We start from the raw sequence: 72,089 nt of genomic DNA on the forward strand, positions 1-72,089 counted from the left end.
CATGTACTGCATACTACATCTACATACTACATGTACTACATGTACTACATACTAAATCTATATACTACATACTACATATATATACTACATACTACATCTACATCTACATCTATATACTGCATGTACTGCATACTACATCTACATACTACATGTCCTGCATACTACATCTACATATTTCATACTACATCTACTACATACTGCATCCATATACTGCATGTACTACATACTACATCTACATACTGCATGTACTGCACACCACATCTACATACTACATACTACATGTACTGCATACTACATCTACATCTACATACTGCATATACTACATACTGCATGTACTACATACTACATCTACATAATACATGTACTGCATACTACATCTACATACTACATCTACATACTACATACCGCATCTACATACTGCATGTACTGCATACTACATACCACATCTGCATACTGCATGTACTGCATACTACATCTACATACTGCATACTACATCTACATACTGCATGTACGGCATACTACATACTACATACAACATACCACATCTACATACTGCATGTACTGCATACTACATACTACATCTACATACAGCATGTACTGCATACTACATACCACGTTTACTGCATACTGCATCTATATACTGCATACTACATCTACTACATACTACATCTACATACTACATCTATATACTGCATACTACATCTACTACATACTACATCTACATACTACATCTACATACTGCATACTACATCTACATACTGCATATACGGCATACTACATATACATATTTCATACTACATCTACTACATACTACATCTACATACTACATCTATATACTACATACTACATCTACATACTACATCTATATACTGCATACTACATCTACTACATACTACATCTACATACTGCATCTACATACTGCATCTATATACTGCATACTACATCTACATACTGCATCTATATACTGCATACTACATCTATATACTGCATCTATATACTGCATACTACATCTATATACTGCATCTATATACTGCATACTACATATACATACTGCATCTATATACTGCATACTACATCTACATACTACATCTATATACTGCATCTATATACTGCATACTACATCTACATACTGCATCTACATACTACATCTATATACTGCATACTACATCTACATACTACATCTATATACTGCATCTACATACTACATCTATATACTGCATCTACATACTACATCTACATACTGCATCTACATACTACATCTACATACTACATCTATATACTGCATCTACATACTACATCTATATACTGCATCTACATACTGCATCTACATACTACATCTACATACTACATCTATATACTGCATACTACATCTACATACTGCATCTACATACTACATCTACATATTACATCTACATACTACATCTACATACTGCATCTACATACTGCATCTACATACTACATCTACATACTACATCTACATACTGCATGTACGGCATACTACATATACATATTTCATACTACATCTACTACATACTACATCTACATACTACATCTATATACTACATACTACATCTACATACTACATCTACATACTACATCTACATACTACATCTATATACTGCATACTACATCTACATACTACATCTACATACTACATCTACATACTGCATCTACATACTACATCTACATACTGCATCTACATACTACATACTACATCTACATACTACATCTACATACTACATGTACTACATACTACATACTACATACTACATCTATATACTACATGTACTACATACTGCATCTACATACTACATACTACATACTAAATCTACATACTGCATGTACTGCATACTTTCTATCATCAAATAAAAACAATGTCCTCAAGATGTATTGCCCACAGTGATTTCTCTACATTATCAACTCCTTTAAGCTACAAGCTGTCTAAAACAGGTCCATCTACAGACAGGTATTCAGGAAGAACAACACAAATATGGTCATACTGTAAATGTCATGTCATGACTCACTCCAGTCCAGGCAGTGTCTGTTGCCACACCCCTTTCCACCTGACAGTAAGTTACGGTAAAGACCAATTGAATTTAGCAATGAGGAAGTGATACTTTACACGCAATAATTTTCTCTGAACTTTAACTAAAACAAGTCCAGCTAGTCTGTCCGCATTGACAAAGGTTTACACCACCAACACTGAGATCACAAAACAGTTTGCAGTTAGAGAGGTGAGGTTGCAGGAACAGAATCTAGAATATAATCTCTGTATTCTAGGGTAGTAAAGTTGCAGGAACAGAATCTAGAATATAATCTCTGTATTCTATGGTAGTAAGGTTGCAGGAACAGAATCTAGAATAGAATCTCTGTATTCTATGGTAGTAAGGTTGCAGGAACAGAATCTAGAATATAATCTCTGTATTCTATGGTAGTAAGGTTGCAGGAACAGAATATAGAATCAAATGACTGCAAAACCAACAAGCCAAGCTTCACTCTCCAAGGAGGACCTGCTTTGTCCTGTGTGTTGTGAGGTATTCAGCCTTCCCGTCCTGCTGAAATGTGGCCATAACTCCTGTAAGGAGTGTTTACAGAAGCTGTGGGAATGGAAGGGAGGCAGGCAATGCCCCGTGTGTCTGACCACGTCGAGCTCAGAGAGGCCTCCTATCAACCTGGCCCTAAAGATAGCAGCCGACATGTTTACAAAGCAGAGGACGACCAGGGGAGAGGAGAGCCCAGAGGAGGAGTGGTGTCGTCTTCACAACGAGAAGCTGAAACTGTTCTGTCACAACGATGAGGAGCCCATTTGTGTCGTCTGTCAGCTTTCTAACCAACACAAAGTACATGTGTGTTGCCCTGTAGAGGAGGCTGCTCTGGAGAAAAAGGTGAGCTGGGAAGTCTGAACTATTACACAGCAATTTAGACGGGTGTGTGTGTGTGTGTGTGTGTGTGTGTGTGTGTGTGTGTGTGTGTGTGTGTGTGTGTCTATCAGTGGAGGCTGCTGAGGGGAGGACGGCTCATTATGTTGTCAGCAAACTTAATCATGGTGTTGTAGTCGTGCGTGGCCAAGCAATCGTGGGTGAACAGAGAGTACAAGAGGGGACTGAACACGCACCCCTGAGGCAACCCCTGTGTTGAGGATCAGCGTGGCGGATGTGTTGTTGCGTACCCTTACCTCCTGTGGACGGCCCGTCAGGAAGTTCAGGATCTAGTTGCAGAGTGAGGTGTTTAGTCCCAGGGTCCTTAGCTTAGTGATGAGCTTGGACGGAACTATGGTGTTCAACGCTGAGCTGTAGTCAATGAAAAGCCTTCTCACGTAGATCCTTTTGTTTAGGTGTGAAAGGGCAGTGTGGAGGGTAATAGAGATTGCATCATCTGTGGATCTGTTGGGGCGGTATGCAAATTGGAGTGGGTCTAGGGTTTCTGGGATAATGGTGATGATGTGAAACATGACCAGCCTTTCAAAGCACTTCATGGCTACAGACGTGAGTGCTACGGGTCAGTAGTCATTTAGACAGATTACCTTGGCGTTCTTGGGACACAGGGACTATGGTGGTCTGCTTGACACATTCAGGTACTACCGATTGGGTCAGGGACAGGATGAAAATGTCAGTGAAGACACTTTCCAACTGATCAGCGCCTGCTCTGAGTACACGTCCTGGTTAATCCATCTGGTCTTGAGGCCATGTGAATGTTAACCTGTTTAAAAGTCTTAAACCAAAATCACACGGAAAGACCCAGTAGAAATCTTCATCCAAATCGATGTTAGTAAATTGCTGTTCACTCAAAAAACTGTTTTCGGTCATAAGAAATTATGCCGGAGACATTATGCACAAAAAAAGTTAAGATCAGCATTAAAAAATAAACACAAAATAGCAGATTAGCAGAATTCACAATCTTTTGATTGTGTGTGTGTGTGTGTATGTGTGTGTGTGTGTGTGTGTATGTGTGTGTGTGTGTGTGTGTGTATGTGTGTGTGTGTGTGTGTGTGTGTGTGTGTGTGTGTGTGTGTGTGTGTGTGTGTGTGTGTGTGTGTGTGTGTGTGTGTGTGTGTGTGTGTGTGTGTGTGTGTGTGTGTGTGTGTGTGTGTGTGTGTGTGTGTGTGTGTGTGTGTGTGTGTGTGTGTGTGTGTGTGTGTGTGTGTGTGTGTGTGTGTGTGTGTGTGTGTGTGTGTGTGTGTGTGTGTGTTATGATCAAGAGTTTTGGATCAATGTTTTTTGTTTTTATAATTATTTCAGATAGAGGTCTCAGCCAAGCTTGATTCATTGCAGACACACCTGAAAATACTCAACAAGACTAAAGAGGATTGGGAAGAAACCAAAAATTACTTAAAGGTAATTACTAAATGACTTGCGTTTTCAGGAAACTGAAAACTGAAGATTGATTACTTCAGTATGTGCTTCTGATTAGTTAGTGAGCTAAATACATACACTATCGATCCATCTGATTAGTTAGTGAGCTAAAAACATACATTATCGATCCATCTAATTAGTTAGTGAGCTAAAAACATACACTATCGATCCATCTGATTAGTTAGTGAGCTAAATACATACACTATCGATCCATCTGATTAGTTAGTGAGCTAAAAACATACATTATCGATCCATCTAATTAGTTAGTGAGCTAAAAACATACACTATCGATCCATCTGATTAGTTAGTGAGCTAAATACATACATTATCGATCCATCTGATTAGTTAGTGAGCTAAAAACATACACTATCGATCCATCTGATTAGTTAGTGAGCTAAAAACATACACTATCGATCCATCTGATTAGTTAGTGAGCTAAAAACATACACTATCGATCCATCTGATTAACTGTAGAGACAGGCGGACCAGACGGAGCGACAGATGAAGGAGGAGTTTGAGAGGTTCCACCAGTTCTTGAGGGAGGAGGAGAAGAACAGAGTGGCCAAGTTGAGGGAGGAAGAGGAGAACAAAACTCAGGTGATGTGTATGAAGTTGGAGTACATCAAGGAGAGGATCGCTGCCCTCACAGACACCATCAGCCAAGTAGAGAAGTCTATACGAGCGGATGATGTGAAGTTTTTACAGGTATCTCATCCAAAATAAATTAATAGATTAAATGATAAATTCATACAGACTGCCTGACATATGTATTCCACATTTTAAATTAAGATTAAGACAGATTTTTACCTCGTCAGCTCAGGGATTCGATCTAACGACCTTTCAGGTTACTAGTCCGACACTCTAACCACTGCAACCTCTACAAACTAACCACTAAACTACCTGCCGCCTCTACACTCTAACCACTAGACTACCTGCCACCTCTACAAACTAACCACTAGGCTACCTGCCACGTCTACACTCTAACCACTAGGCTACCTGCCACCTCTACACTCTAACCACTAGGCTACCTGCCACCTCTACACTCTAACCACTAGACTACCTGCCATCTCTACACTCTAACCACTAGACTACCTGCCACCTCTACACTCTAACCACTAGGCTACCTGCCACCTCTACACTCTAACCACTAGACTACCTGCCATCTCTACACTCTAACCACTAGACTACCTGCCACCTCTACACTCTAACCACTAGGCTACCTGCCACCTCTACACTCTAACCACTAGGCTACCTGCCACCTCTACACTCTAACCACTAGACTACCTGCCACCTCTACACTCTAACCACTAGACTACCTGCCACCTCTACACTCTAACCACTAGGCTACCTGCCACCTCTACACTCTAACCACTAGGCTACCTGCCACCTCTACACTCTAACCACTAGGCTACCTGCCACCTCTACACTCTAACCACTAGGCTACCTTCCGGCCTGTAAATAAAGGTATTTATTATTAATATAAATCTATTCAATCAATATTTTTTTAGATGTAGTATTTATTGGGTCATTATGCTAGTGTATTATGTATGTTTGTAATAGTGTGTTATATGTGAAAGTGTGTTTGTATTATAAATGGTATTTTATTGTTTAAGGACTCTGAGAGAGATCCTAATAAAATCAAATCAAATCACATTGTTTTGCTCTACTTCTTTAGGACTACAAGAAGACAAAGAGAAGGTATGTGAAGGGCTACTACTAACTATTACTGACTACTACTACTACTACTACTAACTATTACTGACTAACTACTACTACTAACTATTACTGACTACTACTACTACTACTACTAACTATTACTTACTACTACTACTACTACTACTAACTATTACTGACTAACTACTACTACTAACTATTACTGACTAACTACTACTACTACTAACTATTACTGACTAACTACTACTACTACTACTAACTATTACTGACTAACTACTACTACTACTAACTATTACTGACTAACTACTACTACTACTACTACTAACTATTACTACCAACTACTACTACTACTAACTATTACTGACTAACTACTACTACTACTACTAACTATTACGACTACCAACTACTACAATTACTACTACTGACTAACTACCAACTACTACTACTACTAACTATTACTACCAACTACTACTACTACTAACTATTACGACTACCAACTACTACTACTACTAACTATTACGACTACCAACTACTAACTATTACGACTACCAACTACTACTACTACTAACTATTACGACTACCAACTACTACAATTACTACTACTGACTAACTACCAACTACTACTACTACTACTACTAACTATTACTACCAACTACTACTACTACTAACTATTACTACCAACTACTACTACTACTAACTATTACTGACTAACTACTACTACTACTACTAACTATTACGACTACCAACTACTACTACTACTAACTATTACGACTACCAACTACTACTACTACTAACTATTACGACTACCAACTACTACTACTACTACTAACTATTACGACTACCAACTACTACTACTACTAACTATTACTGACTACCAACTACTACTACTACTAACTATTACTGACTACCAACTACTACTACTACTAACTATTACGACTACCAACTACTACTACTACTAACTATTACGACTACCAACTACTACAATTACTACTACTGACTATTACTGACTAACTACTACTACTACTACTAACTATTACGACTACCAACTACTACTACTACTAACTATTACGACTACCAACTACTACTACTACTAACTATTACGACTACCAACTACTACTACTACTAACTATTACGACTACCAACTACTACTACTACTAACTATTACTGACTAACTACTACTACTACTACTAACTATTACTGACTACCAACTACTACTACTACTAACTATTACGACTACCAACTACTACTACTACTAACTATTACGACTAACTACTACTACTACTACTAACTATTACTGACTAACTACTACTACTACTACTAACTATTACTGACTACCAACTACTACTACTACTAACTATTACGACTACCAACTACTACTACTACTAACTATTACGACTAACTACTACTACTACTACTAACTATTACTGACTAACTACTACTACTACTACTAACTATTACTGACTAACTACTACTACTACTACTAACTATTACGACTACCAACTACTACTACTACTAACTATTACTGACTAACTACTACTACTACTACTAACTATTACGACTACCAACTACTACTACTACTAACTATTACTGACTAACTACTACTACTACTACTAACTATTACGACTACCAACTACTACTACTACTAACTATTACTGACTAACTACTACTACTACTACTAACTATTACGACTACCAACTACTACTACTACTAACTATTACTGACTAACTACTACTACTACTACTAACTATTACGACTACCAACTACTACTACTACTAACTATTACGACTACCAACTACTACTACTACTAACTATTACGACTACCAACTACTACTACTACTAACTATTACTGACTAACTACTACTACTACTACTAACTATTACGACTACCAACTACTACTACTACTAACTATTACGACTACCAACTACTACTACTACTAACTATTACTGACTACCAACTACTACTACTACTAACTATTACTGACTAACTACTACTACTACTACTAACTATTACGACTACCAACTACTACTACTACTAACTATTACGACTACCAACTACTACTACTACTAACTATTACGACTACCAACTACTACTACTACTAACTATTACTGACTAACTACTACTACTACTAACTATTACTGACTAACTACTACTACTACTACTAACTATTACTGACTAACTACTACTACTACTAACTATTACTGACTAACTACTACTACTACTAACTATTACGACTAACTACTACTACTACTACTAACTATTACGACTACCAACTACTACTACTACTAACTATTACTGACTAACTACTACTACTACTAACTATTACTGACTAACTACTACTACTACTAACTATTACGACTACCAACTACTACTACTACTAACTATTACGACTACCAACTACTACTACTACTAACTATTACGACTACCAACTACTACTACTACTAACTATTACGACTACCAACTACTACTACTACTAACTATTACGACTACCAACTACTACTACTACTAACTATTACGACTACCAACTACTACTACTACTAACTATTACGACTACCAACTACTACTACTACTAACTATTACGACTACCAACTACTACTACTACTAACTATTACGACTACCAACTACTACTACTACTAACTATTACGACTACCAACTACTACTACTACTAACTATTACGACTACCAACTACTACTACTACTAACTATTACGACTACCAACTACTACTACTACTAACTATTACGACTACCAACTACTACTACTACTAACTATTACGACTACCAACTACTACTACTACTAACTATTACGACTACCAACTACTACTACTACTAACTATTACGACTACCAACTACTACAATTACTAACTATTACGACTACCAACTACTACTACTACTAACTATTACGACTACCAACTACTACTACTACTAACTATTACGACTACCAACTACTACTACTACTACTAACTATTACGACTACCAACTACTACTACTACTAACTATTACGACTACCAACTACTACAATTACTAACGATTACGACTACCAACTACTACTACTACTAACTATTACGACTACCAACTACTACAATTACTACTACTGACTAACTACCAACTACTACTACTACTAACTATTACAACTACCAACCACTACAATTACTACTACTGACTAACTACCAACTACTACTACTACTAACTATTACGACTACCAACTACTACAATTACTACTACTGACTAACTACCAACTACTACTAACTATTACAACTACCAACCACTACAATTACTACTACTGACTAACTACCAACTACTACTACTACTAACTACTACTACCAACTACTACTAACTAACTACCACTAACTACTACCAACAACTACTACTACTTCTAACTACTACTACTAACTACTACTGACTAACTACCACTAACTACTACCAACAACTACTACTACTAAGACAACCAACTACTACAATTAATACAACTACTACTGACTAACTACTACTACTACTACTAACTACTACCAACAACTACTACTACTACTAAGACTACCCACTACTACTACTACTACTACTACTAATTACTACAACTACCAACACGTACTACTACTAACTACTACTAATACTACTACCACTACTACTACCACTACCTACTACTACTATTACCACTACTACTACTACGACTACCAACTACTACTACTACCACTACTTCTAACTACCAACAACTACTACTACTACTGACTAACTACTATTGACTAACTACTACTACTACTAACTACTACTACTACTACGACTACCAACTACTACTACTACCACTACTACTACTACTACTAACTACTACTAATACTACTACCACTACTACTACCACTACCTAATACTACTACTACCACTACTACTACTACCACTACTACTACTACCACTACTACAACTAACTACAACTAACTACTACTAATACCACTACCAACTACTACTACTGACTACTACTACTACTGCTACTACTACTACAGACAACTACTACTTCCACTACCAGCTACTACCACTACGAACTACTACTACTACTACTACTACTACTAAAGACTACCACTACCACTACCAACTACTACCACTACTAACTACTACTACTAACTACTGCTACTAACAACAACTACTACTACCACTACCAACTACTACCACTACTAACTACTACTACTAACTACTGCTACTAACAACAACTACTACTACCACTACCACCACTACTACTAACTACTAACTACTACTACTACTAACAACTACTACTACCACTACTAACTACTACTAACAATTACTACTACCACTAACTACTACATAATATCACAACCTACTATTAATACATAATGTTACTACCTACTAACTACCTAGTACTATCTACTATTACTATATACTATTACTACCTAATATCACTACTATTACTACCTAATATTACTACCTAATATTACTACTATTACTACCTAATATTACTACCTAATATTACTACCTACTATTACTACCTAATATCACTACTATTACTACTATTACTACCTAATATTACTACCTAATATTACTACCTAATGTTACTACTATTACTACCTAATATTACTACCTACTACAACTCCCTACTACTACTACTAACTATGATTACTAATTCTACTGCTACTACTACTACCTACTATTAAAACCAACTATTACTACAACTACTACCTATTATTCCTACTTACTAGTACTACCTACTATTACGGCCTACTATTTCTAATATTTCTACCTACTATTACTACCTACAATTACCACATTTTATTATTACCTACTGTTAATAAATACTATTACAAGTTACTATTACTATTACTGCTATTACTACTTACCATTGCTAAATACTACTACTACCAACTATTACTACCTACTGTAACTACTTGTTATTAATAACACCTGCTAATTCTTCATAGTACTATTACTGCCTAATATTATTACATACTATTACTACCTAAAATTACTATTACCTACTGGTATTACTTACTATTACACGTTACTATTATTACTATTACTACTTACCATTACTATATATTACTACTACTACCTTCTACTACAACCTACAATTACTACTATTACCAATTATTATTACTACTATTACTGACTACCATTACTACTAGCGCTCATTATTACTACCGGACATTACTACCAAACATTACTACCTGATATTACAACTACTACTACTACTGCTACTACCTACAATTACGCCCTACTATTACTACTATTATTAGCTAGTATCAATACTAATACTACTGGCTGCTATTACTACTTAATGTTACTACTACTACTACTACTACTACTACCTATCATTACTACTTTTACCACCTACTATTACTACCATTACCGCCTGCCATTAATACTAGCACCACTTATTATTACTACCTAATTATTATTACTACCTTATTACTACCTACCTTATAGTACTACTAATACTACTACCTACTATTACCACTATTATTAGCTAGTATTAATACTACTACTACTACTACTACCTCTACCTACTATTACTACAACCTCCTAACATTACCACAACAACCTAATATTGCTACTACTACTACCTAATATTACTACTACCTGCTATTACTACCCACTATTACTACCCAAATATTAGTAATACTCCCTACTACTACTAACTACTATTACTACTTCTACTACTACTACTACTACTACTACTACCCCCACCTACTATCACTACCTACTATTACCTATCATTACTACCTACTATTACCTATCATTACTACCTACTATTACCTATCATTACTACCTACTATTACCTATCATTACTACCTACTATTACCTATCATTACTACCTATTAGTACTAACGACTATTACTACCTACTACTACCACCTTTTATTATTACCTATCATTATTTACTATTACAAGACACAATTACAACTATTACTACATATTACTACTACCTACTATTACTACCTACTACAACCACATACTACTACTACTATTACTACCTACTATAACCACATACTACTACTACTATTACTACCTACTATAACCACATACTACTACTACTATTACTACCTACTATAACCACATACTACTACTACTATTACTACCTACTATAACCACATACTACTACTACTATTACTACCTACTATAACCACATACTACTACTACTATTACTACCTACTATAACCACATACTACTACTACTATTACTACCTACTATAACCACATACTACTACTACTATTACTACCTACTATAACCACATACTACTACTACTATTACTACCTACTATAACCACATACTACTACTACTATTACTACCTACTATAACCACATACTACTACTACTATTACTACCTACTATAACCACATACTACTACTACTAATACTACCTACTATAACCACATACTACTACTACTATTACTACCTACTATAACCACATACTACTACTACTATTACTACCTACTATAACCACATACTACTACTACTATTACTACCTACTATAACCACATACTACTACTACTATTACTACCTACTATAACCACATACTACTACTACTATTACTACCTACTGTAACCACATACTACTACTACTATTACTACCTACTATAACCACATACTACTACTACTATTACTACCTACTATAACCACATACTACTACTATTACTACCTACTATAACCACATACTACTACTACTATTACTACCTACTATAACCACATACTACTACTATTACTACCTACTATAACCACATACTACTACTACTATTACTACCTCTATAACCACATACTACTACTACTACTACTACTACTTATTATTACGACCTACTGACTACACTCTACTAATACTACATACTGTAACCACATACTACTACTACTACTGCCTACTAATAGTACCTACTATAACCACATACTACTACTACTATTACTACCTCTATAACCACATACTACTACTACTACTACTACTACTTATTATTACGACCTACTGACTACACTCTACTAATACTACATACTGTAACCACATACTACTACTACTACTGCCTACTGATAGTACCTACTATAACCACATACTGCCTACTATTACTACCTACTACCACTACCTACTGCTACTATGACTACACTCTACTATTGCTACCTAATATCACTACCTACTATTTCTAATTATTATTGCCACCTACTATTCCTACCTACAATTACTATATAATACTATTCCTACCTACAATTACTATATAATACTATTACTACCTACAATTACTATATAATACTATTCCTACCTACAATTACTATATAATACTATTACTACCTACAAGTACTATATAATACTATTCCTACCTACAATCACTATATAATACTATTCCTACCTACAATTACTATATACTACTATTACTACCTACTATAACCACATACTAATACTACCTACTATTAATAACTCATGTTACTACTTTTACTAACTAATATTACTACTAATACTACATACTATTACTAACTACTATTACTACCTACTATAACCACATACTACTACTACTTATTATTACTACCTATTATAAACAAAAAATATTACTACCTCTTATTAATAACACATTTTACTACTACCACTAACTCATTTTACTACTATTACTACCTACTATTACTAACTACTAATAATAATCACAGAGAGAGAGAGAGAGAGAGAGAGAGAGAGAGAGAGAGACAGAGAGAGAGCGAGAGACAGAGACAGAGAGAGAGAGAGAGAGAGAGAGAGAGAGAGACAGAGAGAGAGAGAGAGAGAGAGAGAGAGAGAGAGAGAGAGAGAGAGAGAGAGAGAGAGAGAGAGAGAGAGAGAGAGAGAGAGAGAGAGAGAGTCGAAAACAGAATGTCCGCGACAAAGTGGCGAGTCCGGTGTACAGGTATTACTACCTACTACTACTACCTCCTACTATGTAGCCTAGTGGTTAAAGCGATGGGCCAGTAACCGGAAGGTTGCTGAATCGAATCCCTGAGCAGTTAACCCACTGTTCCCCTGAGCTAGGCAGTAAACCCACTGTTCCCCTGAGCTAGGCAGTAAACCCACTGTTCTCCTGAGCAAGGCAGTTAACCCACTGTTCCCCTGAACAAGACAGTTAACCCACTGTTCCCCTGAACAAGGCAGTTAACCCACTGTTCTCCTGAACAAGGCAGTAAACCCACTGTTCCCCTGAGCAAGGCAGTTAACCCACTGTTCCCCTGAGCTAGGCAGTTAACCCACTGTTCCCCTGAACAAGGCAGTTAACCCACTGTTCCCCTGAACAAGACAGTTAACCCACTGTTCCCCTGAACAAGGCAGTTAACCCACTGTTCCCCTGAACAAGGCAGTTAACCCACTGTTCCCCTGAGCAAGGCAGTTAACCCACTGTTCCCCTGAACAAGGCAGTAAACCCACTGTTCCCCTGAACAAGGCAGTTAACCCACTGTTCCCCTGAGCAAGGCAGTTAACCCACTGTTCCCCTGAGCTAGGCAGTTAACCCACTGTTCCCCTGAGCTAGGCAGTTAACCCACTGTTCCCCTGAACAAGGCAGTTAACCCACTGTTCCCCTGAACAAGACAGTTAACCCACTGTTCCCCTGAACAAGGCAGTTAACCCACTGTTCCCCTGAACAAGGCAGTTAACCCACTGTTCCCCTGAGCAAGGCAGTTAACCCACTGTTCCCCTGAACAAGGCAGTAAACCCACTGTTCCCCTGAACAAGGCAGTTAACCCACTGTTCCCCTGAGCAAGGCAGTTAACCCACTGTTCCCCTGAGCTAGGCAGTAAACCCACTGTTCCCCTGAGCAAGGCAGTTAACCCACTGTTCCCCTGAGCTAGGCAGTTAACCCACTGTTCCCCTGAACAAGGCAGTTAACCCACTGTTCCCCTGAGCAAGACAGTTAACCCACTGTTCAGTTGAATACATTTCAGTTGAATACATTTCAGTTGAACAACGGACTAGGTATCCCTTAGCTACTGTTGCTAACAGCCATTACTAAATAAAGTCAACAATTGTTTACATTCTGTTTTTATCGAAACCGTATTGATGATAAATCCATCGTGTTTCAGGACCAAAGGTCCCCTGGGAGAGCCAGAGTGTATCAGAGGAATCCTCATAGACGCTGCCAAACATCTGCAATCACTCAAGTTTGGAATCTGGAAGAAGATGGCAGACATTGTCCAATGGGGTGAGCTACACTGGGTTTTTTCTCACAGCTATTCGTGTAAATTCCAAAAACCATTTAGATAGTTTTGGTATCCAGAAACAGATCTCCCATGCGACAGATTACCATTTTGATGAGGTAGAGGAAATGTCATTACACATGAACAAAATGTGTGTTTGTGCAACCTGTTGATACAGAGTTCAGTGGTGCAGGCAGACAGTCAGGCAGACAGTCAGTCAGACAATCAGTCAGAAATTCAGTCAGACAATCAGTCAGACAATCAGTCAGTCAGACATTCAGTCAGGCAGTCTGTCAGGCAGTCTGTCAGGCAGTCAGTTAGACATTCAAAACATGTTTTTGGATTCCCATTGTGTCTGTATATCTGTATACTGCTCTACCAATTAACACATTCCTTCTGCTCTACCAATTAACACATTCCTTCTGCTCGACCAATTAACACAGTCCTTCTGCTCTACCAATTAACACACACCGTCTGCTCTACCAAATTAACAGTCCTTCTGCTCTACCAATTAACACATTCCTTCTGCTCTACCAATTAACACACACCTTTTGATCTACCAATTAACACATTCCTTCTGCTCCACCAATTAACACATTCCTTCTCTCTACCAATTAACACAGTCCTTCTGCTCTACCAATTAACACAGTCCTTCTGCTCTACCAATTAACACACACCTTCTGCTCTACCAATTAACACATTCCTTCTGATCTACCAATTAACACACACCTTCTGATCTACCAATTAACACAGTCCGTCTGCTCTACCAATTAACACACACCTTCTGATCTACCAATTAACACAGTCCGTCTGCTCTACCAATTAACACACACCTTCTGATCTACCAATTAACACAGTCCATCTGCTCTACCAATTATCATACTCTGTAGTAATAGATATTTCTCCTCCTTCCAGTCCCCATAACCCTGGACCCCAACACAGCCCAGTCCAACCTCAGCTTCTCTAAGGAGTTCAGCATGGTGAGGTACAGCAAAAAGAGACTCCTGCCAGACAACCCCGAGCGCCTTACCAGCCGTATATCTGTTCTGGGAGCGACAGGTTTCACCTCCGGAAGACACAGCTGGACCGTTGAGGTGGGCCAGAGCAGAGACTGGTACATTGGAGTCGCCCGAGAGTCCATCAAACGCAAGTCCACCATCTTCCTCAACCCTGCTGAGGGATTCTGGGTAATCGGGTTGTGTAACGGGGAGACGTACTGGGCCCAGACGTCCCCGCGGACGCGCCTGGACGTGAAGAGAGAGAGGAAGCCGTGGAGAATCACTATAGAGCTGGACTACGACCGAGGGAAGGTGCTGTTTCTGAACGCAGTAGATTCAACACTGATACACATGTTCAGAGAGAAGTTCACTGAGAGGATCTTTCCTTATTTTGCTCCTGGGATGTATGAGGAGGGAAACACCTCCCGTCCCCTGACCATCTGTCCCCTGACTATATCTATAGAGGTACTGGACCAGATTATACTACCATAACACCTCCCGTCCCCTTACCATCTGTCCCCTGACCATCTGTCCCCTGACCATCTGTCCCCTCACCATCTGACCCCTCACCATCTGTCCCCTGACCATCTGTCCCCACACCATCTGTCCCCTGACCTCCCGTCCCCTGACCATCTGTCCCCTGACTATATCTATAGAGGTACTGGACCAGATTATACTACCATAAAACCTCCAGTCCCCTGACCGTCTGTCCCCTGACCATCTGTCCCCTCACCATCTGTCCCCTCACCATCTGTCCCCTCACCATCTGTCCCCTGACCATCTGTCCCCTCACCATCTGTCCCCTGACCATCTGTCCCCTGACCGTCTGTCCCCTTACCATCAGGCCCCTCACCATCTGTCCCCTCACCATCTGTCCCCTGACCATCTATCCCCTCACCATCTCTCCCCTGACCGTCTGTCCCCTCACCATCTGTCCCCTGACCATCTGTCCCCTGACCATCTGTCCCCTGACCATCTATCCCCTCACCATCTGTCCCCTGACCGTCTGTCCCCTGACCATCTCTCCCCTGACCATCTGTCCTCTCACCATCTGTCCCCTGACCAGCCATTTGTAATCACCATCACTATTCAGTACTCAAGTGTGCAAAAGATGAATAGTCAACCATATTATAATTATAGCCATTGATAAAGGTCAGAGGTCTGAAAATGTTTAGTAGCAAACCAACTAGTTGATCTTGTGTATTTGTGACCATGCGTGTTTATAATAAACTTTGTATACTTATAGAAGGTACCCTTATATGGTGTACTTATAGAAGATACCCTTATATGGTGTACTTATAAAATATACCCTTATATGGTGTACTTATAGAAGATACCCTTATATGGTGTACTTATAGAAGATACCGACGAACAGGTTGAACTAATTTAGCAGTAATCGATTTAAATAAAACTATCTATTGTATTTAAAAAGGTCAATAATCCTCTTTCTCTTTGGGTTTGGTGTTCTTCTACTTGTCAATTTCTTTGAGTTTGGAGTCCAGCTTCCTGTGTAGATGGGCCTTGTTGTTAGGATCTACAGACTTGTCCTTGTGTTCACCACCAGCATACAGAACCCCTTCTTTCCTGATCCTCATCCTGGCATTGGCCCTGGCTTGGTCTCCACACCCATGGACCTGGAGGAGATACAACACAGTTACATAGAGGAGTTACAACAGTTACATAGAGGAGTTACAACACAGTTATACAGTTACATAGAGGAGTTACAACACAGTTACATAGAGGAGTTACAACAGTTACATAGAGGAGTTACAACACAGTTACACAGTTACACAGAGGGGTTACAACACAGTTACACAGTTACACAGAGGGGTTACAACACAGTTACACAGTTACACAGAGGAGTTACAACACAGTTACACAGTTACACAGAGGAGTTACAACACAGTTACATAGAGGAGTTACAACACAGTTACATAGAGGAGTTACAACACAGTTACATAGAGGAGTTACAACACAGTTACACAGTTACATAGAGGAGTTACAACACAGTTACATAGAGGAGTTACAACACAGTTACATAGAGGAGTTACAACACAGTTACATAGAGGAGTTACAACACAGTTACATAGAAGAGTTACAACACAGTTACATAGAAGAGTTACAACACAGTTACATAGAAGAGTTACAACACAGTTACATAGAAGAGTTACAACACAGTTACATAGAGGAGTTACAACACAGTTACATAGAGGAGTTACAACACAGTTACATAGAGGAGTTACAACACAGTTACATGTATAGGATATTTTTTTCACAAGCAGTGCATTGAATATAGTGGGTGGAGTAAGAACTCACCAGCACTCTGTATTAAACCCAGCAGAAAAGACCAATTTAAGTTTTGTAGACTCTTGAGTAATTCCAATTACACATATTTGTATTTTATTAAAAGTGTATTTCTTTACATACAGCCTAAACAACAGCGTTCAACATGCCAGTATGGGTGTAAACTTTCTAGAGAAATGTTGGTATGAATAAATCAATGTTACAAACAAAAAGTGGGTCAGATTATCCATATATTTTATTAAATGTGATTGAAATGCTGTGAAAAACAGTTGTACTGTACTAGAGTACAAAAAAAAAAAAAGATATTCCCAAAGTTTAGCATGTCTTTGTAGGAGGACTCTTATTTTGAAAAAAGAATTCCGCCATGTACTGCCAGCATAATATCTTGCTGCCAGGAAAACTTAATGACCCATTATAAAAATTAAAACAGGAACTGGTTTGGAAATCCAGCCAATGATAGTACGACCTCCGTTTCATCTAGCCAATGACAGTTCAACACACGTTTTCTCTCTCTGAACGCATTTCAAAATAAAAGTAATGTGTACAGTAGCAAGTGAGGATTAAATAATGCAAATAAGATGATTTATAACAATCTGAAAATACATGTGTGTTGAATATAAGGCACAAAAGTAATGCTAAATAAACAAATGTAACAGACTCCTTTGAACTTCTGCATAAACAGCTTCAATATAATCCTATTTAAGGCCTAAAACTCGCCGTTTTAGCTAAGGTCATGGGTCACATACACGAAAGTGATCACACCCCTTGACTTTTTCCATATTTTGTTGTGTTACAGACTGAAATAAAATGGATTGAATTGCAAAAAAAAAAAAAATCTCACACAATACCCCATAATGTCAAAGTGGAATTATTGTTTCCTAAATGTTTACAAATTAATAAAACATAAAAAGTTTAAATTAAGTCAAGGACTGGGGAGTGTTTCTCAGTAACACATGGAATGAAGCACAGGCAAAATCCCAGAGGAAAAGCTGGTTCAGTCTGTTTTCCACCAGACACTGGGAGATTCATTCACCTTTCAGCAGGACAATAACCTGAAACACAAGTCCAAACCTACTCCGGAGTTGCTTAACACGGAGACAGTGAATGTTCCTGAGTGGCCGAGTTACAGTTTTGACTTAAACATCTGATTGTAAATCTAAGACCTGAAAATGGTTGTCTTGCCGTGATGAACAACCAATTTGACAGGGCTTGAAGAATTCTTTTAACGAATAATGGGCAAATGATGCACAATCCAGGTGTGGAAATCTCTTAGAGACTCACCCAGAAAGACTCACAGCCGTAAGCCTTGCTAAAGTTGTTTCTACAAAGTCTTGACTCAGGGGTGGGAATACTTGTGTAAATTAGATATTTTTGTATTTCATTTTCAACACATTTTTTTTTTCAACATTTCCAAAAACATGTTTTCAGTTTATCATTATGTGGTATTGTGTTGATGTTTGTTTATCATGATGTGGTATTGTGTTGATGTTTGTTTATCATGATGTGGTATTGTGTTGATGTTTGTTTATCATGTTTATCATGATGTGGTATTGTGTTGATGTTTGTTTATCATGTTTATCATGATGTGGTATTGTGTTGATGTTTGTTTATCATGTTTATCATGATGTGGTATTGTGTTGATGTTTGTTTATCATGTTTATCATGATGTGGTATTGTGTTGATGTTTGTTTATCATGTTTATCATGATGTGGTATTGTGAGGAAAATATATTTAATCCATTTTGAATTCAGGCTGTAACACAACAAAATGTGGAATAAGTCAAGGGGTATGAATACGGTACTTTCTGAAGGCACTGTACATGTCGAAATCCACCAGCATCTACCCAAGGCAGAATACACCAGCATCTACCCAAGGCAGAATAGACCAGCATCTACCCAAGGCAGAATAGACCAGCATCTACCCAAGGCAGAATAGACCAGCATCTACCCAAGGCAGAATAGACCAGCATCTACCCAAGGCAGAATAGACCAGCATCTACCCTAGGCAGAATAGACCAGCATCTACCCAAGGCAGAATAGACCAGCATCTACCCAAGGCAGAATAGACCAGCATCTACCCAAGGCAGAAAAGACCAGCATCTACCCAAGGCAGAATAGACCAGCATCTAACCAAGGCAGAATAGACCAGCATCTACGCAAGGCAGAATAGACCAGCATCTACCCAAGGCAGAATAGACCAGCATCTACCCAAGGCAGAATAGACCAGCATCTACCCAAGGCAGAATAGACCAGCATCTACCCAAGGCAGAATAGACCAGCATCTGCCCAAGGCAGAATAGACCAGCATCTACCCAAGGCAGAATAGACCAGCATCTAACCAAGGCAGAATAGACCAGCATCTACCCAAGGCAGAATAGACCAGCATCTGCCCAAGGCAGAATAGACCAGCATCTACCCAAGGCAGAATAGACCAGCATCTAACCAAGGCAGAATAGACCAGCATCTACCCAAGGCAGAATAGACTATGGCAGGAAGAGAAAATAAAACATGGAATAGAAACTCATACAATACAGGCTTGACGCTATCCAACTCTATAACACTGCCGTCCCACAGCTCGTCTTCCTTCCTGTCTGGTTGTCTATCCCACAGCTTGTCTTACTTCCTGTCTGGCTGTCTATCCAACAGCTTGTCTTCCTTCCTGTCTGGCTGTCTGTCCCACAGCTTATTTTCCTTCCTGTCTGTCTTGCTGTCCCACAGCATGCCTGTCTGTCTGTCTGTCTGTCTGTCTGCCTCTTTGCCTGCCTGTCTGCCTGTTTCCTGCTGCCTGCCTTACCTAAACTTCAACATAGATTAAATTTGTCTTTGAAAAAAAAAAGACTTTCATTCCACATATCTACATATGTAGCGTCCGAGACAGAGAGAAAGCATATCTAAATACTGGTAAATATGTTGTTGTTGTGGTTGTGTTGTTGTTGTCTTCTTGCTGTTGTAGTTGTGCCATCAGCGATGCTCAGTATGACTCCTCCTTCAGACCTCGATACAGGCAGCAAACAAGAATCATCCCTACGAGCTGAAAGCAATAAAGAGACGATGGAAATATAATCAGTAGTTATAGTAGTACACGTAGTAAACTAAACTAAATATAGTAGTGCATAGTAGTTACATTGTAGTAAACATAGTAAACTTGTAGTAAACCAATCTAAATATAAACTCAGCAAACAGAGAAACGTCCTCTCACTGTCAACTGCAAACGTAACATGTATAAATATTTGTATGAACATAACAAGATTCAACAACTGAGACATAAACCGAACAAGTTCAACAGACATGTGACTAACAGAAATTGAATAATATGTCCCTGAACAAAGGGGGGGGGGGGGGGTCAAAATCAAAAGTAACAGTCAGTATTTGTTGTGGCCACCAGCTGCATTAAGTACTGCAGTGTATCTCCTCCTCATGGACTTCACCAGATTTGCCAGTTCTTGCTGTGAGATGTTACCCCACTACCTGCAAGTTCCCGGACAATTTCTGGGGGGAATGGCCCTAGTCCTCACTCTCCGGTCCAACAGGTCCCAGAAGTGCTCAATGGGATTGAGATCCGGGCTCTTTGCTGGCCATGGCAGAATACTGACATTCCTGTCTTGCAGGAAATCACGCACAGAACGAGCAGTATGGCTGGTGGCATTGTCATGCTGGAGGGTCATGTCAGGATGAGCCTGCAGGAAGGGTACCACATGAGGGAGGGGGATGTATTCCCTGTAACGCACAGCGTTATTGCCTGCAATGACAACAAGCTCAGTCCAATGATGCTGTGACACACCACCCCAGGACCCTCCACCTCCAAATCGATCCCGGCACAGAGTACAGGCCTCGGTGTAACGCTCATTCCTTCAACGATAAATGCAAATCCGACCATCACCCCCGGTGAGACAAAACCGCGACTCGTCAGTGAAGAGCACTTTTTGCCAGTCCTGTCTGGTCCAGCGATGGTGGGTTTGTGCCCATAGCCGACGTTGTTGCCGGTGATGTCTGGTGAGTACCTGCCTTACAACAGACCTACAAGCCCTCAGTCCAGCCTTTCTCAGTCTATTGTGGACAGTCTGATTGCTGATGGAGCGATTGTGCGTTCCTGGTTTAACCCGGGCAGTTTTTGTTGCCATCCTGTACCTTTCCCGCATGTGTGATGTTGGGATGTACTGATCCTGTGCAGGTGTTGTTACATGTGGTCTGCCACTGCAAGGACGATCAGCTGTCCGTCCTGTCTCTCTGTAGCGCTGTATTAGGGATCTCACAGTTCAGACATTGTAATTTATTGCCCTGGCCACATCTGCAGTACTCATGCCTCATTGCAGCATGCCTAAGGCACGTTCACGCAGATGAGCAGGAACCCGGGGCATCTTTCTTTGTGTTTTTCAGAGTCAGTAGAAAGGCCTCTTTAGTGTCCTAAGTTTTCATAACTGTGACCGTAATTAGTGTCTTAACGACCATTCCACAGGTGCATGTCCATTAATTGTTTATGGTTCCTTGAACAAGCATGGGAAACAGTGTTTAACCCCTTTACAATGAAGATCTGTGAAGTTATTTTGATTTTTACGAATTATATTTGAAAGACAGGGTCCTGAAAAAGGGACATTTTTTTTGCTGAGTTTATTATTCACATTAATAGTACTTCACATAACCTTAGACTGTTTATCAAAAAAAACAAGCTCACGTGTAAAACTCAGTTAAACAATGTGAATAATGTCACTAAGGTCCCCCAAGTCTACATTAACATACCTTAGGTCCACCAAGTCGACATTACATGAATAATATCACTAAGTTCCCCCAAGTCTACATTAATATCACTAAGTTCCCCCATGTCTACATTAATATCACTAAGTTCCCCCAAGTCTACATTAATATCACTAAGTTCCCCCAAGTCTACATTAATATAAATAATGTTACTAAGTTCCCCCAAGTCTACATGAATATCACTAAGTTCCCCCATGTCTACATTAATATCACTAAGTTCCCCCAAGTCTACATTAATATCACTAAGTTCCCCCATGTCTACATTAATATCACTAAGTTCCCCCAAGTCTACATGAATATCACTAAGTTCCCCCAAGTCTACCTTAATATGAATAATGTTACTAAGTTCCCCCAAGTCTACATTAATATCACTAAGTTCCCCCATGTCTACATTAATATCACTAAGTTCCCTCATGTCTACATTAATATCACTAAGTTCCCCCATGTCTACATTAATATCACTAAGTTCCCTCAAGTCTACATTAATATGAATAATGTTACTAAGTTCCCCCAAGTCTACATTATTATCACTAAGTTCCCCCGTGTCTACATTAATATGAATAATGTTACTAAGTTCCCCCATGTCTACATTAATATGAATAATGTTACTAAGTTCCCCCAAGTCTACATTAATATCACTAAGTTCCCCCAATGTCTACATTAATATCACTAAGTTCCCCCATGTCTTCATTAATATCACTAAGTTCCCCCATGTCTTCATTAATATCACTAAGTTCCCCCATGTCTACATTAACGCGTGGTAAGTTCCCCCATGTCTACATTAATATCACTAAGTTCCCCCAAGTCTACATTAATATCACTAAGTTCCCCCATGTCTACATTAATATCACTAAGTTCCCCCATGTCTACATTAATATCACTAAGTTCCCCCAATGTCTACATTAATATCACTAAGTTCCCCCATGTCTTCATTAATATCACTAAGTTCCCCCAAGTCTACATTAATATCACTAAGTTCCCCAATGTCTACATTAATATCACTAAGTTCCCCCATGTCTACATTAATATCACTAAGTTCCCCCATGTCTACATTAATATCACTAAGTTCCCCCGTGTCTACATTAATATCACTAAGTTCCCCCATGTCTACATTAATATCACTAAGTTCCCCCGTGTCTACATTAATATCACTAAGTTCCCCCATGTCTACATTAACACGTGGTAAGTTCCCCATGTCTACATTAATATCACTAAGTTCCCCCGTGTCTACATTAATATCACTAAGTTCCCCCATGTCTACATTAACGCGTGGTAAGTCCCCCCATGTCTACATTAATGCGTGGTAAGTTCCCCCATGTCTACATTAACACGTGGTAAGTTCCCCATGTCTACATTAATATCACTAAGTTCCCCCGTGTCTACATTAATATCACTAAGTTCCCCCATGTCTACATTAACGCGTGGTAAGTCCCCCCATGTCTACATTAATGCGTGGTAAGTTCCCCCATGTCTACATTAACACGTGGTAAGTTCCCCATGTCTACATTAATATCACTAAGTTCCCCCGTGTCTACATTAATATCACTAAGTTCCCCCATGTCTACATTAACGCGTGGTAAGTCCCCCCATGTCTACATTAATATCACTAAGTTCCCCCGTGTCTACATTAATATCACTAAGTTCCCCCATGTCTACATTAACACGTGGTAAGTTCCCCATGTCTACATTAACGTGTGGTAAGTTTCTAGGACTAAACCTGGAGGAAGGCGATGCCGATTGCCACTGCTCCCAGGATCTGCAGTTGGCTCAGAATGAAGGTCTCCAGCTTAGTGATGCACCCTCCCTAAAGAGAGAGAGAGAGGAGGAGGATACTCATGTCATCTTGAACAATCAGCTACTATCAGGAATTATACACATTACCTTATTGTCTATTGTTTGATATGTACTGTAGGATGTGTGTGTGTGTGTGTGTGGCCTTTACTCACCTCCACCTTGTAGATATTAGAGGGGTGGTCTCTGCGGCCACAGAGGTTACTGGGTGTCTTGCAGCAGCTGTCTGGGACCAGTCTCTCGTTGCTAGGTGTCAGGATCCACACACTGTCTGACCAGTCTGACGAGCTGTTACTACCACAACACTTAAACTGAGAGAGAGAGAGAGAGAGAGAGAGAGAGATGTTTGGAACAAAGGACTAACCACCCCAATCCACAAAACTGGATTTAATCAACATGTACTGCACTGACACAAATGACTGATGATTGGTTGAAAGAAAAATTGATAATAAGAAGATTGTGGGAGCTGTACTGTTAGATTTAAGTGTAGCCTTTGATATTATTGACCATTTACCTGTTGAAAAAAACTTAAGTGCTACGGCTTTTCAACCTCTGCCATGTCGTGGATTCAGAGCAATCGATCTAATAGAACTCAGAGAATTTTCTTTAATGGAAGCTTCTCTAATGTCAAACATGTAAAGTGTGGTGTACCGCAGGGCAGCTCTCAACTCTTTTCTATTTTTACCAATGACCTGCCACTGGCATTAAACAAAGCATGTGTGTCCATGTATGCTGATGATTCAACCATATACACATCAGCAACCACAGTTAATGAAGTCACTGAAACCCTTAACAAAGAGTTGCAGTCTGTTTTGGAATGGGTGGTCAGTAATAACCTGGTCCTGAACATCTCTAAAACTAAGATAATTGTATTTAGTACAAATCATTCCTTAAGTGCTAGACCTCAGCTGAATCTGGTAATGAATGGTGTGGCTGTTGAACAAGTTGAGGAGACTAAATTACTTGCCGTTACCTTAGATTGTAAACTGTCATATGTCAAAATATATAGATTCAATGGTTGTAGAGATGGGGAGGCGTCTAGCCGTAATAAAGAGATGTTCTGCTTTTTTGACGCCACACTCCACAAAGCAAGTTCTAGTTTTATCTAATCTTGATTATTGTCCAGTCATGTGGTCCAGTGCTGCAAGAAAAGACCTTGTTAAGCTGCAGCTGGCCCAGAACAGAGCGGCACGTTCTTCTCTTTATTGTAATCAGAGGGCTGATATTATTAATACTATGCTGCCAGTCCCTCTTGTCTCAGAGTTGAGGAGAGACTGACTGCATCACTTCTTCTTTTTATAAGAAACATTAATGTGTTGACAATCCCAAATTGTTTGCATAGTCAACTTACACACAACTCTGACACACACACTTATCCCACCTGACATGCCACCAGGGGTCTTTTCATAGTCCCCAAATCCAGAACAAATTCCAAAAAGTGTACAGTATCATATAGAGCCCTGATTGTGTGGAACTCCCTTCCATCTCATATTGCTCAAATAAACAGCAAACCTGGATTGAAAAAAAAAACAGATAAAGCAACACCTCACGGCACAACACCTCTCCCCTATTTGACCCAGATAGTTTGTGGGTATGTATTGATATGTCGGCTACGTGTGCCTTTAAAAAACATGTATGTAGTTCTGTCCTTGAGCTGTTCTTGTCTAATGATGTTCTGTATTATGTTTCATGTTTCATGTTTCATGTTCTGTGTTCTGTGTTCTGTGTTCTGTGTCCTGTGTTCTGTGTCCTGTGTTCTGTGTCCTGTGTTCTGTGTCCTGTGTTCTGTGTTCTGTGTTCTGTGTTCCGTGTTCCGTGTTCTGTGTCCTGTGTCCTGTGTTCTGTGTTCTGTGTGGACCCCAGAAAGAGTAGCTGCTTATTTTGCAACAGCTAATGGGGATCCTAATAAAATACCAAACATAGATACCATCGAATGGGCGAGAGCACTAGAACAGTCTGCAGCACCCGGCCTCACCCTATTAGAATCTGAAGTCAAATGTCTACTGTTTGCTGAAGATGATCTGGTGCTACTGTAACCAACCAAGGAAGGCCTACAGCAGCACCAAGATCTTCTGCACAGATTCTGTCAGACCTGGGCCCTGACAGTACATCTCAGTCCAAAAATACAAATTCAAATTCCATCTAGACACCCATGGCTTCCATCTGGCCACTCTACCATAAAGGCCTGATTGGTGGAGTGCTGCAGAGATGGTTGTCCTTCTGGAAGGTTCTCCCATCTCCACAGAGGAACTCTGGAGCTCTGTCAGAGTGACCATAGGGTTTTTGGTCACCTCTCTGACCAAAGCCCTTCTCCTCGATTGCTCAGTTTTGCCGCGCAGCCAGCTCTAGGAAGAGTCTAGGTGGTCCCAAACTTCTTCCATTTAAAAATGATGGAGGCCACTGTGTTCTCGGGGACCTTCAATGCTTCAAAAAAATGTTGGTACCCTTCCCCAGATCTGTGCCTCGACACAATCCTGTCTCGGAGCTCCAAGGACAATTCCTTTGACCTCATGGCTTGGTTTTTGCTCTGACATGACCTGTCAACCGTGGGACCTTTATATAGACCGGTGTGTGCCTTTCCAAATCATGTCCAATCAATTGAATTTACCACAGGTGAACTCCAATCCAGTTGTAGAAACATCTCAATGATGATCAATTGAAACAGGATGCACCTGAGCTCAATTTTGAGTCTCATAGCAAAGGCTCTGAATACTTATGTAAATAAGGTATTTTCTTAATACATTTGTAAAAAAAAATCTAAGAACCTGTTTTCGCTTTGTCATTATCGGATATTGTGTGTAGATTGATGAGGAAATGTTTTTATTTAATCCATTTTAGATAAGGCTGTATCTTCACAAAATGTGGAAAAGGTCAAGGGGTCTGAATAATTTCTGAATGCACGGTATATAATGTGATGTATATAATATAATGTGATGCATTTAATATAATGTGATGTATATAATGTGATGTATATAATGTGATGTATATAATGTGATGTATATAATGTGATGTATATAATGTGATGTATATAATGTGATGTATATAATGTGATGTATATAATGTGATGTATTTAATATAATGTGATGTATATAATGTGATGTATTTAATATAATGTGATGTATATAATGTGATGTATATAATGTGATGTATATAATGTGATGTATTTAATGTGATGTATATAATGTGATGTATTTAATGTGATGTATATAATATAATGTGATGTATTTAATGTGATGTATATAATGTGATGTATATAATGTGATGTATATAATGTGATGTATATAATGTGATGTATATAATGTGATGTATATAATGTGATGTATATAATGTGATGTATATAATGTGATGTATATAATGTGATGTATATAATGTGATGTATATAATGTGATGTATATAATGTGATGTATTTAATGTGATGTATATAATGTGATGTATATAATGTGATGTATATAATGTGATGTATATAATATAATGTGATGTATATAATGTGATGTATATAATGTGATGTATATAATGTGATGTATTTAATGTGATGTATATAATGTGATGTATATAATGTGATGTATTTAATATAATGTGATGTATATAATGTGATGTATATAATGTGATGTATTTAATGTGATGTATATAATGTGATGTATATAATGTGATGTATATAATGTGATGTATTTAATATAATGTGATGTATATAATGTGATGTATATAATGTGATGTATTTAATGTGATGTATATAATGTGATGTATATAATGTGATGTATATAATGTGATGTATATAATGTGATGTATATAATGTGATGTATATAATGTGATGTATATAATGTGATGTATATAATGTGATGTATATAATGTGATGTATTTAATATAATGTGATGTATATAATGTGATGTATATAATGTGATGTATTTAATGTGATGTATATAATGTGATGTATATAATGTGATGTATATAATGTGATGTATATAATGTGATGTATATAATGTGATGTATATAATGTGATGTATATAATGTGATGTATATAATGTGATGTATTTAATATAATGTGATGTATATAATGTGATGTATATAATGTGATGTATATAATGTGATGTATATAATGTGATGTATATAATGTGATGTATTTAATATAATGTGATGTATATAATGTGATGTATATAATGTGATGTATATAATGTGATGTATATAATGTGATGTATATAATATAATGTGATGTATATAATGTGATGTATATAATGTGATGTATATAATGTGATGTATATAATGTGATGTATATAATGTGATGTATATAATGTGATGTATATAATGTGATGTATTTAATGTGATGTATATAATGTGATGTATATAATGTGATGTATATAATGTGATGTATTTAATGTGATGTATATAATGTGATGTATATAATGTGATGTATATAATGTGATGTATTTAATATAATGTGATGTATATAATGTGATGTATATAATGTGATGTATATAATGTGATGTATATAATGTGATGTATATAATGTGATGTATTTAATATAATGTGATGTATATAATGTGATGTATATAATGTGATGTATTTAATGTGATGTATATAATGTGATGTATATAATGTGATGTATATAATGTGATGCATTTAATATAATGTGATGTATATAATGTGATGTATATAATGTGATGTATATAATGTGATGCATTTAATATAATGTGATGTATATAATGTGATGTATATAATGTGATGTATATAATGTGATGTATATAATGTGATGTATATAATGTGATGTATTTAATATAATGTGATGTATATAATGTGATGTATATAATGTGATGTATATAATGTGATGTATATAATGTGATGTATATAATGTGATGTATATAATGTGATGTATATAATGTGATGTATATAATGTGATGTATTTAATATAATGTGATGTATATAATGTGATGTATATAATGTGATGTATATAATGTGATGTATTTAATGTGATGTATATAATGTGATGTATATAATGTGATGTATATAATGTGATGTATATAATGTGATGTATATAATGTGATGTATATAATGTGATGTATATAATGTGGTGTATATAATGTGATGTATATAATGTGATGTATATAATGTGATGTATATAATGTGATGTATATAATGTGATGTATATAATGTGATGTATATAATGTGATGTATATAATGTGATGTATTTAATGTGATGTATATAATGTGATGTATATAATGTGATGTATATAATGTGATGTATATAATGTGATGTATATAATGTGATGTATATAATGTGATGTATATAATGTGATGCATATAATGTGATGTATTTAATATAATGTGATGTATATAATGTGATGTATATAATGTGATGTATATAATGTGATGTATATAATGTGATGTATATAATGTGATGTATATAATGTGATGTATATAATGTGATGTATATAATGTGATGTATTTAATGTGATGTATATAATGTGATGTATTTAATGTGATGTATATAATGTGATGTATATAATGTGATGTATATAATGTGATGTATATAATGTGATGTATATAATGTGATGCATATAATGTGATGTATTTAATATAATGTGATGTATATAATGTGATGTATATAATGTGATGTATATAATGTGATGTATATAATGTGATGTATATAATGTGATGTATATAATGTGATGTATATAATGTGATGTATATAATGTGATGTATTTAATGTGATGTATATAATGTGATGCATATAATGTGATGTATATAATGTGATGTATATAATGTGATGTATATAATGTGATGTATATAATGTGATGTATATAATGTGATGTATATAATGTGATGTATATAATGTGATGTATTTAATGTGATGTATATAATGTGATGTATATAATGTGATGTATATAATGTGATGTATATAATGTGATGTATTTAATATAATGTGATGTATATAATGTGATGTATATAATGTGATGTATATAATGTGATGTATATAATGTGATGTATATAATGTGATGTATATAATGTGATGTATATAATGTGATGTATTTAATGTGATGTATATAATGTGATGTATTTAATATAATGTGATGTATATAATGTGATGTATTTAATGTGATGTATATAATGTGATGTATATAATGTGATGTATATAATGTGATGCGCCAGTAACCCCTGCTCCAAGAAAGGGGGAGGAGTTATCTGTCTTATCAACGTCTGATTCGTTACAATATGCACTCCAAACCAAGCAGCCTAAACCATGACCTCTATCTGAATGAAACATGGTGGTTGGAATAGCATTTACAGGAAGCTTCTGTCATTCATTTACCTCCTGCTGCAGCTTGTCCACTGCACTGGTGATGCTCTCCTCTCCAGACTGCTGGTATTTCTGAACCATGGTCTCCTTCAGGTTGTGTTGCAGCTCCTTATCCAGCTGTGTAGAGACATACACAGGAGCCAATGACAATCTATGAAATCTACAACTTACCAACACTGAGACAGTCGTGCAACTGTAAAGGAGGATGGACAGGGTTCGACAGGGTTGGGGTCAATTAGAATCGAATTCAGTAATTAAACATATATAATTTATTTTCAATATTTCTCAATAAATATTGTCTTAGGTCTCTCTTTATGTAGTGTTGTGGTGTCTCTCTTTATGTAGTGTTGTGTTGTCTCTCTTTGTGTAGTGTTGTGTTGTCTCTCTTTATGTAGTGTTGTGTTGTCTCTCTTTATGTAGTGTTGTGGTGTCTCTCTTTATGTAGTGTTGTGTTGTCTCTCTTTATGTAGTGTTGTCTCTCTTTATGTAGTGTTGTGTTGTCTCTCTTTATGTAGTGTTGTGTTGTCTCTCTTTATGTAGTGTTGTGTTGTCTCTCTTTGTGTAGTGTTGTGTTGTCTCTCTTTATGTAGTGTTGTGTTGTCTCTCTTTATGTAGTGGTGTGGTGTCTCTCTTTATGTAGTGTTGTCTCTCTTTATGTAGTGTTGTGTTGTCTCTCTTTATGTAGTGTTGTGTTGTCTCTCTTTATGTAGTGTTGTGTTGTCTCTCTTTATGTAGTGTTGTGGTGTCTCTCTTTATGTAGTGTTGTGTTGTCTCTCTTTATGTAGTGTTGTGGAGTCTCTCTTTATGTAGTGTTGTGTTGTCTCTCTTTATGTAGTGTTGTGTTGTCTCTCTTTATGTAGTGTTGTGTTGTCTCTCTTTGTGTAGTGTTGTGCTGTCTCTCTTTATGTAGTGTTGTGTTGTCTCTCTTTATGTAGTGTTGTGATGTCTCTCTTTATGTAGTGTTGTGTTGTCTCTCTTTATGTAGTGTTGTGGTGTCTCTCTTTATGTAGTGTTGTGGTGTCTCTCTTTATGTAGTGTTGTGGTGTCTCTCTTTATGTAGTGTTGTGTTGTCTCTCTTTATGTAGTGTTGTGATGTCTCTCTTGTCGTGATGTGTGTTTTGTCCTATATTTATATTTTATTTATTTAAAATGCTGAATCCCAGCCCCTGTCCCCTAAGGAGGCCTTTTGCATTTTGGTAGTCCGTCATTGTAAATAAGAATTTGAAGAACTGACTTGCCTAGTTAAATAAAGCTTAAATAAAACTGATAAATAAATCGAATGAAAACAATAGGTTTTTTTTATTTTAAAAGTAAAATGTTTCACATTTTAAATTCAAATCACTTCCTGAATTGAATGAATTTAACTTTTATGTCCCCTTTTTAGGTGACTTCGACTGGACCAGTTCCACCTGATATTTCTTCGACTGGACCAGTTCCAACCGATATTTCTTCGACTGGACCAGTTCCAACTGATATTTCTTTGACTGGACCAGTTCCAACCGATATTTCTATTTCTTTGACTGGACCAGTTCCAACTGATATTTCTTCGACTGGACCAGTTCCAACCGATATTTCTTCGACTGGACCAGTTCCAACTGATATTTCTTTGACTGGACCAGTTCCAACTGATATTTCTTTGACTGGACCAGTTCCAACCGATATTTCTTCGACTGGACCAGTTCCAACCGATATTTCTTCGACTGGACCAGTTCCAACCGATATTTCTTCGACTGGACCAGTTCCAACTGATATTTCTTTGACTGGACCAGTTCCAACCGATATTTCTATTTCTTTGACTGGACCAGTTCCAACTGATATTTCTTCGACTGGACCAGTTCCAACCGATATTTCTTCGACTGGACCAGTTCCAACCGATATTTCTTCGACTGGACCAGTTCCAACTGATATTTCTTTGACTGGACCAGTTCCAACTGATATTTCTTTGACTGGACCAGTTCCAACCGATATTTCTTCGACTGGACCAGTTCCAACCGATATTTCTTCGACTGGACCAGTTCCAACCGATATTTCTTCGACTGGACCAGTTCCAACTGATATTTCTTCGACTGGACCAGTTCCAACTGATATTTCTTCGACTGGACCAGTTCCAACTGATATTTCTTTGACTGGACCAGTTCCAACCGATATTTCTTTGACTGGACCAGTTCCAACCGATATTTCTATTTCTTTGACTGGACCAGTTCCAACCGATATTTCTATTTCTTTGACTGGACCAGTTCCAACTGATATTTCTTCGACTGGACCAGTTCCAACTGATATTTCTTTGACTGGACCAGTTCCAACTGATATTTCTTTGACTGGACCAGTTCCAACCGATATTTCTTCGACTGGACCAGTTCCAACCGATATTTCTTTGACTGGACCAGTTCCAACCGATATTTCTATTTCTTTGACTGGACCAGTTCCAACCGATATTCTTTGACTGGACCAGTTCCAACCGATATTTCTTTGACTGGACCAGTTCCAACCGATATTTCTTCGACTGGACCAGTTCCAACTGATATTTCTTCGACTGGACCAGTTCCACCCGATATTTCTTCGACTGGACCAGTTCCAACCGATATTTTTTCGACTGGACCAGTTCCAACCGATATTTCTTTGACTGGACCAGTTCCAACCGATATTTCTTTGACTGGACCAGTTCCAACCGATATTTCTTTGACTGGACCAGTTCCAACCGATATTTCTTTGACTGGACCAGTTCCAACCGATATTTCTTTGACTGGACCAGTTCCAACCGATATTTCTTTGTACAGCGCGCTTTGTGAGTGCAACATCAATTGCTTTACACTCCCTAAAAGCACTGGTTATCCGGATTCCCCTGCGCTATTGCAAGCGCAGCTGTGAGGGTCACAGACACAGGAAATCGTACATTTGCATAGGGAGTGACACGTCACATTTTCTGGCCTATCCAGACAAAGGAATGATTTCATGTGCCTGTGAACCTGGTAGCTGCGCTTGCAATAGCGCCAGGGCCGGCTCCAGGCATAAGTGACCGTAAGCTGTCGTTAGGGACTCCGGCCACTAGGAGGCCCCAAACCAAAGTAAATATAAACATGGCATACGTCATGGCAAAATGAGTAGAATTGTTGGGAATTAGCTTTAAAAAAGCAAAGATTTATCTCCACCCCATGGCAAAATGAGTAGAATTGTTGGGAATTAGCTTTAAAAAAGCAAAGATTTATCTCCACCCCATGGCAAAATGAGTAGAATTGTTGGGAATTAGCTTTAAAAAAGCAAAGATTTACAGTGCCTTGCGAAAGTATTCGGCCCCCTTGAACTTTGCGACCTTTTGCCACATTTCAGGCTTCAAACATAAAGATATAAAACTGTATTTTTTTGTGAAGAATCAACAACAAGTGGGACACAATCATGAAGTGGAACGATATTTATTGGATATTTCAAACTTTTTTAACAAATCAAAAACTGAAAAATTGGGCGTGCAAAATTATTCAGCCCCCTTAAGTTAATACTTTGTAGCGCCACCCTTTGCTGCGATTACAGCTGTAAGTCACTTGGGGTATGTCTCTATCAGTTTTGCACATCGACAGACTGAATTTTTTTCCCATTCCTCCTTGCAAAACAGCTCGAGCTCAGTGAGGTTGGATGGAGAGCATTTGTGAACAGCAGTTTTCAGTTCTTTCAACAGATTCTCAATTGGATTCAGGTCTGGACTTTGACTTGGCCATTCTAACACCTGGATATGTTTATTTTTGAACCATTCCATTGTAGATTTTGCTTTATGTTTTGGATCATTGTCTTGTTGGAAGACAAATCTCCGTCCCAGTCTCAGGTCTTTTGCAGACTCCATCAGGTTTTCTTCTAGAATCGTCCTGTATTTGGCTCCATCCATCTTCCCATCAATTTTAACCATCTTCCCTGTCCCTGCTGAAGAAAAGCAGGCCCAAACCATGATGCTGCCACCACCATGTTTGACAGTGGGGATGGTGTGTTCAGCTGTGTTGCTTTTACGCCAAACATAACGTTTTGCATTGTTGCCAAAAAGTTCAATTTTGGTTTCATCTGACCAGAGCACCTTCTTCCACATGAAATATCCAATAAATGTCGTTCCACTTCATGATTGTGGCCCACTTGTTGTTGATTCTTCACAAAAAAATACAGTTTTATATCTTTATGTTTGAAGCCTGAAATGTGGCAAAAGGTCGCAAAGTTCAAGGGGGCCGAATACTTTCGCAAGGCACTGTATCTCCACCCCATGGCAAAATGAGTAGAATTGTTGGGAATTAGCTTTAAAAAAGCAAAGATTTATCTTCACCCCATGGCAAAATGAGTAGAATTGTTGGGAATTAGCTTTAAAAAAGCAAAGATTTATCTCCACCCCATGGCAAAATGAGTAGAATTGTTGGGAATTAGCTTTAAAAAAGCAAAGATTTATCTCCACCCCATGGCAAAATGAGTAGAATTGTTGGGAATTAGCTTTAAAAAAGCAAAGATTTATCTCCACCCCATGGCAAAATGAGTAGAATTGTTGGGAATTAGCTTTAAAAAAGCTAAGATTTATCTCCACCCCATGGCAAAATGAGTAGAATTGTTGGGAATTAGCTTTAAAAAAGCAAAGATTTATCTCCACCCCATGGCAAAATGAGTAGAATTGCATAAAAGTTGTAATAAAATTACAAAAAGTTATCTTTGCCCCAATGGCAATATTTGAAAATTTGCAGGAAATGAACTTATATACACACACATATGTGTGTCTATAAGTATATTTATTGCGGCAAGAGGGGGGCCACTAACATGTTTTGCAGTGAGGTGGGGAGCCCCCCAACAAAATCTCACTTAGGCTCTAGCCTAAAAGGCTTGAGCCGGCCCTGATCAGAGCATATGAAATGGAGAGTCTAGTGGATTCAACAATAGCAAGATCATCTCGCTATGATGTTCTCAGATGGATTCATAACTCTCAACAGGAAATATAATAAATAATTTGGTAGAATTGAAACAAGACTACTTTATCTTGGTCACAGACAGACAAAATGACTTTGAGCTTAAATCTGTAGCGACTCACATTTGAATGGTGCCTCTGACTCACTCAGAGGACGTTTGGCATCTGTCGTCGGTTCTTTGAAAATTGTGCTAATAATGTACAGTACAATAAAATATATTTTACAGTTATAAGAAAGGATAAACTACTTACTATAAGATTTCACATTTTGATTGTTACTATATTTATAAAGCATTTAATTCATTTCAAACCCTTTTGCCTTTTGTTGAATAGGAAAAATAAATGTTTTTAAAAAATTCATATATTTTCTAAATATTTGTACTAATGTACTTGAGCTTGTATCCTCAAAGATGAGTACACCTCATCAATTTATAACTATATTTTTTTACCAGAAAGATGAATTCCAAACCTTTCTATAACTATGCAGCATTACCAGTTATTGTGTATTCATTTGGACTATTTAGGCGGAAATCTATATTTTGCCTTCAGGTTCATGAATTAGAATTGACCCCAACCCTGGTATTTGAATATTATGTACAGTTCTTCAGTCCCAGTCCAAAGTTAGGACCTAGGCCACCTTCTCATTCCAGGGTTTTTCTATATTTGGACTATTTTCAACATTGTAGAATAATAGTGAAGACGTCAAAACTGTGAAATAACACATGTGGAATCATGTAGTAACCAAAAAAGTGTTAAACAAAATGTATATTTTATATTTGAGATTCTTCAAAGTAGCCACCCTTTGCCTTGATGACACCTTTGCACACTCTTGGTATTCTCTCAACCAGATTCATGAGGTAGTCACCTGGAATGCATTTCAATTAACAGGTGTGCCTTCTTAAAAGTTAATTTGTGGAATTTCTTTCCTTCTTAATGTGTTCGAACCAATTAGTTGTGTTGTGACATCTTATTAAATTATGTCCAATATTATGGCAAGAACATCTCAAATAAGAAAAGAGAAACGAGAGTCCATCATTACTTTAAGACATGAAGGTCCGTCAACATGGAAAATGTCAAGAACTTTGAATTTTTTTTCAGGTACAGTCGCAAAAACCATCAAGCTCAATGACCAAACTGGCTCTCATGAGGACCGCCACAGGAAAGGAAGACCCGGAGTTATCTCTGCTGCAGAGGATAAGTTCATTAGAGTTACCAGCATCAGAAATTGCAGCCCAAATAAACGCTTCACAGAGTTCAAGTAACAGACACATCTCAACATCAACTGTTCAGAGGAGACTGTGTGAATCAGGCCTTCATGGTCGAATTGCTGCAAAGAAACCACTACTACTAGAAACCACACCACGTTTTTTTTTGGTTACTACATGATTCCATATGTGTTATTTCATAGTGTTGAAGTCTTCAATTTTATTCTACAATGTAGAAAATAGCAAAAAAGAAAGAAAGAAAAACCCTTGAATGAGGAGGTGTGTCCAAACTTTTGACTGGTACTGTATGTTTATTTTTCATACAGTAGTAAGGAGATGTGATTGGATCAGAAATAACAGTAGAAGAATATTCTGAACAGTGAGATCAGAGACACAGAGTTTGATAGAAAGGAGGAATCAAACAGGAGGATAATTACCTGCTGACAGAAAGGGAAACACTGGACGGGGAAGAAAGCCACAAAAGGAGAAAGAAAAGTAGGAATTTGAAAAAGACGGAAAACAGGGATGAATGTATGCAGAGGAGCAAACAGGAATATAAAACGATTGTGGACATGCAGGAAGATGTGTGTTATTCAGGAATAAATAAAGGTTGAATAAATAAATAAAATATTCAGGAGATATTATTTGATTTTAATAGTTATTATAATAAAGTTTTAGGAAATACAAGAAGGTTTAATATAGTAGAAGAATGTTTTAGGTCATACCAGAACGTTTTAGGTCATACCAGAATGTTTTAGGTCATACCAGAATGTTTTAGGTCATACCAGAACGTTTTAGGTCATACCAGAATGTTTTAGGTCATACCAGAACGTTTTAGGTCATACCAGAATGTTTTAGGTCATACCAGAATGTTTTAGGTCATACCAGAACGTTTTAGGTCATACCAGAATGTTTTAGGTCATACCAGAACGTTTTAGGTCATACCAGAATGTTTTAGGTCATACCAGAATGTTTTAGGTCATACCAGAATGTTTTAGGTCATACCAGAACGTGGTTTGTGTCAGTGACTGAATTAGCTAAGAATACAGTAGGTTTACTAGTCTGATAACTAAATAATGCACAAGGATGGATGTAACTATATCCGACATGACATAACTATGACTAATCGTGCTTCAAATAGACCTTCTTGCCACAGTCATCATCTAAATATACCTATAAACGCCACTGTGCATTTCAGGAATCAACTGTAACAAGTCACAGAGTAGCCCACATGTTGAATGGGAATTCGTTTTAAATGTTACGGTATAACTGTTTCCCCGAGAACTAAACAAAACATCTAGTAGAGTCTGGTAATTCCAAGCTGCGTTCAAATACTCTGGGAAATCATTTCCAACACAGAACCTGTGCTTGATGAAAGAAAAGTCCTCCCCCGGGGTCAACCTGGCTCTCCACGCAGGCTAAAGCAAACGCTAAAAAATATATGAAGGATTTGAAATACCATTTGAACCCAGGTCTGGTAAGAGGAGGTCAGGTGATGCCAACCAGAATTCCTGGCATGTCTGAGGAGAACACGGTATTCTAAGACCTCCTAACACTGGATATAGGCCCATCCAGCATCCCTAAATAGCACCGAATCCCCTATATAGTGCACTACTTTTTGGCCACACGCCCATAGGGCTCTGGTTAATAGTAGTGCACTACGTAAGGAATAGGGTGCCGTTTGCTAGCAGCAGCTATGTGTAACTAGTACATTTTTTGTTGTTGTTGTAATGTGTAGACCTGGGTTCAAATACTATTTGACATCTTTTGGATACTTTCAGAGTGTGCCTTAGCTTTGCCCGGAGTGCCAGGTGTCTAGGGGGACTTTTCTATCGATTCCATTAGGACACGCAAGTTCAAATCGAGCACAGATAATGTATTTGGAATGATTGTAAATAGTATTTGAACCCAGGTCTCGTTAATATAGTATAAGACAGCGTTTCTCAAACTCGGGTCCAGCGTACCCCAACGGGTGGACAGTATTGTTTTTGGCTAGCTCTACACAGCTGATTCAAAGAATCAAGCTTGATGATGAGTTCATCAATTGAATCAACTTTGTAGTGGTAGTGCAAAAAATATATATAATGTGCACCCCTTGGGTCCCCAGGACCAAGTTTGGGAAACGCTGGTATGTACATACCTCCTGATACTGGATATAGGCCAGGACTCCAGCTACAATCTCCAGCAGGAAGATACAGAGTAGCAGGAAGAAATACTGTGGGAGAGAGAGAGAGGGGGGGGGGGTAACAGAATAAAATACTATGGTGGGTGAGAACAGAGAGAGAGAGAGAGAGAGAGAGAACAGAGAGAGAGAGAACAGAGAGAGAGAGAACAGAGAGAGAGAGAGAGAGAACAGAGAGAGAGAGAACAGAGAGAGAGAGAAGAGAGAGAGAGAGAAGAGAGAGAGAGAACAGAGAGAGAGAGAGAGAACAGAGAGAGAGAACAGACAGAGAGAACAGAGAGAGTAAACAGAGAGAGAGAGAACAGAGAGAGAGAGAACAGAGAGAGAGAGAGAACAGAGAGAGAGAGAACAGAGAGAGAGAGAACAGAGAGAGAGAGAACAGAGAGAGAGAGAGAGAACAGAGAGAGAGAAGAGAGAGAGAGAGAAGAGGGAGAGAGAACAGATAGAGAGAGAACAGAGAGAGAGAGAGAACAGACAGAGAGAACAGACAGAGAGAACAGAGAGAGTAAACAGAGAGAGAGAGAACAGAGAGAGAGAGAACAGAGAGAGAGAGAGAACAGAGAGAGAGAGAACGGAGAGAGAGAGAACAGAGAGAGAGAGAACAGAGAGAGAGTGAACAGAGGGAGAGAACAGAGAGAGAGAACAGAGAGAGAGAACAGAGAGAGTGAACAGAGAGAGTGAACAGAGAGAGAGAACAGACAGAGAGAACAGAGAGAGAGAACAGAGAGAGAGTACAGAGAGAGAGTACAGAGAGAGAGTACAGAGAGAGAGAACAGAGAGACGAGAGAGAGAGTACAGAGAGAGAGGAGAGAGAGAGAGAGAGAGAGTGGCAGGAAGAAATACTGTGAAGAATGGGGAGGACAAAAAGACATTCCCTCCTAATATAAAACAGACTGTAGTGAGCTGAGGTTGAAAACAACTTCATGTGCCAATATCTGTGTGTAGTAAGGTCATACAGTAAGTGAGCGTGTGCCTTTTGGTAATATTATCTCTCTATCTCTCTCCCTCCCTCTCCTCCAACCCTCCCCCCTCTCCCCACCCCTCTCTCTCTCCCCCTCTCATCTAACCCTCTCCCCACCTATCTCTCTCTCTCTCTCTCCCTCTCCTCTCCTCTCCTCTCCTCTCCTCTAACCCTCTCTCCACCTCTCTCTCCATCTCCTCTAACCATATCCCCCTCTCTCTCTCCCTCTCCTCACCTCTCCCCACCCCTCTCTCTCTCTCTCTCTCTCCTCTAACCCTCTCCCCACTCTCACTCTCACCCTCTCCCCACCTCTCTCTCTCTCTCTCCCCCTCTCCCCACCCCTCTAACTCTCTCCCCCTCTCCTCTAACCCTCTCCCCACCTCTCTCTCCCTCTCCTCTAACCCTCTCCCCACCTCTCTCTCCATCTCCTCTAACCATATCCCCCTCTCTCTCTCCCTCTCTCTCTCCCCCTCTCCCCACCCCTCTCTCTCCCTCTCCTCTAACCCTCTCCCCCTCTCTCTCTCTCACTCTCTCTCTCCCACACCCCTCTCTCTCCCTCCTCTAACTCTCCCCACCTCTCTCTCTCCTCTCCTCTCCTCTAACAATCTCACCACCTCTCTCTCTCCCTCTCCTCTAACCCGCTCTCCACCTCTCTCTCCCTCTCCTCTAACCCTTTCCCCCTCTCTCTCACCCCCTCTCCCCACCCCTCTCTCTCCCTCTCCTCTAACACCCCCCCCCCCTCTCTGTCTCTCAATTCAGTTCAAAGCAAGTTAAAAGGATAAAAAAACTAATAATGAAGTGAACAGTAAATATTACACTCACACAAGTTCTAAAGCAATGAATAGATTTCAAATGTCATATTATATATATATACAGTGTTGAAATGATGTGCAAATAGTTCACGTACATAATTAAAAATAAATAAGCATAAATATGGGTTGTATTTACAATGGTGTTTGGTCTTCACTGGTTGCCCTTTTCTCGTGGCAACAGGTCACAAATCTTGCTGCTGTGATGGCACACTGTGGAATTTCACCCAGTAGATATGGGAGTTTATCAAAATTGGATTTGTTTTCGAATTCTTTGTGGATCTGTGTAATCTGAGGGAAATATGTCTCTCTAATATGGTCATACATTGGGCAGGAGGTTAGGAAGTGCAGCTCAGTTTCCACCTCATTTTGTGGGCAGTCTGCACATAGCATGTCTTCTCTTGAGAGCCATGTCTGCCTACGGCGGCCTTTCTCAATAGCAAGGCTATGCTCACTAAGTCTGTACATAATCAAAGCTAGTTTGCTCTGTTTTTTGTTAATTCTTTCCAATGTGTCAAGTAATTATATTTTTGCTTTCTCATGATTTGGTCGGGTCTAATTGTGTTGCTGTCTCTCTATCTCTCCCTTTTGTCCCTCCTCTCCCCTCTCAATTTCAATTCAATTACATTTAAGGGACTTTACTGACATGGGAAACATATGTTTACATTGCAAAGCAAAGCCCTCTCTCCTCTATAGCCCCTCCTCTCCCCCTACCCCCACTTCTCCCCACCACTTCTCCCCACTCCCCACTCCCCACCTCTTCTCCTCACTCTCCACCTCTTCTCCCCCTACCCACACTTCTCCCCACTCTCCACCTCCTCTCCCCCTACCCCCACTTCTCCCCACTCTCCACCTCCTCTCCCCCTACCCCCACTTCTCCCCACCCCACTCTTGCTCTGTCTCTCCAACCACCATACCGGTGATGCCCCTCATTCCTCTCTCGTGACTCATGCTCCGTATCTAAACTCTTAAAGATACACACACGGCATTATTCTGCGTGATATTTATGACACGTGCATTTCAGACAGTGTATTTTCGTCTGGTTCTGTTTATATCATAGAGGTAGATAGAGGAGTCTAGATGCATATAAACCTGTTTCGGCAAGGACATTGCCATTGAGAGATTCCACCATTTTAAAGTAGTCAACTGGTTGGGGATTACTATGTTTTTCGGAGAAATCAGCCACTTATCAGAGCGTTGTCTTCTTTAAATTGGGTTCCCTATGGTTAGTAAATGGCTTTAAGCTATATCATCGCCAGCTAGTGGCCACAAAATGTCATTACTTGGATTAACTAACACAAGGTGCCATTGGACCACAGGAGTGATGGTTTCTGATAATGGGCCTCTTTACGTAGATATACCATTAAAAAATCAGCCGTTACCATAGTAATTTACAAAATTAACAATGCCTATATTGTATTTCTGATAAATTTGATGTTATTTTAAATGGACAAAAAAAAAAGTGCTTTTCTTTCAAAAAACAAGGACATTTTCCAAGTGACCCCAAACTTTTGAACGGTAGTGTATATATATATGTGTGTGTGTGTGTGTGTGTGTGTGTGTGTGTGTGTGTGTGTGTGTGTGTGTGTGTGTGTGTGTGTGTATATATAGTGTACATACATCCATTACCCCTTTCTTCTGCCTCTGAAAAATGCATTTTTTTTGTGTTTAATTGACAGGAGTTTAGATGTGAACGGATTTTAATGTTTATATTAAATCATTTTGAAAGTAAAGGGTGTTTTTTAATGTTTATAGTAAATCATTTTGAAAGTAAAGGGTGTTTTTTAATATTTCTATTAAATCATTTTGAAAGTAAAGAGTGTTTTTTAATGTTTATATTAAATCATTAATCGTAAAGGGAGTCTCCGAGGGTGTAGAAGAAGCTGTGTGAATGTCATTTCAGGTATATGTGCTGTTTATAAGGTTTAACCAGTGTGGATGTGTACCATTACGTTTGATTGATATCGTGTGTTAGTTAGAGTGTTTCCGGTTTCGAGACACTGTGTCACAACTGCTGATTTGATATAGGGCTTTGTAAATGGATTGATTGGTTGATTGATTGGTTAATTGGTTAGTTGATTGGTTGATTGGTTGGTTGATTGGTTGATTGATTGGAGGATTGGTTGATTGATTGGTTGATTGGTTGATTGATTGGTTGATTGATTGGTTGATTGATTGGTTGGTTGATTGGTTGATTGATTGGTTGATTGATTGGTTGATTGATTGGTTGATTGATTGATCAGAGGATTGGTTGATTGATTGGTTGATTGGTTGTTTGCATGGTTGATCGGAGGATTGGTTGATTGATTGGTTGATTGGTTGGTTGATTGATTGATTGGTTGATTGGTTGGTTGGTTGATTGGTTGATCGGAGGATTGGTTGATTGGTTGATTGATTGGTTGATTGATTGGTTGATTGATTGGTTGATTGATTGGTTGATTGGTTGATTGATTGATCGGAGGATCACCACTATTAGCAGACTCCTCATCTCCTTGAGGGTGGCACAGCAGCCTACGATCCCAGTGAAGACAACGATAGCCCCGGCAGCTATGAGGATGTAGGCAGAGGCAGAGTAGAAGGTGGAGTTGAGGAGGCTGATGTAGTCACTCTTCTCTACGAGGGTCCACACCCCCACCGCCATCATCACTCCACCTGCCAGCTGAAAGAGGACACGCACACGCGCACACACACACACACACACGCGCACACACACACACACACAGCAGGGGAATTCAAAACCACTCAATTCAATTCCCTTTCAAATCAATTCCATTAAATTAAATTATTTCAATTCAGAACACAGACAATTTTCAATAGCATGATAACTAGTAGATTCCTAGCACCAATCAAATACAGGCAGTAGGAGACTATCAGTCGCTGACAGGTTAGAGACTTAACGGTTTATATTATTTCAGGTTCATTTAGTGTACAGACATGCAAAGGGTTAAACCTGTCTATAGAATCTACTGCTTTGTTATAACATATAGGACAAGTTAAGCAACATTTCTGCCCCCCAAAAAAGATGTTGTTCTGCCAGACAGACAGACAGACAGACAGACAGACAGACAGACAGACAGACAGACAGACAGGCAGGCTGACAGACAGGCAGACAGACAAACAGACATAGCAGATAGACAGACAGACAGACAGACAGACAGACATAGCAGATAGACAGGTCAATAGTAGACAGACAGACAGACTCACCCAGAAGCAAAGGTTAAAGGTCAATAGTAGACAGACAGGCAGACTCACCCAGAATCAAAGGTTAAAGGTCAATAGTAGACAGACAGGCAGACTCACCCAGAATAGAAGGTTAAAGGTCAATAGTAGACAGACAGACAGACAGGCAGACTGACCCAGAAGCAAAGGTTAAAGGTCAATAGTAGACAGACAGACAGGCAGACTGACCCAGAAGCAAAGGTTAAAGGTCAATAGTAGACAGACAGACAGGCAGACTCACCCAGAAGCAAAGGTTAAAGGTCAATAGTAGACAGACAGAGACTCACCCAGAAGCAAAGGTTAAAGGTCAATAGTAGACAGACAGACAGGCAGACTCACCCAGAAGAAAAGGTTAAAGGTCAATAGTAGACAGACAGACAGACCCACCCAGAAGCAAAGGTTAAAGGTCAATAGTAGACAGACAGGCAGACTCACCCAGAAGCAAAGGTTAAAGGCCAATAGTAGACAGACAGGCATACTCACCCAGAAGAGAAGATTAAAGGTCAATAGCAGATATTTCAGACAAATCATCCCACATGTGTTTTTCTCATCATATGTCTCCATCCTGAAAACAAGAGAACACAGACGTGTTATTTTTAAGATTGTTGGTCTAAATAGTAATATATTTATTTAATATATATATTTTCTGTAAGTTTGGTCTTTTTAGTAAATAGAATTTATAAAAGTATTAAACGCAACAATTTCAAAGATTATTCCGTAGTTTCAGTTCAGTTCATATAATGAAGTCAGTCAATTGAAATAAATTCTTTAGGCCCAAATCGCTGGATTTTAAAGTGACTGGGAATACAGATATGCATCTGTTGGTCACAGATACCTTCTTTTAATGGGTCGTGGAACCAGTGAGTATCTGTGTGAACATTTGCCTCATGCAGCTTGGCACAGAGTTAATCAGGCTGTTGATTGTGGTCTGTATAATGTTGTCCCACTCCTCTTCAACGGCTGTGCGAAGTTACTGGATATTGGTGGGAACTGAAACACGCTGTCGTACACGTCGATCCAGAGCATCCCACACATGCTCAGTGGGTGACAGGTCTGGTGAGTATGCAGGCCATGGAAAAACTGGGACATTTTCAGCTTCCAGGAATTGTGTCCAGATCCTTACGACATGGGGCCGTGCATTATCACGCTGAAACACGAGGTGATGGCGGCGGATGAATGGCACGACAATGGGCCCTCAGGATCTCATCACGGTATCTCTATGCATTCAAATTGCCATCAATAAAATGCAATTGTGTTCGTTGTCCGTAGCTTATGCCTGCCCCATACCATAACCCCACTGCCACCATGGGGCACTTTGTTCACAACGTTGACATTGCCCACCCGACGCCATACACGTTCGTTTTCTGCGGTTGTGACGCCAGTTGGACAAATTCTCAAAAACAATGTTGGAGGCGGCTTATGGTAGAGAAATTAACATTCAATTCTCTGACAACAGCTTGGGTGGACATTCCTGAAGTCAGCATGCCAATTGCACGCTGCCTCAACTTGAGATATCTTTGGCATTGTGTCGTGTGACAAAAATGCTCACTTTTATTGCCATCACTCATGGGGGTGGTGGTGGAGAAGCCAGCAGAAAATACAGAGAGTAGGGGTTGGTCATGTTCTCTAGTTACGCCGTGATTGGCTCAGTGTTCTGTCACTCATGGGGGACACCGCGTCACCGCAAAATCTACAGGGAGAGCTAGGCAGTTCAAGCCCGCTTGGGTGCTGCCATAGAGTTACATTAGAAGTGCCCATCCAAGAAGGCTCAAGGTCATTGGCCACAGATAAAATTATGTCACATCATGTTATATCTACAGGTAGCTTTGATTGGACTGATCATGTCAACATCATACTTTCACAATCTGAGCTACCAGTCACCATGAAGCACGTCGTCAATCTACTGGCAAATCCTTTTCAATCCCTGTCATATGAAGAGAGATTATAGATAAAACGTATCGGTGCTCATCGGCCATTGGACAAAAACATTACTCATTAATCCAGAGAATGACAGACTTTGATGATGAAATTTGCCCACAGAAAAGGACCGCCATGCCACCTTCCTGTTCAAGTGAGCACAGCACAAGAAGGTGAGTGCAAAAATGCTGCTGCATAAATGATGTAATATGCCAGGGAGATATGTATACTGTAGCTAAGAAAGTAATACTAAGTGAATGTTGTGTAGTAAGCTGTTAGTAGCCCATGTTACTCAACCTAACAATTTGGTCCTTTCCCCCCTCATAACTTACTCTACTGTTCTGACTTGGTGGTGCACATGAAGCCTATAGCCTGGTTTAGAGAAACGTCAGGAACAACTAGATCAAGGTACTGCTCGACAGGAACAACTAGATCCAGGTACTGCTGCTGACAGGAACAACTAGATCCAGGTACTGCTGCTGACAGGAACAACTAGATCCAGGTACTGCTGCTGACAGGAACAACTAGATCCAGGTACTGCTCTTGACAGGAACAACTAGATCCAGGTACTGACAGGAACAACTAGATCCAGGTACTGCTGCAGGTACTGATGCTGATAGGAACAACTAGATCCAGGTACTGATGCAGACAGGAACAACTAGATCCAGGTACTGACAGGAACAACTAGATCCAGGTACTGACAGGAACAACTAGACCCAGGTACTGACAGGAACAACTAGATCCAGGTACTGACAGGAACAACTAGATCCAGGTACTGATGCAGACAGAAACAACTAGATCCAGGTACTGATGCAGACAGGAACAACTAGATCCAGGTACTGACAGGAACAACTAGATCCAGGTACTGATGTAGACAGGAACAACTAGATCCAGGTACTGATGCAGACAGGAACAAATAGATCCAGGTACTGCTGCTGACAGGAACAACTAGATCCAGGTACTGATGCAGACAGGAACAACTAGATCCAGGTACTGCTGCAGACAGGAACAACTAGATCCAGGTACTGACAGGAACAACTAGATCCAGGTACTGACAGGAACAACTAGATCCAGGTACTGATGAAGACAGGAACAACTAGATCCAGGTACTGATGAAGACAGGAACAACTAGATCCAGGTACTGATGCAGACAGGAACAACTAGATCCAGGTACTGATGCAGACAGGAACAACTAGATCCAGGTACTGACAGGAACAACTAGATCCAGGTACTGATGAAGACAGGAACAACTAGATCCAGGTACTGATGAAGACAGGAACAACTAGATCCAGGTACTGATGCAGACAGGAACAACTAGATCCAGGTACTGATGCAGACAGGAACAACTAGATCCAGGTACTGACAGGAACAACTAGATCCAGGTACTGACAGGAACAACTAGATCCAGGTACTGATGCAGACAGGAACAACTAGATCCAGGTACTGCTGCTGACAGGTACAACTAGATCCAGGTATTGCTGCTGACAGGAACAACTAGATCCAGGTACTGATGCAGACAGGAACAACTAGATCCAGGTACAGACAGGAACAACTAGTATCCAAAAAACAAACGTACAAACTACACACAAGAAAATACAGCCGACTGATCTGTCTTGAACTAGTTGTGAGGTTTTCTACGCTTGTTTGTTATTCCGGCTCTTGAGCCTTCTTAGGCAATGGTTCACTATGTCAGATAGGTTGTGTCAGCTTAGACTTAGCAATATCGGGGCATTGAGACATCACGTAGCATCAACGAGTCGTCAGTCGATGTGTCTGTTCAAATGATCAAAATAACGTAGTCTTAATGTCAGAGGAGACGGGACACAAAAACAAAAATCCAACACGACACGTACCGACCTATCATCTTCTCAACGCGGTCTGCAGTTTAACTGAAACTGTAAACGTCAGTCGAAACAATATCCCGTCACACTTCACTAAGTCATATCATGTAACTGTAAACCACCCTCCTGTCACGGGAAAACGTCCCGTGCCTCTTTGTCATCTCTCTATGAGTAGAAGCAGAAACACTGTTTGATCTCTGAACTGTACATACTGTACTATACTGTGTCTGAACTGTACCTACTGTACTATACTGTATCTGAACTGTACATACTGTACTATACTGTATCTGAACTGTACTATACTGTATCTGAACTGTACTGTACTATACTGTATCTGAACTGTACTGTACTGTATCTGAACTGTACTATACTGTATCTGAACTGTACATACTGTACTATACTGTATCTGAACTGTACATACTGTACTATACTGTATCTGAACTGTACAAACTGCACTATACTGTATCTGAACTGTACATACTGTACTATACTGTATCTGAACTGTACTATACTGTATCTGAACTGTACATACTGTACTATACTGTACATACTGTACTATTCTGTATCTGAACTGTACATACTGTACTATACTGTATCTGAACTGTACTATACTGTATCTGAACTATACTGTATCTGAACTGTGCATACTGTACTATACTGTATCTGAACTGTACAAACTGTACTATACTGTATCTGAACTGTATCTGAACTGTACTATACTGTATCTGAACTGTATCTGAACTGTTCTATACTGTATCTGAACTGTATCTGAACTGTACTATACTGTATCTGAACTGTACATACTGTACTATACTGTATCTGAACTGTACATACTGTACTATACTGTATCTGAACTGTACATACTGTACTATACTGTATCTGAACTGTACTATACTGTATCTGAACTGTACTATACTGTATCTGAACTGTACATACTGTACTATAGTGTATCTGAACTGTACATACTGTACTATACTGTATCTGAACTGTACTATACTGTATCTGAACTGTACTATACTGTACTATACTGTATCTGAACTGTACTATACTGTATCTGAACTGTACATACTGTACTATACTGTATCTGAACTGTACTATACTGTATCTGAACTGTACTATACTGTACTATACTGTATCTGAACTGTACTATACTGTATCTGAACTGTACATACTGTACTATACTGTATCTGAACTGTACTATACTGTATCTGAACTGTACTATACTGTATCTGAACTGTATCTGAACTGTACTATACTGTATCTGAACTGTACTGTACTATAGTGTACTATACTGTATCTGAACTGTACTATACTGTATCTGAACTGTACTATACTTTATCTGAACTGTACATACTGTACTACACTGTATCTTAACTGTACTGTACTATACTGTATCTGAACTGTACATATAGATATTTGGTTAGATAGTTATGTTGATACTGTAAATGTGTATATCCTCTGTATATTTGTCCACTGTTCATTCTCCTACAGCTCTATGTTCATTCTCCTACAACTCTATGTTGATTCTCCTACAACTCTATGTTCATTCTCCTACAACTCTATGTTCATTCTCCTACAACTCTATGTTCATTCTCCTACAACACTATGTTCATTCTCCTACAACTCTATGTTCATTCTCCTACAACTCTATGTTCATTCTCCTACAACTCTATGTTCATTCTCCTACAACTCTATGTTCATTCTCCTACAACTCTATGTTCATTCTCCTACAACTCTATGTTCATTCTCCTACAACTCTATGTTCATTCTCCTACAACTCTATGTTCATTCTCCTACAACTCTATGTTCATTCTCCTACAACTCTATGTTAATTCTCCTACAACTCTATGTTCATTCTCCTACAACTCTATGTTAATTCTCCTACAACTCTATGTTAATTCTCCTACAACTCTATGTTAATTCTCCTACAACTCTATGTTAATTCTCCTACAACTCTATGTTCATTCTCCTACAACTCTATGTTAATTCTCCTACAACTCTATGTTAATTCTCCTACAACTCTATTTTCATTCTCCCACAGCACTATGTTCATTTGATCTATTTTGTATATAATTTATGTAAACTGTGTGTAAATTCCTGTCTGTCTCTAAATGCCTGTCTATCTCTAGCAGCAACACACCACGTCACATTCTGACTATGTCCGTGTCCTTGGTGGTTCGGAAGTAAAAAGTGAAGACTCCTACCTGAACTCAAACTGCGAATCCTCCTCACCCCTCCGGAGGTAAACAGTCTTACCAGAGACTGTGAAATGTTCCGCTCTCTACTCCACTGTCACGGCGGTGGTACTGTAACGTCTGTCTGTCTGCCTGCTCTCCGTGAAGGTTATGAGCAACAGGCTGAGCTCGCAACTGACACTCTGATATAAGCTCCTGCTCTGCCATGCCTTTAACCTGCCGTGCCCCTTTTAGCAGAGAGGTAAGACAAGGAGAAAGCAGAGAGGTAAGACAAGGAGACAGCAGATAGGTAAGACAAGGAGACAGCAGAGAGGTAAGACAAGGAGACAGCAGAGAGGTAAGACAAGGAGACAGCAGAGAGGTAAGACAAGCCGACGGCAGAGAGGTAAGACAAGGAGACAGAAGAGAGGTAAGACAAGGAGACAGCAGAGAGGTAAGACAAGGCGACAGCAGAGAGGTAAGACAAGGAGACAGAAGAGAGGTAAGACAAGGAGACAGCAGAGAGTTAAGCCAAGGCGACAGCAGAGAGGTAAGACAAGCCGACGGCAGAGAGGTAAGACAATGTTGACAGTAGAGAGGTAAGACAAGGAGTCGGCAGAGAGGTAAGACAAGGAGAGAGCAGAGAGGTAAGACAAGGAGACGGCAGAGAGGTAAGACAAGGTTGACAGTAGAGAGGTAAGACAAGGAGACAGCAGAGACGTAAGACAAGGAGACAGCAGAGAGATAAGGCAAGCCGAAGGCAGAGAGGTAAGACAAGCCGACGGGAGAGAGGTAAGACAATCCGACGGGAGAGAGGTAAGACAAGGCGACAGCAGAGAGGTAAGACAAGGAGACAGCAGAGAGATAAGACAAGGTCGACAGTAGATAGGTAAGACAAGGAGACAGCAGAGAGGTAAGACAAGGAGACAGCAGAGAGGTAAGACAAGCTGACGGCAGAGAGGTAAGACAAGGAGACAGAAGAGAGGTAAGACAAGGAGACAGCAGAGAGGTAAGACAAGGCGACAGCAGAGAGGTAAGACAAGGAGGCAGAAGAGAGGTAAGACAAGGAGACAGCAGAGAGTTAAGCCAAGGCGACAGCAGAGAGGTAAGACAAGCCGACGGCAGAGAGGTAAGACAAGGTCGACAGTAGAGAGGTAAGACAAGGAGTCGGCAGAGAGGTAAGACAAGGAGAGAGCAGAGAGGTAAGACAAGGACACGGCAGAGAGGTAAGACAAGGAAACGGGAGAGAGGTAATACAAGCCGACGGGAGAGAGGTAAGACAAGCCGACGGGAGAGAGGTAAGACAAGGCGATAGCAGAGAGGTAAGACAAGGAGACAGCAGAGAGATAAGACAAGCCGAAGGCAGAGAGGTAAGACAAGGTCGACAGTAGATAGGTAAGACAAGGAGACAGCAGAGAGGTAAGACAAGGAGACAGCAGAGAGATAAGACAGGCCGAAGGCAGAGAGGTAAGACAAGGTCGACAGTAGAGAGGTAAGACAAGGAGACAACAGAGACGTAAGACAAGGAGACAGCAGAGAGATAAGACAAGCCGAAGGCAGAGAGGTAAGACAAGCCGACGGGAGAGAGGTCAGACAAGGAGACAGCAGAGAGGTAAGACAAGGAGCGAGCAGAGAGGTAAGACAAGGAGAAAGGAGAGAGGTAAGACAAGGAGACAGCAGAGAGGTAAGACAAGGAGACAGCAGAGAGGTAAGACAAGCCGACGGCATAGAAGTAAGTTAAGGAGACAGCAGAGATGTAAGACAAGGAGACAGCAGAGAGGTAAGACAAGGAGTCAGCAGAGAGGTAAGACAAGGAGAAGCAGAGAGGTAAGACAAGGAGACAGCAGAGAGGTAAGTCAAGCCGACGGCAGAGAGGTAATTACTACCAGACAGTTACCACCACCAGACTGTTACCACCACCAGACAGTTACCACCACCAGACTGTTACCACCACCAGACTGTTACCACCACCAGGCTGTTACCACCAGACTGTTACCACCACCAGACTGTTACCACCACCAGGCTGTTACCACCACCAGGCTGTTACCACCAGACTGTTACCACCACCAGACTGTTACCACCACCAGACTGTTACCACCACCAGGCTGTTACCACCAGACTGTTACCACCACCAGACTGTTACCACCACCAGACAGTTACCACCACCAGACTGTTACCACCAGACTGTTACCACCAGACAGTTACCACCAGACTGTTACCACCACCAGACTGTTACCACCAGACAGTTACCACCAGACTGTTACCACCACCAGACTGTTACCACCAGAATGTTACCACCACCAGACTGTTACCACCACCAGGCTGTTACCACCACCAGACAGTTACCACCACCAGACAGTTACCACCAGACTGTTACCACCAGACTGTTACCACCACCAGACTGTTACCACCAGACTGTTACCACCACCAGACTGTTACCACCAGACTGTTACCACCACCAGACTGTTACCACCACCAGACTGTTACCACCAGACTGTTACCACCAGACTGTTACCACCAGACAGTTACCACCAGACAGTTACCGCCAGACAGTTACCGCCAGACAGTTACCACCACCAGACAGTTACCACCATCAGACTGTTACCACCACCAGACAGTTACCACCACCAGACAGTTACCACCACCAGACAGTTACCACCACCAGATAGTTACCACCAGACAGTTACCACCAGTAGACTGATACCACCAGTAGACTGTTACAACCAGTAGACCGTTACCACCACCAGACTGTTACCAACAGACTGTTACCACCAGACAGTTACCACCAGACTGTTACCACCACCAGACTGTTACCACCAGACTGTTACCACCAGACAGTTACCACCACCAGACTGTTACCACCACCAGACTGTTACCACCAGTATACTGTTACCACCACCAGACTGTTACCACCATCAGGCTGTTACCACCAGACTGTTACCACCACCAGACTGTTACCACCACCAGACTGTTACCACCACCAGGCTGTTACCACCAGACTGTTACCACCACCAGACTGTTACCACCACCAGACTGTTACCACCACCAGACAGTTACCACCACCAGACAGTTACCACCAGACAGTTACCACCAGACTGTTACCACCACCAGACTGTTACCACCAGACTGTTACCACCAGAATGTTACCACCACCAGACTGTTACCACCAGACTGTTACCACCAGACTGTTACCACCACCAGACTGTTACCACCACCAGGCTGTTACCACCACCAGACAGTTACCACCACCAGACAGTTACCACCACCAGACAGTTACCACCAGACTGTTACCACCACCAGACTGTTACCACCAGACTGTTACCACCACCAGACTGTTACCACCAGACTGTTACCACCACCAGACTGTTACCACCACCAGACTGTTACCACCAGACTGTTACCACCAGACAGTTACCACCAGACAGTTACCACCAGACAGTTACCACCAGACAGTTACCACCACCAGACAGTTACCACCATCAGACTGTTACCACCACCAGACAGTTACCACCACCAGATAGTTACCACCAGACAGTTACCACCAGTAGACTGTTACCACCAGTAGACTGTTACAACCAGTAGACCGTTACCACCACCAGACTGTTACCACCAGACTGTTACCACCCGTCTGTTACCACCAGGCTGTTACCACCAGACTTTTACCACCACCAGACTGTTACCACCACCAGACTGTTACCACCAGACTGTTACCACCACCAGACTGTTACCACCACCAGACTGTTACCACCAGACTGTTACCACCAGACTGTTACCACCACCAGACTGTTACCACCACCAGACTGTTACCACCACCAGACTGTTACCACCAGACTGTTAACACCAGCAGACTGTTGCCACCACCAGACTGTTACCACCAGACTGTTACCACCAGACTGTTACCACCAGACTGTTACCACCACCAGACTGTTACCACCAGACTGTTACCACCAGACAGTTACCACCACCAGTCTGTTACCACCACCAGACTGTTACCACCACCAGACTGTTACCACCAGACTGTTACCACCACCAGACTGTTACCACCACCAGACTGTTACCACCACCAGACTGTTACCACCACCAGACTGTTACCACCACCAGACTGTTACCACCAGACTGTTACCACCAGCAGACTGTTGCCACCACCAGACTGTTACCACCAGACTGTTACCACCAGACTGTTACCACCAGACTGTTACCACCAGACTGTTACCACCAGACAGTTACCACCACCAGTCTGTTACCACCACCAGACTGTTACCACCACCAGACTGTTACCACCAGACTGTTACCACCACCAGACTGTTACCACCACCAGACTGTTACCACCACCAGACTGTTACCACCACCAGACTGTTACCACCACCAGACTGTTACCACCAGACTGTTACCACCAGCAGACTGTTGCCACCACCAGACTGTTACCACCAGACTGTTACCACCAGACTGTTACCACCAGACTGTTACCACCACCAGACTGTTACCACCAGACTGTTACCACCAGACTGTTACCACCACCAGTCTGTTACCACCACCAGACAGTTACCACCACCAGACTGTTACCACCAGACTGTTACCACCCAACTGTTACCACCCAACTGTTACCACCAGACTGTTACCACCACCAGACTGTTACCACCAGACTGTTACCACCCAACTGTTAACACCTGACTGTTACCACCACCAGACTGTTACCACCAGACAGTTACCACCAGTAGACTGTTACCACCACCAGACTGTTACCACCACCAGACTGTTACCACCAGACTGTTACCACCAGACTGTTACCACCACTAGACTGTTACCACCACCAGACTGTTACCACCACCAGACTGTTACCACCACCAGACTGTTACCACCAGTAGACTGTTACCACCACCAGACTGTTACCACCACCAGACTGTTACCACCACCAGACAGTTACCACCAGACTGTTACCACCACCAGGCTGTTACCAACAGACTGTTACCACCACCAGACTGTTACCACCAGACTGTTACCACCACCAGACTGTTACCACCAGATTGTTACCACCAGACTGTTACCACCACCAGACTGTTACCACCAGACTGTTACCACCAGACTGTTACCACCAGACTGTTACCACCAGACTGTTACCACCACCAGACTGTTACCACCACCAGACTGTTACCACCAGACTGTTACCACCACCCGTCTGTTACCAACACCAGACTGTTACCACCACCAGACTGTTACCACCAGACAGTTACCACCACCAGACTGTTACCACCACCAGACTGTTACCACCACCAGACTGTTACCACCACCAGACAGTTACCACCTGACAGTTACCACCAGTAGACTGTTACCGCCAGTAGACTGTTACCACCAGTAGACTGTTACCACCAGTAGACTGTTACCACCAGTAGACCGTTACCACCACCAGACTGTTACCACCAGACTGTTACCACCACCAGACTGTTACCACCACCAGACTGTTGCCACCAGACTGTTAACACCAGTAGACTGTTACCACCACCAGACTGTTACCACCAGACTGTTACCACCACCAGACTGTTACCACCACCAGACTGTTACCACCAGTAGACTGTTACCACCACCAGACTGTTACCACCAGACTGTTACCACCACCAGACTGTTACCACCACCAGACTGTTACCACCAGTAGACTGTTACCACCACCAGACTGTTACCACCACCAGACTGTTACCACCAGACTGTTACCACCACCAGACTGTTACCACCACCAGACTGTTACCACCAGTAGACTGTTACCACCACCAGACTGTTAACACCAGACTGTTACCACCACCAGACTGTTACCACCACCAGACTGTTACCACCAGACTGTTAACACCAGTAGACTGTTACCACCACCAGACTGTTACCACCACCAGACTGTTACCACCAGACTGTTACCACCACCAGACTGTTACCACCACCAGACTGTTACCACCAGTAGACTGTTACCACCACCAGACTGTTACACCAGACTGTTACCACCAGACTGTTACCACCAGTAGACTGTTACCACCAGTAGACCGTTACCACCAGTAGACCGTTACAACCAGTAGACCGTTACCACCACCAGACTGTTACCACCAGACTGTTACCACCCGACTGTTACCACCAGACTGTTACCACCACACTGTTACCATCACCAAACTGTTACCACCACCAGACTGTTACCACCACCAGACTGTTACCACCACCAGACTGTTACCACCACCAGACTGTTACCACCACCAGACTGTTACCACCACCAGACTGTTACCACCACCAGACAGTTACCACCACCAGACTGTTACCACCACCAGACTGTTACCACCACCAGACTGTTACCACCACCAGGCTGTTACCACCAGACTGTTACCACCACCAGACTGTTACCACCAACCAGACTGTTACCACCACCAGACTGTTACCACCACCAGACTGTTACCACCAGACTGTTAACACCAGTAGACTGTTACCACCACCAGACTGTTACCACCACCAGACTGTTACCACCAGACTGTTACCACCACCAGACAGTTACCACCACCAGACTGTTACCACCAGACTGTTACCACCAGACAGTTACCACCAGACTGTTACCACCACCAGACTGTTACCACCAGACAGTTACCACCAGACTGTTACCACCACCAGACTGTTACCACCAGAATGTTACCACCACCAGACTGTTACCACCACCAGGCTGTTACCACCACCAGACAGTTACCACCACCAGACAGTTACCACCAGACTGTTACCACCAGACTGTTACCACCACCAGACTGTTACCACCAGACTGTTACCACCACCAGACTGTTACCACCAGACTGTTACCACCAGACTGTTACCACCACCAGACTGTTACCACCACCAGACTGTTACCACCAGACTGTTACCACCAGACAGTTACCACCAGACAGTTACCGCCAGACAGTTACCGCCAGACAGTTACCACCACCAGACAGTTACCACCATCAGACTGTTACCACCACCAGACAGTTACCAACACCAGACAGTTACCACCACCAGATAGTTACCACCAGACAGTTACCACCAGTAGACTGTTACCACCAGTAGACTGTTACAACCAGTAGACCGTTACCACCACCAGACTGTTACCACCAGACTGTTACCACCAGACAGTTACCACCAGACTGTTACCACCACCAGACTGTTACCACCAGACTGTTACCACCAGACAGTTACCACCACCAGACTGTTACCACCACCAGACTGTTACCACCAGTATACTGTTACCACCACCAGACTGTTACCACCACCAGGCTGTTACCACCAGACTGTTACCACCACCAGACTGTTACCACCACCAGACTGTTACCACCACCAGGCTGTTACCACCAGACTGTTACCACCACCAGACTGTTACCACCACCAGACAGTTACCACCACCAGACAGTTACCACCACCAGACAGTTACCACCAGACAGTTACCACCAGACTGTTACCACCACCAGACTGTTACCACCAGAATGTTACCACCACCAGACTGTTACCACCAGACTGTTACCACCAGTAGACTGTTACCACCAGTAGACTGTTACCACCACCAGACTGTTACCACCACCAGGCTGTTACCACCACCAGACAGTTACCACCACCAGACAGTTACCACCACCAGACAGTTACCACCAGACTGTTACCACCACCAGACTGTTACCACCAGACTGTTACCACCACCAGACTGTTACAACCAGACTGTTACCACCACCAGACTGTTACCAACACCAGACTGTTACCACCAGACAGTTACCACCAGACAGTTACCACCATCAGACTGTTACCACCACCAGACAGTTACCACCACCAGACAGTTACCACCACCAGACAGTTACCACCACCAGATAGTTACCACCAGACAGTTACAACCAGTAGACCGTTACCACCACCAGACTGTTACCACCAGACTGTTACCACCCGTCTGTTACCACCAGACTGTTACCACCAGACTTTTACCACCACCAGACTGTTACCACCACCAGACTGTTACCACCAGACTGTTACCACCACCAGACTGTTACCACCACCAGACTGTTACCACAAGACTGTTACCACAAGACTGTTACCACCAGACTGTTACCACCACCAGACTGTTGCCACCAGACTTTTAACACCAGTAGACTGTTACCACCACCAGACTGTTACCACCAGACTGTTACCACCACCAGACTGTTACCACCACCAGATTGTTACCACCAGTAGACTGTTACCACCACCAGACTGTTACCACCAGACTGTTACCACCACCAGACTGTTACCACCACCAGACTGTTACCACCACCAGACTGTTACCATCACCAAACTGTTACCACCACCAGACTGTTACCACCAGACTGTTACCACCACCAGACTGTTACCACCAGTAGACTGTTACCACCACCAGACTGTTACCACCACCAGACTATTACCACCACCAGACTGTTACCACCACCAGACTGTTACCACCACCAGACTGTTACCAACAGACTTTTACCACCACCAGACTGTTACCACCACCAGACTGTTACCACCACCAGACTGTTACCACCACCAGACTGTTACCACCACCAGACTGTTACCACCAGACTGTTAACACCACCAGACTGGTACCACCACCAGACTGTTACCACCACCAGACTGTTACCACTAGATTGTTACCACCAGACTGTTACCACCACACTGTTACCACCACCAGACTGTTACCACCACCAGACAGTTACCACCAGACTGTTACCACCAGACAGTTACCACCACCAGTCTGTTACCACCACCAGACTGTTACCACCAGACAGTTACCACCAGACAGTTACCACCAGTAGACTGTTACCACCAGTAGACTGTTACAACCAGTAGACCGATACCACCACCAGACTGTTACCACCACCAGACTGTTACCACCACCAGACTGTTACCACCACCAGACTGTTACCACCAGACTGTTACCACCACCAGACTGTTACCACCAGACTGTTACCACCACCAGACTGTTACCACCACCAGACTGTTACCACCAGTAGACTGTTACCACCACCAGACTGTTACCACCAGACTGTTACCATCAGACTGTTACCACCAGTAGACTGTTACCACCAGTAGACCGTTACAACCAGTAGACCGTTACCACCACCAGACTGTTACCACCAGACTGTTACCACCCGACTGTTACCACCAGACTGTTACCACCACACTGTTACCATCACCAAACTGTTACCACCACCAGACTGTTACCACCACCAGACTGTTACCACCACCAGACTGTTACCACCACCAGACTGTTACCACCACCAGACTGTTACCACCACCAGACTGTTACCACCACCAGACTGTTACCACCAGACTGTTACCACCACCAGACTGGTACCACCACCAGACTGTTACCACCACCAGACTGTTACCACTAGATTGTTACCACCAGACTGTTACCACCACACTGTTACCACCACCAGACTGTTACCACCACCAGACTGTTACCACCAGACTGTTACCACCACCAGTCTGTTACCACCACCAGACTGTTACCACCACCAGACTGTTACCACCAGACTGTTACCACCACCAGACTGTTACCACCAGACTTTTACCACCACCAGACTGTTACCACCAGTAGACTGTTACCACCACCAGACTGTTACCACCAGACTGTTACCACCAGACTGTTACCACCAGTAGACTGTTACCACCAGTAGACCGTTACAACCAGTAGACCGTTACCACCACCAGACTGTTACCACCCGACTGTTACCACCACACTGTTACCATCACCAAACTGTTACCACCACCAGACTGTTACCACCACCAGACTGTTACCACCACCTTACCACCACCAGACTGTTACCACCACCAGACTGTTACCACCACCAGACTGTTACCACCACCAGACTGTTACCACCACCAGACTGTTACCACCACCAGACTGTTACCACCACCAGACAGTTACCACCACCAGACTTTTACCACCACCAGACTGTTACCACCACCAGACTGTTACCACCACCAGGCTGTTACCACCAGACTGTTACCACCACCAGACTGTTACCACCAACCAGACTGTTACCACCACCAGACTGTTACCACCAGACTGTTACCACTAGACAGTTACCACCACCAGACTGTTACCACCACCAGACTGTTACCACCACCAGACTGTTACCACCACCAGACTGTTACCACCACCAGACTGTTACCACCACCCGACTTCTACCACCACCAGACTGTTACCACCACCAGGCTGTTACCACCACCAGACAGTTACCACCACCAGACAGTTACCACCACCAGACAGTTACCACCAGACTGTTACCACCACCAGACTGTTACCACCAGACTGTTACCACCAGACTGTTACCACCACCAGACTGTTACCACCAGACTGTTACCACCACCAGACTGTTACCACCAGACAGTTACCACCAGACATTTACCACCACCAGACTGTTACCACAACACTGTTACCATCACCAAACTGTTACCACCACCAGACTGTTACCACCACCAGACTGTTACCACCACCAGACTGTTACCACCACCAGACTGTTACCACCACCAGACTGTTACCACCACCAGACTGTTACCACCACCAGACAGTTACCACCACCAGACTGTTACCACCACCAGACTGTTACCACCACCAGAATGTTACCACCACCAGGCTGTTACCACCAGACTGTTACCACCACTAGACTGTTACCACCAACCAGACTGTTACCACCACCAGACTGTTACCACCAGACTGTTACCACTAGACAGTTACCACCACCAGACTGTTACCACCACCAGACTGTTACCACCACCAGACTGTTACCACCACCAGACTGTTACCACCAGACTGTTAACACCAGTAGACTGTTACCACCACCAGACTGTTACCACCACCAGACTGTTACCACCAGACTGTTACCACCACCAGACAGTTACCACCACCAGACTGTTACCACCAGACTGTTACCACCAGACAGTTACCACCAGACTGTTACCACCACCAGACTGTTACCACCAGACAGTTACCACCAGACTGTTACCACCACCAGACTGTTACCACCAGAATGTTACCACCACCAGACTGTTACCACCACCAGGCTGTTACCACCACCAGACAGTTACCACCACCAGACAGTTACCACCAGACTGTTACCACCAGACTGTTACCACCACCAGACTGTTACCACCAGACTGTTACCACCACCAGACTGTTACCACCAGACTGTTACCACCAGACTGTTACCACCACCAGACTGTTACCACCACCAGACTGTTACCACCAGACTGTTACCACCAGACAGTTACCACCAGACAGTTACCACCAGACAGTTACCGCCAGACAGTTACCACCACCAGACAGTTACCACCATCAGACTGTTACCACCACCAGACAGTTACCACCACCAGACAGTTACCACCACCAGATAGTTACCACCAGACAGTTACCACCAGTAGACTGTTACCACCAGTAGACTGTTACAACCAGTAGACCGTTACCACCACCAGACTGTTACCACCAGACTGTTACCACCAGACAGTTACCACCAGACAGTTACCACCAGACTGTTACCACCACCAGACTGTTACCACCAGACTGTTACCACCAGACAGTTACCACCACCAGACTGTTACCACCACCAGACTGTTACCACCAGTATACTGTTACCACCACCAGACTGTTACCACCACCAGGCTGTTACCACCAGACTGTTACCACCACCAGACTGTTACCACCACCAGACTGTTACCACCACCAGGCTGTTACCACCAGACTGTTACCACCACCAGACTGTTACCACCACCAGACTGTTACCACCACCAGACAGTTACCACCACCAGACAGTTACCACCACCAGACAGTTACCACCAGACAGTTACCACCAGACTGTTACCACCACCAGACTGTTACCACCAGAATGTTACCACCACCAGACTGTTACCACCAGAATGTTACCACCACCAGACTGTTACCACCAGACTGTTACCACCAGTAGACTGTTACCACCACCAGACTGTTACCACCACCAGGCTGTTACCACCACCAGACAGTTACCACCACCAGACAGTTACCACCACCAGACAGTTACCACCAGACTGTTACCACCACCAGACTGTTACCACCAGACTGTTACCACCACCAGACTGTTACCACCAGACTGTTACCACCACCAGACTGTTACCAACACCAGACTGTTACCACCAGACAGTTACCACCAGACAGTTACCACCAGACAGTTACCACCACCAGACAGTTACCACCATCAGACTGTTACCACCACCAGACAGTTACCACCACCAGACAGATACCACCACCAGACAGTTACCACCACCAGACAGTTACCACCACCAGATAGTTACCACCAGACAGTTACAACCAGTAGACCGTTACCACCACCAGACTGTTACCACCAGACTGTTACCACCCGTCTGTTACCACCAGACTGTTACCACCAGACTTTTACCACCACCAGACTGTTACCACCACCAGACTGTTACCACCAGACTGTTACCACCACCAGACTGTTACCACCACCAGACTGTTACCACAAGACTGTTACCACCAGACTGTTACCACCAGACTGTTACCACCACCAGACTGTTGCCACCAGACTTTTAACACCAGTAGACTGTTACCACCACCAGACTGTTACCACCAGACTGTTACCACCACCAGACTGTTACCACCACCAGACTGTTACCACCAGTAGACTGTTACCACCACCAGACTGTTACCACCAGACTGTTACCATCAGACTGTTACCACCAGTAGACTGTTACCACCAGTAGACCGTTACAACCAGTAGACCGTTACCACCACCAGACTGTTACCACCAGACTGTTACCACCCGACTGTTACCACCAGACTGTTACCACCACACTGTTACCATCACCAAACTGTTACCACCACCAGACTGTTACCACCACCAGACTGTTACCACCACCAGACTGTTACCACCACCAGACTGTTACCACCACCAGACTGTTACCACCACCAGACTGTTACCACCACCAGACTGTTACCACCAGACTGTTACCACCACCAGACTGGTACCACCACCAGACTGTTACCACCACCAGACTGTTACCACTAGATTGTTACCACCAGACTGTTACCACCACACTGTTACCACCACCAGACTGTTACCACCACCAGACTGTTACCACCAGACTGTTACCACCACCAGTCTGTTACCACCACCAGACTGTTACCACCACCAGACTGTTACCACCAGACTGTTACCACCACCAGACTGTTACCACCAGACTTTTACCACCACCAGACTGTTACCACCAGTAGACTGTTACCACCACCAGACTGTTACCACCAGACTGTTACCACCAGACTGTTACCACCAGTAGACTGTTACCACCAGTAGACCGTTACAACCAGTAGACCGTTACCACCACCAGACTGTTACCACCCGACTGTTACCACCACACTGTTACCATCACCAAACTGTTACCACCACCAGACTGTTACCACCACCAGACTGTTACCACCACCAGACTGTTACCACCACCAGACTGTTACCACCACCTTACCACCACCAGACTGTTACCACCACCAGACTGTTACCACCACCAGACTGTTACCACCACCAGACTGTTACCACCACCAGACAGTTACCACCACCAGACTTTTACCACCACCAGACTGTTACCACCACCAGACTGTTACCACCACCAGGCTGTTACCACCAGACTGTTACCACCACCAGACTGTTACCACCAACCAGACTGTTACCACCACCAGACTGTTACCACCAGACTGTTACCACTAGACAGTTACCACCACCAGACTGTTACCACCACCAGACTGTTACCACCACCAGACTGTTACCACCACCAGACTGTTACCACCACCAGACTGTTACCACCACCAGACTGTTACCACCACCCGACTTCTACCACCACCAGACTGTTACCACCACCCGACTTCTACCACCACCAGACTGTTACCACCACCAGGCTGTTACCACCACCAGACAGTTACCACCACCAGACAGTTACCACCACCAGACAGTTACCACCACCAGACAGTTACCACCAGACTGTTACCACCACCAGACTGTTACCACCAGACTGTTACCACCACCAGACTGTTACCACCAGACTGTTACCACCACCAGACTGTTACCACCAGACAGTTACCACCAGACATTTACCACCACCAGACTGTTACCACAACACTGTTACCATCACCAAACTGTTACCACCACCAGACTGTTACCACCACCAGACTGTTACCACCACCAGACTGTTACCACCACCAGACTGTTACCACCACCAGACTGTTACCACCACCAGACAGTTACCACCACCAGACTGTTACCACCACCAGACTGTTACCACCACCAGAATGTTACCACCACCAGGCTGTTACCACCAGACTGTTACCACCACCAGACTGTTACCACCAACCAGACTGTTACCACCACCAGACTGTTACCACCAGACTGTTACCACTAGACAGTTACCACCACCAGACTGTTACCACCACCAGACTGTTACCACCACCAGACTGTTACCACCACCAGACTGTTACCACCAGACTGTTAACACCAGTAGACTGTTACCACCACCAGACTGTTACCACCACCAGACTGTTACCACCAGACTGTTACCACCACCAGACAGTTACCACCACCAGACTGTTACCACCAGACTGTTACCACCAGACAGTTACCACCAGACTGTTACCACCACCAGACTGTTACCACCAGACAGTTACCACCAGACTGTTACCACCACCAGACTGTTACCACCAGAATGTTACCACCACCAGACTGTTACCACCACCAGGCTGTTAGCACCACCAGACAGTTACCACCACCAGACAGTTACCACCAGACTGTTACCACCAGACTGTTACCACCACCAGACTGTTACCACCAGACTGTTACCACCACCAGACTGTTACCACCAGACTGTTACCACCAGACTGTTACCACCACCAGACTGTTACCACCACCAGACTGTTACCACCAGACTGTTACCACCAGACAGTTACCACCAGACAGTTACCACCAGACAGTTACCGCCAGACAGTTACCACCACCAGACAGTTACCACCATCAGACTGTTACCACCACCAGACAGTTACCACCACCAGACAGTTACCACCACCAGATAGTTACCACCAGACAGTTACCACCAGTAGACTGTTACCACCAGTAGACTGTTACAACCAGTAGACCGTTACCACCACCAGACTGTTACCACCAGACTGTTACCACCAGACAGTTACCACCAGACAGTTACCACCAGACTGTTACCACCACCAGACTGTTACCACCAGACTGTTACCACCAGACAGTTACCACCACCAGACTGTTACCACCACCAGACTGTTACCACCAGTATACTGTTACCACCACCAGACTGTTACCACCACCAGGCTGTTACCACCAGACTGTTACCACCACCAGACTGTTACCACCACCAGACTGTTACCACCACCAGGCTGTTACCACCAGACTGTTACCACCACCAGACTGTTACCACCACCAGACTGTTACCACCACCAGACAGTTACCACCACCAGACAGTTACCACCACCAGACAGTTACCACCAGACAGTTACCACCAGACTGTTACCACCACCAGACTGTTACCACCAGAATGTTACCACCACCAGACTGTTACCACCAGAATGTTACCACCACCAGACTGTTACCACCAGACTGTTACCACCAGTAGACTGTTACCACCACCAGACTGTTACCACCACCAGGCTGTTACCACCACCAGACAGTTACCACCACCAGACAGTTACCACCACCAGACAGTTACCACCAGACTGTTACCACCACCAGACTGTTACCACCAGACTGTTACCACCACCAGACTGTTACCACCAGACTGTTACCACCACCAGACTGTTACCAACACCAGACTGTTACCACCAGACAGTTACCACCAGACAGTTACCACCAGACAGTTACCACCACCAGACAGTTACCACCATCAGACTGTTACCACCACCAGACAGTTACCACCACCAGACAGATACCACCACCAGACAGTTACCACCACCAGACAGTTACCACCACCAGATAGTTACCACCAGACAGTTACAACCAGTAGACCGTTACCACCACCAGACTGTTACCACCAGACTGTTACCACCCGTCTGTTACCACCAGACTGTTACCACCAGACTTTTACCACCACCAGACTGTTACCACCACCAGACTGTTACCACCAGACTGTTACCACCACCAGACTGTTACCACCACCAGACTGTTACCACAAGACTGTTACCACCAGACTGTTACCACCAGACTGTTACCACCACCAGACTGTTGCCACCAGACTTTTAACACCAGTAGACTGTTACCACCACCAGACTGTTACCACCAGACTGTTACCACCACCAGACTGTTACCACCACCAGATTGTTACCACCAGTAGACTGTTACCACCACCAGACTGTTACCACCAGACTGTTACCACCACCAGACTGTTACCACCACCAGACTGTTACCACCACCAGACTGTTACCATCACCAAACTGTTACCACCACCAGACTGTTACCACCACCAGACTGTTACCACCACCAGACTGTTACCACCAGTAGACTGTTACCACCACCAGACTGTTACCGCCACCAGACTGTTACCGCCACCAGACTGTTACCACCACCAGACTGTTACCACCACCAGACTGTTACCAACAGACTTTTACCACCACCAGACTGTTACCACCACCAGACTGTTACCACCACCAGACTGTTAGCACCACCAGACTGTTACCACCACCAGACTGTTACCACCACCAGACTGTTACCACCAGACTGTTACCACCACCAGACTGGTACCACCACCAGACTGGTACCACCACCAGACTGTTACCACCACCAGACTGTTACCACCACCAGACTGTTACCACTAGATTGTTACCACCAGACTGTTACCACCACACTGTTACCACCACCAGACTGTTACCACCACCAGACAGTTACCACCAGACTGTTACCACCAGACAGTTACCACCACCAGTCTGTTACCACCACCAGACTGTTACCACCACCAGACTGTTACCACCAGACAGTTACCACCAGACAGTTACCACCAGTAGACTGTTACCACCAGTAGACTGTTACAACCAGTAGACCGATACCACCACCAGACTGTTAACACCAGACTGTTACCACCACCAGACTGTTACCACCACCAGACTGTTACCACCAGACTGTTACCACCACCAGACTGTTACCACCAGACTGTTACCACCACCAGACTGTTACCACCACCAGACTGTTACCACCAGTAGACTGTTACCACCAGTAGACTGTTACCACCACCAGACTGTTACCACCAGACTGTTACCACCACCAGACTGGTACCACCACCAGACTGTTACCACCACCAGACTGTTACCACCACCAGACTGTTACCACTAGATTGTTACCACCAGACTGTTACCACCACCAGATTGTTACCACCAGTAGACTGTTACCACCACCAGACTGTTACCACCAGACTGTTACCACCACCAGACTGTTACCACCACCAGACTGTTACCACCACCAGACTGTTACCAACACCAGACTGTTACCACCAGACAGTTACCACCAGACAGTTACCACCAGACAGTTACCACCATCAGACTGTTACCACCACCAGACAGTTACCACCACCAGACAGTTACCACCACCAGACAGTTACCACCACCAGATAGTTACCACCAGACAGTTACAACCAGTAGACCGTTACCACCACCAGACTGTTACCACCAGACTGTTACCACCCGTCTGTTACCACCAGACTGTTACCACCAGACTTTTACCACCACCAGACTGTTACCACCACCAGACTGTTACCACCAGACTGTTACCACCACCAGACTGTTACCACCACCAGACTGTTACCACAAGACTGTTACCACAAGACTGTTACCACCAGACTGTTACCACCACCAGACTGTTGCCACCAGACTTTTAACACCAGTAGACTGTTACCACCACCAGACTGTTACCACCAGACTGTTACCACCACCAGACTGTTACCACCACCAGATTGTTACCACCAGTAGACTGTTACCACCACCAGACTGTTACCACCAGACTGTTACCACCACCAGACTGTTACCACCACCAGACTGTTACCACCACCAGACTGTTACCATCACCAAACTGTTACCACCACCAGACTGTTACCACCAGACTGTTACCACCACCAGACTGTTACCACCAGTAGACTGTTACCACCACCAGACTGTTACCACCACCAGACTATTACCACCACCAGACTGTTACCACCACCAGACTGTTACCACCACCAGACTGTTACCAACAGACTTTTACCACCACCAGACTGTTACCACCACCAGACTGTTACCACCACCAGACTGTTACCACCACCAGACTGTTACCACCACCAGACTGTTACCACCAGACTGTTACCACCACCAGACTGGTACCACCACCAGACTGTTACCACCACCAGACTGTTACCACCACCAGACTGTTACCACTAGATTGTTACCACCAGACTGTTACCACCACACTGTTACCACCACCAGACTGTTACCACCACCAGACAGTTACCACCAGACTGTTACCACCAGACAGTTACCACCACCAGTCTGTTACCACCACCAGACTGTTACCACCAGACAGTTACCACCAGACAGTTACCACCAGTAGACTGTTACCACCAGTAGACTGTTACAACCAGTAGACCGATACCACCACCAGACTGTTACCACCACCAGACTGTTACCACCACCAGACTGTTACCACCACCAGACTGTTACCACCAGACTGTTACCACCACCAGACTGTTACCACCAGACTGTTACCACCACCAGACTGTTACCACCACCAGACTGTTACCACCAGTAGACTGTTACCACCACCAGACTGTTACCACCAGACTGTTACCATCAGACTGTTACCACCAGTAGACTGTTACCACCAGTAGACCGTTACAACCAGTAGACCGTTACCACCACCAGACTGTTACCACCAGACTGTTACCACCCGACTGTTACCACCAGACTGTTACCACCACACTGTTACCATCACCAAACTGTTACCACCACCAGACTGTTACCACCACCAGACTGTTACCACCACCAGACTGTTACCACCACCAGACTGTTACCACCACCAGACTGTTACCACCACCAGACTGTTACCACCACCAGACTGTTACCACCAGACTGTTACCACCACCAGACTGGTACCACCACCAGACTGTTACCACCAGACTGTTACCACCACACTGTTACCACCACCAGACTGTTACCACCACCAGACTGTTACCACCAGACTGTTACCACCACCAGTCTGTTACCACCACCAGACTGTTACCACCACCAGACTGTTACCACCAGACTGTTACCACCACCAGACTGTTACCACCAGACTTTTACCACCACCAGACTGTTACCACCAGTAGACTGTTACCACCACCAGACTGTTACCACCAGACTGTTACCACCAGACTGTTACCACCAGTAGACTGTTACCACCAGTAGACCGTTACAACCAGTAGACCGTTACCACCACCAGACTGTTACCACCCGACTGTTACCACCACACTGTTACCATCACCAAACTGTTACCACCACCAGACTGTTACCACCACCAGACTGTTACCACCACCTTACCACCACCAGACTGTTACCACCACCAGACTGTTACCACCACCAGACTGTTACCACCACCAGACTGTTACCACCACCAGACTGTTACCACCACCAGACAGTTACCACCACCAGACTTTTACCACCACCAGACTGTTACCACCACCAGACTGTTACCACCACCAGACTGTTACCACCACCAGGCTGTTACCACCAGACTGTTACCACCACCAGACTGTTACCACCAACCAGACTGTTACCACCACCAGACTGTTACCACCAGACTGTTACCACTAGACAGTTACCACCACCAGACTGTTACCACCACCAGACTGTTACCACCACCAGACTGTTACCACCACCAGACTGTTACCACCACCAGGCTGTTACCACCAGACTGTTACCACCACCAGACTGTTACCACCAACCAGACTGTTACCACCACTAGATTGTTACCACCAGACTGTTACCACCACACTGTTACCACCACCAGACTGTTACCACCACCAGACAGTTACCACCAGACTGTTACCACCAGACAGTTACCACCACCAGTCTGTTACCACCACCAGACTGTTACCACCACCAGACTGTTACCACCAGACAGTTACCACCAGACAGTTACCACCAGTAGACTGTTACCACCAGTAGACTGTTACAACCAGTAGACCGATACCACCACCAGACAGTTACCACCAGACTGTTACCACCACCAGACTGTTACCACCAGACTGTTACCACCAGACTGTTACCACCACCAGACTGTTACCACCAGACTGTTACCACCACCAGACTGTTACCACCAGACAGTTACCACCAGACATTTACCACCACCAGACTGTTACCACAACACTGTTACCATCACCAAACTGTTACCACCACCAGACTGTTACCACCACCAGACTGTTACCACCACCAGACTGTTACCACCACCAGACTGTTACCACCACCAGACTGTTACCACCACCAGACTGTTACCACCACCAGACAGTTACCACCACCAGACTGTTACCACCACCAGACTGTTACCACCACCAGAATGTTACCACCACCAGGCTGTTACCACCAGACTGTTACCACCACTAGACTGTTACCACCAACCAGACTGTTACCACCACCAGACTGTTACCACCAGACTGTTACCACTAGACAGTTACCACCACCAGACTGTTACCACCACCAGACTGTTACCACCACCAGACTGTTACCACCACCAGACTGTTACCACCAGACTGTTAACACCAGTAGACTGTTACCACCACCAGACTGTTACCACCACCAGACTGTTACCACCAGACTGTTACCACCACCAGACAGTTACCACCACCAGACTGTTACCACCAGACTGTTACCACCAGACAGTTACCACCAGACTGTTACCACCACCAGACTGTTACCACCAGACAGTTACCACCAGACTGTTACCACCACCAGACTGTTACCACCAGAATGTTACCACCACCAGACTGTTACCACCACCAGGCTGTTACCACCACCAGACAGTTACCACCACCAGACAGTTACCACCAGACTGTTACCACCAGACTGTTACCACCACCAGACTGTTACCACCAGACTGTTACCACCACCAGACTGTTACCACCAGACTGTTACCACCAGACTGTTACCACCACCAGACTGTTACCACCACCAGACTGTTACCACCAGACTGTTACCACCAGACAGTTACCACCAGACAGTTACCACCAGACAGTTACCGCCAGACAGTTACCACCACCAGACAGTTACCACCATCAGACTGTTACCACCACCAGACAGTTACCACCACCAGACAGTTACCACCACCAGATAGTTACCACCAGACAGTTACCACCAGTAGACTGTTACCACCAGTAGACTGTTACAACCAGTAGACCGTTACCACCACCAGACTGTTACCACCAGACTGTTACCACCAGACAGTTACCACCAGACAGTTACCACCAGACTGTTACCACCACCAGACTGTTACCACCAGACTGTTACCACCAGACAGTTACCACCACCAGACTGTTACCACCACCAGACTGTTAC

The 72,089-nt window shown here is 42.5% G+C and overlaps 2 protein-coding genes across 5 annotated transcripts; one reads left to right on the forward strand and one right to left on the reverse strand.

The window, feature by feature from the left end:
• Nucleotides 1–2,465: 2,465 nt before the first annotated feature.
• LOC139407527 (zinc-binding protein A33-like) lies at nt 2,466–16,888 on the forward strand. The gene is made up of 6 exons (XM_071151334.1): nt 2,466–2,885; nt 4,239–4,334; nt 4,827–5,057; nt 6,028–6,050; nt 15,031–15,149; nt 16,060–16,888. The coding sequence occupies exons 1-6, from the start codon at nt 2,466–2,468 to the stop codon at nt 16,632–16,634; spliced, it is 1,464 nt and encodes a 487-aa protein (XP_071007435.1). The 3' UTR covers nt 16,635–16,888.
• Nucleotides 16,889–18,662: 1,774 nt separating this feature from the next.
• Nucleotides 18,663–50,871, reverse strand: LOC139406300 (CD151 antigen-like). Of its 4 annotated transcripts, none has more exons than XM_071148764.1 (10): nt 50,537–50,732; nt 45,058–45,139; nt 43,823–44,014; nt 39,544–39,618; nt 37,841–37,861; nt 31,290–31,394; nt 25,144–25,299; nt 24,915–25,001; nt 20,654–21,476; nt 18,663–20,446 (listed from the first exon to the last, which is right to left on the reverse strand). In XM_071148764.1, the coding sequence occupies exons 2-9, from the start codon at nt 45,136–45,138 to the stop codon at nt 21,417–21,419; spliced, it is 777 nt and encodes a 258-aa protein (XP_071004865.1). In that variant the 5' UTR covers nt 45,139; nt 50,537–50,732; the 3' UTR covers nt 18,663–20,446; nt 20,654–21,416. The 4 variants fall into 4 exon arrangements, with proteins under 4 accessions (XP_071004865.1, XP_071004866.1, XP_071004867.1 ...); XM_071148765.1 differs by lacking the exon at nt 50,537–50,732 and adding an exon at nt 46,824–47,741; XM_071148766.1 differs by lacking the exon at nt 37,841–37,861 and having other exon boundaries at nt 50,537–50,871.
• Nucleotides 50,872–72,089: the final 21,218 nt, after the last annotated feature.

The sequence above is a fragment of the Oncorhynchus clarkii genome, chromosome 4 (genome assembly GCF_045791955.1).
Source record: "Oncorhynchus clarkii lewisi isolate Uvic-CL-2024 chromosome 4, UVic_Ocla_1.0, whole genome shotgun sequence".
Taxonomy (NCBI): Eukaryota; Metazoa; Chordata; class Actinopteri; order Salmoniformes; family Salmonidae; genus Oncorhynchus; species Oncorhynchus clarkii.

What these genes read in the sequence shown, in the direction of transcription:
- LOC139407527 (XM_071151334.1), top strand. Translation starts at nt 2,466, where the DNA reads ATGACTGCAAAACCAACAAGCCAAGCTTCACTCTCCAAGGAGGACCTG. An exon ending in AGGCTGCTCTGGAGAAAAAG is followed by an intron (nt 2,886 to 4,238) that starts GTGAGCTGGGAA and finishes TAATTATTTCAG; the next exon opens with ATAGAGGTCTCAGCCAAGCT. An exon ending in GGCAGACATTGTCCAATGGG is followed by an intron (nt 15,150 to 16,059) that starts GTGAGCTACACT and finishes TCCTCCTTCCAG; the next exon opens with TCCCCATAACCCTGGACCCC.
- LOC139406300 (XM_071148764.1), bottom strand. Translation starts at nt 45,138, where the DNA reads ATGGAGACATATGATGAGAAAAACACATGTGGGATGATTTGTCTGAAA. An exon ending in TGAGGAGTCTGCTAATAGTG is followed by an intron (nt 39,619 to 43,822) that starts GTGATCCTCCGA and finishes TCTCTCCCACAG; the next exon opens with TATTTCTTCCTGCTACTCTG. An exon ending in CTAATATCTACAAGGTGGAG is followed by an intron (nt 25,002 to 25,143) that starts GTGAGTAAAGGC and finishes CTCTCTCTTTAG; the next exon opens with GGAGGGTGCATCACTAAGCT.